Raw genomic sequence first — 72,089 nt, 5'->3', positions numbered from 1 at the left:
TGAAATCCTTCTCAAAATTTGGATTCATGAGAGTAGGGGCTTAGGCTATGGCTATCTTGATCTCTTCAAAACTTTCCTTCCCTTCCTTGGTCCATGCAAAGACCATACCTTTCTTAAGCATAGTTGTAAGAAGTTTCACCATGGTAGCAAGATTTGGGACAAATCCTTTAGAAAATTTCAAGCCTATTGGTGTCAAAAGGGAAGATTTCAAGATCAATACCGAGGAGATAGTATTGGCTTTGATGTTTTGGCCTTCAAGAGGCTCATTCTTCAAAGTACTTGGTGACTTTGAGCTTCAAATACATATCTAGTTCCAGACCAAAGTTGCAGTGATTCATGCCCAGAGCTGAAACAAGGGCATCTTCTAGAGGTAAGTTTCAGTATCAAGAACTTTCATTTTCAAACACTAGAAGAAAGAAGACTAGAATATCTTTATCACCAGTTAGGAGTGCAGTAGTAACAAATACACCTACAAGATCTATCTCTACTCCTCCTGCTGTTAGATCTCAGCCTAGACTGCCATCAATACATATCAATAGATCACTTTTCTATATGGTGTTGCCTAGAGCTCATACTTTTTCCTACTTTAATGGTGGGAGCCCTCTCTTATTAGCCCAAAGACATGGCATACCAGTAGCTGCCCTCAAAAGTATACCAGAGTTTATTGGTGAAACTTCTATCTCTCCCTCATAACACATTCAAGAAGTTGCAAATGTCTACAATATCCATGGTATTATAGAGGATGATGTTGTAGTTAGGCTCCTAGCCTCATCTTTGAAAGGAAAAGCACTACAATGGTATAGAGGTTTAGCTCATGGTTCTATAATAGATTGGAATGGATTAGGAGCAGGATTGAGCAAACATTTTGAGGATAAGAGTGACTATTTGTCACTTTTAGAACAGTTGACCACTATAAAAAGAGCCCCCCATGAATGTATGACTGATTTTAATTATATATTTCAAAAGACATGGGATAGAATACCTACTTCAGTGAAGCCTACCCCTGGTAATGCCTTCTTGCGTTACCTTAGAGCTTTTAATAGTGATATTGCCACTACAATCCAAACTATGGGAGGAGATACCCTGCCTAATGCTTATGACATACCAATAAGGGCGAAAAATATATTGATACAAGGAGGTAAGTTAGCTCCAAGGCCTCCTATGCCTTTCTTCCCTGATGTTCCAAATCATCAACTAGCAATGGCTCCTCTTCCCACAACTTCTATACCACAATCCCTTATCCCAGTCCCTCAAGCTTCCACATCCTCAAATGGGATAGATGAAATCCAGGAGATGATGCAATCTCTGATGCAGAACATGGATAAAAGAGAAAAGAACCTTGATAAAAAAATTGCAAGATCATGGGAAGAAGTTAGAAGATCAAGGAAAGAGGTTGGAGGATAATTTCTCTATGATGCAAAAAATGAGCAACAAGGTGGTGACTTTAGAAAGACAACAAGCTAAAGGTAGTAAACCTCATCAATTGCAATACCAAACTCCAAGCAGTGGTAGGCCTCCAAATCCTAATCATTGGAACAATTCTTTTGATCAGAGTAGGCAGGGTGGCCATGCTTCAACCTCAAACGTAAACCAAAGTAGGGCCATAGTCCCTCAAAACAATATGGCTCAAGAACAAGATTTTTGTCCCTCCTGTAACTACTCCTATGCCTATTGTATGTGCCAAAAGGCTGAATCTTTTATGGCTTTGATAGTCCAAGAACCTGTAGCAAAAAAATCATCCAAAGAGGACCAATTTAAGGATGCCTCAGATATGCAAAGATAGGGTGATTGCTCTTTTATGAATCATCAAATGGAGGAGCATTGTAATGTAAACAGGGATTTTGTTGCTCATAACACTAGAAGCACAAGAAGAGCTATGGAAGATGCTATTCCTCCTCCCAATCAAGCCTCAACTTCAAATCCAATACCTCATGAGCAAGTAGCAAATGAGCAATCAAATGTTTCTCAGCAACAAAGGCAAAATCATGGCAGAAAAGATACAAGTGATCCTCAGGCTATTCCATCTCAACCTCATACAATTGCAGCTCCCAAAGCTTCTACCAAAAAACCTGCTATGTCATTCAATGTAGTAGAGAAAATGAAGAAGACAAATGTGAATATCTCCATGTGGGATGCTATTGCTACTATACCCATGCAAAAGAGGTTGTTGCAGCAAGAATTGGAAAGAATTGAACCAAAGGATCAGACACCTAGTATGGAAAGTGCCACAAGCCTAGTACAACCATCAAATAGAGAAGTAGAAAAAAGTAAAAAGGTTAGACCTCCTCCATTCTATGTTTCTCTAATTATAGGGGGCAAGCTAGTCCATAATTGCATGATTGATTCATGGGCTAGCAGTTCAGTGATGCCTAGGAGTATTGTTGATGCTTTGGAAATGAAATATGAGCCCATTGTTAGGGATGTATTACAGTTGGATGGTAGTACTATCAAGACTATAGGGATCCTTAGGAATGTGGAGATGGCCTTACATGCATGCCCTGGTTGTACTGTAACCCAAGATATCTCTGTTGCTGAGGTCAAGCCATATTTTACCATCTGTTTGTCAAGAAACTTTACTGCCCAAATAGGTGGTTTCATATCTTCTGATTGGTCATATATGTCTTTCAAAACAAGAAATGTTGCCATTTTTTGTCTCCTGCTGAAAAATTCAAATTTTTATGCCTAGCCTATCTAACAGCCACTTCTGGTTTAATATTATTTAATCCCCTAGAAATATCAAAAAATCAATGATCAAAGCCTTAGGTTATTTCTTTATTTCCTAAGTGACTGCACTTTAACATTTCTACGGACCCACAACTCTCTTGCCATTGGATCTTCTCGGGATCTACAACCCTTGCCATGTTGCTATGAGAAAATGCTTGACCTTTAGCTATAGCGACATAGCAATTGTTTGCCACGTGGATCGATAGACCCAGTTTGGTAGTGGTGGTGTTTTTGTTTCTCTGGCGCCGAGTTTTGATAAAGCCCCCGGCACTTGCTATCTTGCTATCAAAAAACTCAAGCATCTTGCCGTTAGCGACATAGTGAGTCACCGTGAAATGAGTGATGGTGGGACCTCATGCAACATGGAAGGGTGACAACGCTTAAGTGGGATTCTGACCATCGGATCAATACAAAATCAATAGTCCTCGCTATCTCGTTATGGAAAGTTGCATGTTGTTTACCCATAGTGACATATCGAGTATGGGACCCACCAATCTTTAGAATGCTTGATGTAGTTTCTTCACCCTTGGATTGACCTCAGATCAATGGCTTTCGCTATCTTGCTATGGGAAGTTTCTTGAAGGATATGTATAGTGAGATAGCGATTCGCTGCCACAGGTCTTTGTGGGGCTAGGTTTGTTCCACAAGCCACAGGGTGGACCCTGAACCAATGATGTGTCAAGAATGAGTGTACAGATTAATGACACATTGGTAGTTGGTTGATTTCTCATTGGCTAGGGTGATGACAGTGCAAAATGTGGGCCAGTCCCTTCAACGAGTCTTTCACTATCATTAGATCAACATAGATCTATGGTCCTCGCTAACTCGCTATGGGAAGATGCACATTGTTTAAATATAGAAAGTTAGTGACCTAGCGACACATGGATTGTGGGTCCATTTCTTTCTGTGGGCTGCAAGTTGGATAGGATAGCTGAGATGGCAGATCGGTTGGTGCCTGCTTCCCCACATTCTGAGCTTTGTCAAACCTCCTGACAATACAAGGAAGTGCCTTGTTGACACGCGTCCAGGTGATGTCACGACAGATGGTTGTAGAGGTCCAGAAAGTATGAGTTATGAGCACCATTAGATCTTCACAGATCAAGGGTTGGCACGTTCTCGCATTATCAAAGTACGAGCAAGTTATAAAATGTGAGAAAATGGGTGGAAGGAACGTGTCCCAAATGACATCATTTGCCGGCCCTCTTCACAAGAAGGTACTTGATGAGCTCGCACCATCCGATATGATCTGATCCATGGCTGAGGCTTTCCCGCAAAATCAAGGTGCAGGCAAGATAAATAATGCAGGAATATGCTTTGTCGCCACGTGCCTCGGAGGGCCTGGCCAAGATATTAACAAAAAGGTCACAATTTCCTAAGGTAGTCACGGTTAGGTTGGAAGGTGGCGTAGTTAGTAAAGAAGATATAGTCAAATGCATGAAGACTCCATCGAGTGGCAAAATTAAATGAAATCATTGGCCCACGTGGCTCCTCCTGCTTACAGGTCTCGTTTGACTTGCTGACTGTGTTGACTCCCAGTCCAAAAATAGGGGAAATCAAGAGTTTTACATAAATTTGATCTTCATGATCGATTCCAACCACCAAGAAATGCATGCTAAATGTGAGAGAACACTCTACCACACTGATCCAATCTATCTACCTGGTCAGAGTGATTTAATGGCGTCGTTTCTATCTTCTCAAGGCCCTGTTCCAAATCATTGCATCTGGATCTACCAAAAGATCAAATTTTCTTCATATCCCCATGATTGATCTTTGTAGGACTTCAATGCAGTGGTTGTAGGATAATTACAGTTAGGGAAAATCTCAGTTATGCCTAAACTATAAAGGCAATTTTTGTAAATTTTGTAAATGGTCGATCCTTCTCTGATTTTTCTCTGTTGTTGCTCTACAACTCAAGCGTAAAATCCCCTTTGCCTCTGAACTATATGAATTCTATCTTATCTCCTTCAGCCATTGGTGTGAAGTGCAAGAACTCTTTGCCTCCACTAGTGTTTTGTGGAAATCAGTAATTTGCATGACTATATCTCCTTGGCCTATGAATGATAATATAAGTGAATCTCTCTTTCCTTGTGTCATTCATCTTGGTTTTCTAATCTGCATGTGATTATTAGATTAAAGCAAGTCCGAATGTGTATATCCTTAGTTTCATTCTAGTTCAATAGTGCATATATGGGTAGAGATTGGTCTGAACCCTCTATTTTGGTGCATTACCTCTTTAGATTAGATTAGGTAGATTTTCTTTCATGCTCTCCTTCTCCCTTTTCCTCTCCAAGAGTAGTTAGGTGCATCTTGATAGTAAGAGGAATCCGGCCTTCTCCGGAGACTCAACCTCATAGTTCAAATCCCGCAGCTTGGAGGTTGTTTCCATGTTTCACTAGGTTGTCCTCATGCATAGGCTTTGGACAAGGGTGCAAACCTAAGTGACAACAGTAACCTCCCAAGAAGTCCTGAGACTTTATCTTTGTGAGCATCACCTAGATGTAATGAGTGCTAAGTTTTCTATTCATCCTTGTGAGAGATAGGTTCATGTGAACCAATACTCATAAAACACAAGTCAATGAGTTTGACTAAAAAAAACTACATTGTTGAATCTTGATAGAAATCATAATTTGACTTGCCATGGAAAATATCCCATAGTTATTAATTGAAAACCTTAATGTAATTTCTAATGAATGGTTCATAGGTCACACCACTTGTTAAATGTTTTACAAAGGGGGTTGCAAGTAGACTGGGTTTAACCATGGATGGAACTCTATAGTATAGTGTGTTTGAGCTTGAATAGTATTGAGATTGATGACCTAATGAGAAGTCCACGTGGTTCACCTCTGTAAGAATCACCTAGATGCAATGTGTTGGGAGTCAAAATTGAAACCCTCATTTTGAGTACCATTCAAAAAATCAAGCCCTTAAGCACCTTGTGATGCATGTGTACTCGATTGTCTATTTGAGGCCTAAGAGGTGTTTAATATTTTTAACACCTTTCATTCAGTACATCTATGTGTTCCATGAAGATAAATTGTCATTTTGAGCCATTTTATGAAGTTCTATTTTGAGCAATGTCTGAATCTGCATTTTTGCTTGTGTCAAACAGCAACAAGAGGCCTAGTTTGCAATTGAATATCTCGCACCCAGTAATGTTTCATGACTCACCACTTTGGGAGTTTTTAGTATCCATACCAGAGAACCTATGTCTCATATTTTTATTCATTTTGATATGTTTTGATTAGGTTTTGAATCCCTCAAAGTTGGTCATTTATTGTTTTTGTGCTGATGCAAATTGTTTAGAATTCTGGGAGGCCCTGTTTGACTTGTTATAAATTTGACCTTGTTGACCAAAATGAGAAATTTCCTTTTGCATTACATTATAGAGGTTAGAGACTTGTTATGTTTCTAATTTGAGCTTGTGATGAATCCGTTTGATTAGTTTTCAAATGCGATTCCAAATGCAATTTATGATGTTTTACTAGTGTTAGTGAATGCAGATTGGTTGGTACCCTTGTTCGTGATGTCATATTTATAAATTTGTGATAGGTGAGATCAAATGGATTGTACCATTGTGTTCTCCTCTAAAATTTCTTTAAGTGTGCTAGCTTGCAAGTCTTGACAAATCTATCCACACACTTTCCCAGGTCCATTCCATTTGCAAAAACCACTTTTCTGCCATTGTTCCTAGCTCTGCAAATTTGAGTAGCCCACTTTGACCACTTGCCAAATGCGCCCAATTATTTTTCATGAACCCTAATCATAGATTGACAGGGTAAAACTATGTGAAACAAAGAATCAATGTGTTGATTTTAGAGCTTGGTCAGTTGTCTTTGTCAATTTTTAAAGCCTATCAAAGGACCTCCTGGCACAAAGTTGATAGTTTGTAGAAAGATGTAAATTTTTTTTCAAATTTGTTTCCAATGTTCAAATTTGTTTTGAATCGATGCTAGATAGTCAGTGGATCAATCTGAAGGATCAAGTGTTTGAATTCAAATTTTTTTTAGCCAGACCCACTTTGGGGCCTGATTGTTTCAAAGTTGATAAAGTACTTTATGAGTTTGAAGATGTCAAAAAGATGTTGTAGTGATTTCAACTATTACAATGTTTCATTGCGTACAATATCACTATAAATTCAATGGAAAATGGAAATGCGTAGAAATAATGGAGTTAAAAAATTCAATAGATAAAAGGCCATGCCAGCTATATTTTATCAAGGCATTAAGAGATTCTAAGGAAGGCTTATTTGTTATGGGCAGTACATAAGAGAATTCAATATATGTAAATTTTGAGGCCCACCCTGCTCATGTTGATTATTTGTCCAAGTTTTGTGTGGAATGGTCCATTTCTAACCTTACCGCAAGAAATGATAGTTTAGGGAACGGTTTTGGGATTGTGGAGATATCTTGTGTGCATGAGGAATCTAGGCAAGCCAAATTTCAAGAAATTTTTGGTCAGATCTTTAGAAACAAAAGAAAGAAAAGAACTTAAGAATTTAGTGATGGCAGCCGAACTTCAAGAAGACTCCTAGGGGAGGCAAAAGAATGGCCAAAATGATGTCAATGAAATTTGCATTGCCTTCCCTCATGATATATCTGAGAAGAATTCCACAACACAAACTGAAAGGAGAGCTCTAAATGGAGATCAAATCACATAGAAGGCCAGAGAGCTCTACTAGTTTGATCAAAAAAATTCATTATTTTTATGCGATATTGCTCATATTGTAGTTGCGACTCCGAAGGAAGGCTAACTTGTGCACACATGTTCAAGTTGTAAGGATAATATCTATCCTAACTTTATAATGCAAAAGACATAATAGTGGTAGATGGACTTGATTCCCACTGATAGTCGGCGAACATCCTATTGAAATGCAAACCCTTAATTGTTTCCAAAGAAGGAAACAATTCACAAATGGCTCTAGTAGCTCCTTTAGATAAAGAGCAAGAATCAAATCCCAATTTTTCTAGGGTTTTCTGAGATTTCAAGAGTGGTGCCAAAGCTCTGACGCTTTTCTCTCTCGATTTCCCAATGTCAAGAGTCAAGGATCTCAACATGCACCCTAAAGGATATGAGAATATTGATACAACTTCAACCGCCTCATCAATAGATTGACCTTCTCCTCAACCTTTCTCTCTGCTTCTCCAGTCGATTGGTTTGAAGGTGCTATTTCATTCCTATCAAGTTGCCAATCATCCTTATTTGCAAATTTCAATTAAAGCTGTAGGTAGCCTCTTCTAATGTTTGAGTAAGAAAAAACCAAAAGTTGTGAGGAAAAGAAAGAGTATAAACAAAAGACATGTAAGTTTTCTTTATGCCACATTGCTCAAAATGTGGTGTTTCAAGTTTTTTAAATATGCAAGTACTCAATAGTGTATTGTCTTGAAGACATGTGACTTATGAAGGTAGAACAAATGCTTGGTGGGACCTGTGGGTGTCGACTAGTTGGATTCAACTATAACAAAATTTTGAACATGTGTAGTAACATCAGATGCTGATTGGATATTGACTGGACCTGCAGATGAATAGAAAATTTACATGTGGCACAAATTTCAATGAGGCATAAGATGATGACACATGGCACATTGAACGATGGTTGTTAAAGATACAAGGAGGATAACCATGCGAAATGGCAACCAACCAATGTGGTGATGATGTGGTGAGTTGAGGTGGCATGATTACAAGATAGTGACATGGCATGATGACTAGATGCTGACAAGGATCAAGATGCCACATGCCATGTGGTTGCTATGTTGCAATGCCATGGCTTGATGCTTACTCATCATGCAACATGGTGACCAATGATGTGGCAGTGATGTAGAGTGATGACATGGCATAATAGGTAATCAATAAGGTGGGGACACATGGCACCTAGTTGGCATATGTCAGATGATGAAGCAGAAGTCAGCTAATCAGAGCATGACACATGGCAGGGCCAATCAAACCAGTTTGACTTGGATGGAGAAAAGAAGGGAAAAATCAAAGGCATGAAAAATTAAAATTTTAATGTTTTCTCTCTAGAAAAGTATGTGTAGAGAATTTTTAAATAAAGTTTGAATTAATCCTATAGTTTAAACTTTAGGAAAAGTCAAAATATATGTCTAAATGCAGTTTCAAAGCCATAGCAAGAGCTTGATTTTCAAAGCAAGATTCTAGGAGTTTTTGATAAGCCCATATAGGAGTATTATGTATTGCTAGAATCTAGAGAAAATAAACTTTTTGTTTCTGGAGTTTGTTTTTTCATAGGAGGTCACTGGTTAGAGTTATGCAAGGATTTATCTCAAGTGCCTAGTTTTCAGTTTCATTCAACTGGGGCAATCTAGATTTGATTTCCAGGGAAAGGGTGAACTAAATGAATATAAAAGGCAACATGAGTACAGTTATGGGCAAATTTTGTCACACCCAAATTAGTTGAATCAAGGTTTTATTAGCATTTCATGATGCATTTCAAATATTTTAGTAACATAAGGGTTTTCATCATTGAGGAAGAGATATTTTAGGTTTGTTACAAAATAATGATGAAAACCAAATCAGATCTCATGGGTAGAAAGATGAGAGAGGTTTTATAATAGCAAAGAATGGAGATTCAAGTGGACACATGTCATTTTGAGATCAGATCTAGGATTCCATTCTTCTTCTATATCTTTCTCATTCTCATCCATTATAAGGTTTGGTAATTTTCAAGGTGATACTACATTGTTGGTTCTAGTTTTGTTGTGAAACCACATTGTTAGATCTAGAACTATGATTCCACCACATTCTTCAGCATATTTCTCTTGTTTGAACAACAATAGTGAAGATAATATAGCTAGTTTTGATATACTTAGTGGTTTTATGAATTGTTTTACATACATCTGAACATATAGTTTCAAAGAAATGAATACAAATGAGCAAGAATTTATTAGTTTCATTTTGATTCTCGTCTCCTATCTCTATAATTTGCAATCTTATGTGGTTTAGGGACAAAGAACTAAGACCCATTTACATCCCCTTAAGGTTGTATGTTTGTTATATCTTGCTATTGGAACAAAGGGCCAAGTAAATGCTTGATGTGTTTGACAGGGTTGCTAGTTATTTTGAGAAGGATATTTCATGAGAATGAGGTTTTTATGAACACTGATATTTGATTCACAAAGTGATAAGACAGATCTCATATCCTAATGTATGGAATATGTCATTGGTATCACAAATGTATGTGATTCATTTTTGGAATTGCCCAATAGATAAGGCATTGATCAGCTATAGGATCAATTTGTTCTTACTACTGCATATTTGGGGTTTTGTTGAAATCAACATCATTAATCAAAATCTTTTCCCTTTCATGTTGAAGAGTTGAAAAGGATGCCCTCACTCAGCTTGTGGATTTCATAGAGTTGCAATTTGCTACTGCATATATTTGTCATTGCATGAGTATAGGAGAAATAAGGGTTTTATCTGCTTTGTTTAGATTCAGTATATGCTTTGACAACTGGTACCATATGAAGAATATAATAGGTACACCCGCCTAGGTTTTGCAGAGCTTGAAGTAGAAAAAGGCTCTAGCCTTATAGTTGGCCTGATGTCTGAAAGGGTACATTGAAAATGGGAAGTAGCCGCTCCTAGATGTATCTTGTTCTCATCGAGGTAATTTGAAACCATAGTGTTTCAAAACACCAACACAATGAGTGCTAAGTATTCCATTCATTCTCATGAGAGATGTGTGTTGCATAAAAATGTAACTAAGGAAATAACACTAAGAAACTAATGCACATTCCTACATTATCATGAAAAACCTCAAAATATGAAAGAAGACATGTAAATAAGCAACATGAAACAAAAAAGAGCATAAAAGAATTCAAAATATCACTATGAAAACCTCATGAAACCATCAAGTGTAGATGGTTTCCTTGCTCATGGGATGTGGTTGCTCACAAGTCCAGCAGCATAACAATAAGGTAGATAGTGCTTTTTTAAAAATGAGGAGAGGGTTCTCCTTTTATAGGAAAAAGGATGCAACAGACGACTAAGATTGAATGCAAGATGGAGGGCTAGGATCTCTCAGGATTGATGAGGTGTCCATGAGGTGGAGGCCAAGTAGACTCCACATGGATTAGGGTTTTGACCATTCAAAGGGGGCAATATGCTCACACATGTGTGAGCAACCTTTGATGGTGACATGATCAATGAGGTGTGAGAAGCATGGCTTCTCACACATGTGTGAGACAACTTGATTCTCATGCAAGAGGACAAGTGTGCAAGAGGTGTGAGAAGGCATGGCTTCTCACACATGTGTGAGACAACTTGACTCTCATGCAAGAGGACAAGTGTGCAAGAGACATGCAAGACATGAGGGATATGGGAAGTGTGAACATCTCTCACACATGTGTGAGAACACACTTAGGATTAAGAGGAGATTAGCTAGGATGATTATGCAAAGCAAACATGATTAGGAAGTGGGTTGGTTTAGCATGATGGGTTAGGTAGGCTAGTGAGGCTAGGTGAGGGTTAAAAGTAGGAGCCATGTGCTCAAATAGGATTAAATGTAATATTTAATTCCTAGTGGGATTAGGAAGGAGTTAATTAAGTAAATGAAGTACTTAATTAAAGGGAATGGGTTAGGATGCAAGGGGAATAGGTTAGGATTTAAATAAACCTTAGTTTATTTAAATCAAGGTAAGGAAAATGTAATTAAATAAATGCAAATTTATTTAATTAAAGTAGAGGAATTAAATAAACAATGAATATTTATTTGATTGGTCAGGAAATGGGTTTTGGACAAATTTAGGTGTCTACATTTTTCCCCTCTTTGATATATCATTAGTAATGTCATATCAAAGAAGAATAAAATATAGTGGCTAGGAGGATAAGACTAGTAGCGTGATGCCCTAATCATGGAAGGATGAGGAAGGATGACGAGGGTGGAAGGGTATGCCCCCTCGAGAGGACATGCGGGTTAGGAGAACACAGATGTTCTCTCGAAATGGATAGGAAGATGGAAGGGAGTTATGCTGCAATGGCGTGAACAACCTAAGTTTGATATTGTATTTAACACTACGCACCAAGGTATGAGGAACCAAGATGACAATGTGTCAAGTACGTGATAAAAAGGGGTCTAATACAACCATATGCCTTATGAAACCATGATATGGAAGACCATGATTCCTAGGACAATAGGATGCAAAGACCATGATACATGCAAAAAATGCTAATGCATACAAGTAATCAAGAAACCATGGACAAAAGACCAAAAGCAAACCACCATTTTGCCCCTAGTCAAGCTGAAAACCCATGAATGGACTGATTGATGATGATTGATTAAGGATGGCAAAGCTAATGCTAAGTGTAATGTACATCCAAGGATTGGGAAGGATTCATCCCATGATAATGATGTGTAAATATGGTCAATGGATTATCAGTTGATTGGGTCAAAGTGATGAATCGATTAGGGATTGATGTACAAGATTACAAGATTAGATTGATTGAATTAGTACTGATTGCACAATTGATTTTGTTTTTTTTATTTTTTGATTTTATGGTGGATAGAAGAATGAACATGGATGAGATTGGAAGAATAGATATTGATAGGATGAAAAATGATGAGAGTAGAATTGATTTGATGTGAAAGGATTAGAAGAATTGAAAAGGATTGAATTAGAGGGTAAATGAATTTGATTGAAGTGAGTTGGAAGAATTAGATTGAATGTGATATGAATGAATGATATGGATAGAAATGCATTGATTAGATGAATGTGTGAGAGAATGGATAAAATGAATGGATTGAATGAATGTGAGATAGAATGAATAGAATGGAACCAATGACAAGGGAGGGTCAAGGTATGGTAAATGGAGGAAAAGCAACGTGATGTTGGTGGGTGACAGGAATGGTAAAAGGATATGAGGGGCCAAATGATATGGGATTGGAAAATGCAAAACCAAGGACCATGTTTCGAAGGAGTCCAAATGCCCCATACCAAGGATATGAAAATGGAGGGAAATATGGGGGGAAAGGATGCATGGAAAAGATGCATGAAAATGGAAGGAGATATGGTGGGAAAGGATGCATGAAAATGGAAGGATAGTGTAAAGGCTAGTGGATGGAGGAAGAGAAGGCAGGTGCTCTTCCAAAGCATGTATGAACATTTTGATATTGTGCCTCTAGTATTGATCATGATCATGGGAATGCAAGCAGAATGAATATGGGATATGGGAGGGAGGGATGGAAAAGGGATGATGATATGAAGAGTATGGATGAAATGTGGGATATGAAATGGATGAAAGGTATGGGATAACCAAGATCAAGGACATATGAAAAGTGGTATGTTATGAGTATGGATGGAAAAATGGATGAAATGAACATGACAAGAACTATGAAAGGGAAGATATGAATAGGATGTCAAGATCAAATGCATGAAAGGATGATGGAATCATGTAGGAAAATGTACGGATAATGAGAAAGGGACATGGAAAGTGCATATGGATGGATGAAAGAAAAGTGAAAGTCAAGATAAAGATAGAAAAGGGGCTAATGAACGGTAGAGGGAAGGAGGGAAGATATGTATGGAAGCTTCAGTATGGATGGAGCTTGCCCCCAGTGTAGAGTGCAAGTGGAAGAGGAAAAGTGAATGGATGGATAAGCGGATGTGGAAGACTATGGATACATGATCGGAAAATGAAGGGAGGACTCAAGCATCTATATACGTTGATGGTATCCCTTGATTTTATTTTTCCTTTTTTCTTTTTTATTTTCAAGGAATTTTGATTATTTGCTCATAGATGTTGATAGGGTAGTGAACGGAGGAAAATGGCTTATGAAAAAGTTTGGATTAAGGGATTGGAGTGGGTGGGAGGAAGACATGGTTGATAGATTCTAGGTTGGAAGACTTGTGAATGGGTGGATGAAGGAAGTGGAAAGATTGTCATTGGTACACACCTTGAAGGGTGATGGAAAGGAGGAAATTGTGGAGGATAGGTAGGGGAAAGTTTAAATTTTGGGATAGAGGGACCCAAAATGGATGAAGGAGGTGATGGATTTAGGATGGTGGATTTAGGTATATAAGGACCCAAAATGGAGATGGAAGATGGAAGCGTGGATGGATTATGAATGCGGGAAGCCTTTGGATTAGTAAAATTGGATGTCATTTGGAATCTTTCTTTGAGATTCATTGCTACATTAAGTAGCTTTGGTATCCACAAAATTTTTTCATTTTTGATTTTCAGCCTTTGTGGCCTTTTGATTTTGCTTTGGATTAGATTTTTCTTTTCTTGGACATGTCTTTTAGAGGGGACATGTTGATCCTTGGATTTTTTTGGATTTTTGGCTTTATGCTCATTTTCTTTAGCATCCAATTTGCTTCCATTGGCTATGGTATCGGTGCATGAAGGGAAATGAGATGGAGAGCTTATGGATTGTGAACGTTGGAATGAAGTCAAGGATGTGTGCCTTTGTTGATCTTTAGGAGGAGCGTGAGGGGATGACGTGGAAAAAATGGATAGGGTGGATGGATGTATGTAATGACCTAAAATGGAAGGAAGGGATGAAGGGTTTGGCTTTGGAACATAGGGACCTAGAATGGATGGAAGATAAGGACCTAGAATGGACTTGGAAGATGAATGATGGGAAGCTTTAGGTTTGGATGGAGGAATTTTGGATTTGGAAGGAGTGGAAGGCATACCAACATCTTGAAAAATTGTTTCATTAATGGGATACTTATTATTTTCAATACAAGATGCGAGTCTAGGTATATGGGGTTCATGAGTCGATTGGATAGGTGTGATGGGATCATGTGGAGGATTAGGATCATGAAGGGGATTATGAGGGATAATAGGATCTTGGGATGGGGTGGGATCATGAAAGGCAAATGAAGGGGTGTGTTGATCTTGACTTAGAAGAGGATCATGGAGTGGAGTGCATGGATCATGAGATGGAATAGGATCATTGAATGGAGTGGAGGGAATGGAGCCATGAGATAGCATGATTTGATCTTGACATGGAGGAATATGAGTGGATGGAGTGGAAGGAACTTCTTCATGAAGTGGAGGATCTATGGAGGCTAATGCTTGAGATGGCGTGGAATCGGTAATGTGTGCAGTACATGAAATGCCTTGATCTTGATTAGGAAGGGAAACCTGAGATGGACTAGGGGGGATAAATGGATCTTGAGGGATAGGGGAAGGATGGGATGGAGAAATGCTCGGATCTAGAGGAGAAGAAGCATCTATAATGTCATGCTTTGGAGGAAGGTCGTGAGATAGAATTGGGGGTATCACTTTGGGTGATTGGATTGCTTTATCTTGTTCTTTACACTTAGCCAAGAGTGATGTGAAAAAACCCTTACGAGGTGGGGATGATGTGGATTTTGGAGGATTAGAAGTGTGTGAAGGTGTAACTATGGGTGGGGGATTGCATGGAGGGTTGGGGTTGGATGGGACATGAGGACTATGATCTTTGAAACATGGGGGAAGAGGACACATGGCATGGAAGGCAACCTCTTTTTGTTGACTTGCTAAAAAATAATTCTTCAATTGTTCCATTTCCATGGCAAGGTCATTTGTGTTTGAGGAAGTGTGTGGGCTATGAATAGAATTTTATGTAGCGTAAGGATAATGAGGTGGATTTCCCTTGTCAAAGGTAGAGGAATAATGAACATGAGGTGGATGAGAGTTGGATATGAAGTGTTGAGGATGGATTTGATATGCAGGTTGAACAGGAGGTAGAACTCCATATTGTCTTTGAAGATCGTCAACCATTTGATTAAGCCAACTCGGATCCATAGATGTTAGAAGAAGAAAGATGAATGATGAAGGAAATATGAACTTAGGACTAGGAGCAAGTTTGGACTTTGACTTGATTTGAATTGGATTTGACTTGATATTGATTTGATTGAATTTGATTTGATTTGATTTGATTTGATTTTGATTTGATTGGATATGATATGATTGAATTAGGGTTTGATTTGATTTGATAAAAACCCTATCAGATTGCAAACAAGTGAATGCGAGATTTGAATTAAAGTCCAATGTTTATGAAAATGCTCCTATGACCAAAGTAGAAAGATGCAATGCAAAGTTGAATTAGAGGAAGACAAATGAAATTAGGAAGATGGATTATGGAGGAATATGTAAATGGATCGAATTAAGAATTGATTAGAAAAGAATGAATTTGACAAGGGATTGGATTAGAAGGATAATGATGTGGAGGATTGAATTAAGAATGCATTATGAAATTGGCGGAAGAAATTGAAGCTGGATGATGATGAAGCATGACTAGGATGAAGATTAGGAAGTAGATTGAATGACAAGGAAATGATGTGGACAAATAGAGATGATTAAGATGTGGAGGAATGGTTTGAATGATGAAGACTAGATGGATGAGGGTGATGACTGTGATGGAAAGAAGAAGTGATGTGGAAAACTTGACTAAGAGGTCTTAAACCAAGACTTGTTTTTGTTGTTTTTGAAATTTGTTTTTGATTTTTGAACTTTTACAATTTTTTGGATTTTTATGTTTTATGATGTTTTTGGATTTTTAGGTTTAAGATGCAAAATATATACAATGAAATATGTACAAGGCAAGTGTGTTTCAAACACTCAAGAATGTCAAACACACCAACAATCCTATAAGGTTTTGACTAGGATGTACAAGGATCAACTAGAGGGCATCCTCGATATACGCAAGGTATGTGAGGCCCAAATCTGTAGATGAAAAAAAATACTACCACACAGTCGGGGGGAGACGGTAACTCAAATCTCCTCCTTCACTTCCCAAAGGTATAAAGTTCTTTGGGGCCTAGCCAAGAGTGACAATATTTTGCTTCCAAGAGAGGTGTCTTTCGATTCACCTTCTGATTTTTATACTCCACCAAAACACTGGAGTTGAGGTTGTCCCAAGGGGTGATGAAATCCCTAAGCAGGCCTCCTAAAAAAGAAAAAACAAGACCACTTATTTCTTGTGCACCCAAGATCACCCGAAGGCTCGAGGGGAGAGAATACGTAAGTGGCCTTGGGGTTCAAAAAGACACGCGTTCGTTTCCGATGAAGCTTTAGGTTTTGTAATCTACTTGAAGAAACACGTGTTTAAAGCATACAATGTTCTTTCCAACTTGAAATCGTCGTCAATGTAAATGAAATGTGGATTCGTCAACAAGAAAGTAAATCAAGCGTGTGCATAAGCAAAATGTTGAAAATGAAATCAATTTCCCTTAAGGCATTCAAGATTGTGTGAGTTCATTTTAAGCACCAATTCCAAATGTTTGCTAACCTAAGCATACATGTCCATTCCCTTAAGGCATTCAAGATTGAATTTGATTGTTTTAGTGTTTAACCATGCATTCAAAGACGAGTGTTTAGGCATACAAGTTCATTTTCAAAAAAAAATTGACACAAAAATTGGCAAGAAATATGGTTAGGGAGAAAATATCCCTGCAAAAACACAAGTTAGGGCAGCAAAAATGTAGGACAAACGTTAAACAACCCTGCAATGAAAAGGTTAGCATAAAGTTTTGTCTTTGACAGGAAAAAAAAGATCTAAACTACATCAAAATCTCATGAAACCAATATCAACGCAACGGGCTCGTAATTAGCTTTTCGACGATATTTCATTTTGCAAAAATGGAGCTCGTATGCTCAAGTTATGAGCAAAAAACCAAAGGTTGCTTCTTATGGTCTAGAGGGACATGTGGATTGCTGATGCAGTGCTGACATCAGTGACCTGCGAGCAAAAATTTGACGGTTAGGAGAACGTCAAGCAATTTTTTTTTGTTTTTCAATGTTTTTGCTTAAAAAAAGTGTCTAGATGATTGAGAAAAAGGATAAATTTGATGTCTTAAAAAAAAATGGAAAATACAAATTGTTGTTTGTTGTTTTTTTTTTTTCAAAAATTATTTAATTTTTTTTTTGGTTTTTGAGTTTTTAACATAAGAAAAGTAAAAAATAAAATAAAAATAACAATATTAAATTTTTTTTAAAGAAAGGGAAATGGGCGAAGGGTTGTTTAAAAAGCGACCGAGGAGCAACTGCGGCCAAAGTCGTAGGGGCCGAATGTTATAGAGAGCAGAGCGGAGGGTTGTGGTGGCAGCAAAGGCTGCGGGTGATGAGAAAGTGGGGCCACAGGAGGAGGAGGTACCGGCGGCCACGGAGGAAGGGTTGCGGGAATGCAGGGGGGGTGGCTTAGCCGCAGTGGGGTATTGCAGGGGGGATGCGTCGCTCGCGGGGTGGACGCAGAGGGTTGGACGAGCAGCGGCGCTGGAGAAAACAGAGCGGGGGAAGCGGTGACTGAAAAAACATAGGGAGGCGGTGGTGAGCGAGGGTTATGGGCTGGGCGGCGGCGAGGGAAGTGGGGGCCGTCGCAGGTGGGGAAAACAGCAGCGGCCGAGCTTGGGGGGAAGGCAGTCGCGAGACGGGTGGGTGGCGACAGGGGGAAGTTGGGGTTTCTACCGTGGCTGAGCGGGGTGTTGGGATTACAGTAGAGGGGGAGAAGGGGGAGCGGAGGAGTGATAGTGGGCCGTGGACTAGGTGGCACAGGATCTCAGGGGGTGCAGATGCCGGAGGCTGCGGTTGCGGCGGTGCATGGGCGGTCGAGAAGTGGACGAGGTGCCGGGGAGGAGATTGCAGGGAGGTGGCCGCAGTTGCAGGCAGGCTGATGGAGGAGGTGGTGCAGGGGCGGTGCTCGCGGGCACCCAACCTACACTACAAAAGCAAACTTAATTATTATTTTTTTTATTTTTGAATTTTTATTAATTTATAATATTTTTCAAAGATTTTTGATTTTTTTAAACTAACATGAATCACAATTTTTTTTCTTTTTTAAATTTTAAAAACAATTTACATATATATATGTTTAGAATGCATAAAGAAGACAAATGAAACAAAAATAAACTCTCCCCTCCTTTTTTTTTTTTTGCTTTTTAACCTATTTATCTATGAACAAAGAAGGAGTAATTTTTTTTTTCTTTTAAATTTTTTTCTAATAACGAATATTTAATGCATATGTATCCTAGAACTTGAAAATAAAACCATAAGCAAAATATAAAGTGTTTTATGTCAAAAAACTTCCCTTAGGTCCTCCAAATGTAATGATGGGCTCCTTGACTCGATTAGAGGCTCTTCATGAAACTTGATCTCCAAATGCAAGCCTTTAACCTACAAGCTTGAACACTCACAAAACACTCAAAAACACATTAGATGGTTAGTTCGAACCCGTGAAGTGGGTCCCACCGGGTGTGCCAAAATGTACTGCATAAAAATGTAACTAAGGAAATAACACTAAGAAACTAATGCACATTCCTACATTATCATGCAAAACCTCAAAATATGAAAGAAGACATGTAAATAAGCAACATGAAACAAAAAAGAGCATAAAAGCATTCAAAATATCACTATGCAAACCTCATGAAACCATCAAGTGTAGATGATTTCCTTGCTCATGGGATGTGGTTTCTCACAATTCCAGCAGCATAACAATAAGGTAGATAATGCTTTTTGAAAATGAGGAGAGGGCTATCTATTTATAGGAAAATGGATGCAACAGATGGTTGAGATTGAATGCAAGATGGAGGGCTAGGATCTCTCAGGATCGATGAGGTGTCAATGAGGTGGAGGCCAAGTAGACTCCACATGGATTAGGGTTTTGACTATTCAAAGGGGGCAATATGCTCACACATGTGTGAGCAACCTTTGATGGTGACATGATCAATGAGGTGTGAGACAACTTGATTCTCATGCAAGAGGACAAGTGTGCAAAAGGTGTGAGAAGGCATGGCTTCTCACACATGTGTGAGACAACTTGACTCTCATGCAAGAGGACAAGTGTACAAGAGACATGCAAGACATGAGGGATGAGGAAAGTGTGAACATCTCTCACACATGTGTGAGGATTCCTCACACATGTGTGAGAACACACTTAGGATTAAGAGGTGATTAGCTAGGATGATTATGCAAAGGAAGCATGATTAGGAAGTGGGTAGGTTTAGCATGATGGGTTAGGTAGGCTAGTAAGGTTAGGTGAGGGTTAAATGTAGGAGCCATGTGCTCAAATAGGATTAAATGTAATATTTAATTCCTAGTGGGATTAGGAGGGAATTAATTAAGTAAATGACATACTTAATTAAAGGGAATGGGTTAGGATTTAGATAAACCTTAGTTTATTTAAATCAAGGTAATGCAAATGTAATTAAATAAATGCAAATTTATTTAATTAAGGTAGGGGAATTGAATAAATAATGAATATTTATTTAATTGGTCACGAAATGGGTTTTGGACAATTTTTGGTGTCTACGAGATGTATTTGTGTGAATCACTACTCATGAAACATAGGTCAATGAGTTTGACTCAAAAAGCTACATAGTTGAATCTTGATAACAATATAAAAAATCTAAGGTAAATAACTGATTAGAAGTACTTCAATAATCATCACCTTACATAAGAGAGTTAGTCTAGGTAATTACAATAGATCTATGAAACAAAATGCAAGAGATTAAAGTACTTAGCCTTGAAACCTAGTTGGAAGAGTGATGCTAAATTTTCCGCACATAATTATTTTCCTCAATACGATGATGTCATAATTTAAACTAGCCCTATGGATTAATCTTGAGCATTATGAGCCCACATGGAATTAGTTATGTAGTATATGAATGATTGGAAAACATGTGCTCATGGAAATTTTCTATTGCTATTTAAATATGTCAAGGAGTTGTTTACAAATTCATTTAAGGAGTTTGTTCACTTGATATGTAAGCGAGATCAAATCTGTGGTAGATGAAATTCTTTGGTCCCTTATACACTCTAGTTGCTCTATTCTTACCCCCCAATCATCCATTTTTTACATCAAGATGAATTTGTTGCAAATTGAGGGTCTTTAAATATCACAACTGATGATCAATAAAAAGGGGTAGTAAAGTCAAGATTTAAATTTTAACATTTAAATTTTAGGGTTCCACTTTACAAGATATAACTAAGTTGGTCATAAATAACACAAAAATGCACCATAAGCACAAAACAATAAATGTGAGAATATAGATTAATATACAAAACAAATTTAATACAAGAATATATCAGAAAGCGTCAAATTTTAAATTTGAACATTTAAACTTTAGGATTCACATGACAAGATTGAATTAAGTTGATAATAAGTAATTAAAAAATGTACCATAAGAACAAAGTGAAAAATAATGAAAATATAGACAAAACATACAAAAATGTATCATAATTATGAAGTAAAAAATTGTGAAAATATAGGCAAAACAATATAAGAATGCATCACTCAATAATATATTAATACATTTAAAATTCAACATCAAGATAAACATAAAATTAAATTAAAAATACTAATTCAATATGAAAAGAATTAATAGAAAATATTGCATTTAAAATTAAATTTGAGTTTGTGGACAATTTCGAAATTTGCTAATTAAAAGAGAGAATAAATATTAAACATCTTCACAAAAAGAACAAGCTATAATAAGAGATCAAGCTGGCAATTTTAAGTGGAAGGGTTTTAGGAAAGTAATCGCAACTGCGTTAACATGGAGAAACCACAATTTTCGTTGGATGTTCTGTTTGATGTCTCCTTTTAAACTTTGACCGCGTGAGGGACAAAGTGCGTTGGATTTTGAACCACAAGACTTGAAACACAGGAAGAGATCGCTGACAATTTCTTTGACCATAAATGCAAGAGATCAGTAAATTACAATAACTATGGACATCACGCCATCAGAGCAGTTAAAAAGCTTTCAGAGGCCCTGCAACGAAAACCCACTATGTCAGATCGGAATTTATCCCTGCATTTTACAGGTATGGGAAATGCAGAATTTCGCTCGTTTACCTTTAAACTGCATTTCAATTTACATTGACAAAATGGTTGTCTCCATTTCAAACCATCCATTCATTTGCCCATGATCAAATCGAGATCCGTGATGAAATACTGTGTGTTCGCTCGGACTCAGTTACGAGATAAAATTGTAGGCCCTAATTGTGTCACTCGTGGGGGGAATGTTTCTTAAAACCAAAGTTCGGAGCCCATGATGGCTTAAGTTTATCTGATCATGATTGGTTGAGAGCTGTCGTTAGCTTAATGGCGGCGTATCCATTTGGGTATTATTCTTTTCCGTTAGAAGCTTGTGAGAGGTGTAGATGGTTGGGTTTCATAGGAATTAAGGTGCTGACAAGGGGAAGCATTTAAGGTTAACTTTTTTTCCAACCAATTAAATAAGAAATATATGCATTGTAGATTGGATGTAGGGAAACAAAGTAGGAATTTTTTCTAATGAATATAATGACTTCATGTACGTTCTATATGAGGTTGGAGACAAGTTTCCTGGCAGTTTCGGTAATTGGAAAATTTAAGTTCGATTGTTTTGGGCTTAAAGACTACTAAAATCCTGAAAAATATTCCACAGAAAATGCACTTGGCCAATCTCAAAGAAGATAACATTTGATGAAGTTTGTAAATGAATTAATTGCGTGTGCCAAAGGGAATTTCTTTTGTTTTTGCTTACAAAAGTTGATTTTCTATTGTACTGGATTTTACCAGAGTGATGGCAGTGATGATATTTACAGAGTTGTATGGTAAATCATATGAATTTTTCAATGATTATGTCTAGCAGGAGCTAGTTGAATCTATTGCTAGAACAGTGAATAGTGAAGAGGTATGATCATTCCAAATCCCTTTGCCAGAGGGGTACGGCTTTCTTTTTTCTTTTGTTTTCAGAGATGGTTTAGCATTCACCCCTGCTGTCACATCATATGAATGCAGATGCATGATGGAACTAAGAGTACATTTTGGCTTAGGAGCTACTGATTAAAGGGCTTATATTCTGCAAAATTGTTCTCGGACTTGCATCCAATTCCATGTAGAGTGGGTCACATTGACATGGTAAGCATTCTCAGCAGGGCTTGAACCATGATAATTATACCAGATGCTTTGCCTTATGACCAAGCTCTGGTCCACTAGACTATATTGAATTGAACTAGCTGGTCCACTAGACTATATTGAATTGAACTAGCTACTAAAGTTGCAAAGATCTTAAGCCATTTTTACGATTGTAGATCTTGGAAGTTGATATAAACACAAAAAAGTGGTAAAAATTGATGTATCTGAAATACATCTTTGTAATCTTCTTTTTTGTTTGTTACACAAATATCTGAACTTTGAAATTTCTAGATATAAACTATGAATTGAAATACTCAAATAGAATTAATTAGTAAATAAATATGATTCTAAATAACATTTCTAGATAGTGCATGAACTGATAAGATGCTTTCCTAAGAAGGTATGGCTACCAACTCAGGCTTAATCCAAGAGCAGTATGGGAGCTGCATTTACCAAAAATTGTCTTTCAACAAGCTCCTGCACAGTAATACTCCTGCATAGATAACACATTTGCATTTCAGAGTCAAAGATATCTAATAGATTCTGCAGGATTAAGGCCTTAGTATAGCTCAGCTAGATTTGTGTTTCCACCTGTAGGGCCAGTTTATTGTAATCACTGATGTGTACCTGAGTGCATCTGGACATAATTAGCACAGTGAGCATGACTTATTTTATCATCTGCATACCTATCAATTGTTTTAATAATTAATCTGTTTCTAAAGCTGATAAATTCTAGCACAGTTATATAGGAGCGTGAACATTTAACAAGCACATCTCCCTTGGTTTTCATTACAGTCCCCTCTGCTTGAATTTATTTCCTCTAAAAGAAATTGGAGAGATGAACCATCGTAGCATTAGTTGGGATTGGGATTGACTCTGCAAACTACTAACAAAAAACTTGGGAAAATATCAGAAAGTTGAAGAGCACTGATAGATTCATAAAACTGGGGAAAAGGATTGTTTCTGTTATTTCAAGCCAAATAAAGAAAACTGAACAGTTTTTTTTTTATTTGAAGAAAATAAAATAAACAAAATGATGCTTTTCCATTCAGAAAGTGCCTGCCGCCAAGCCGAAATTAAGGACTTTAAGGTGACACAGACCTTCATGGCATGTTTCATTTTTCATGATTTTTCTGTTTGTAACCAAGCTCCAAATCCTTCATAAAAGGCAGGAATTGAGACCGCCTTAACAGAAGGAGAGTTGAAGGGAAATTTATTGAAGGACGACAGCCCTTTAGTATACTGTAATTGATATAATATTTAGCTACTCTATCAAAATACAAATCTGGCCTGGAATCCCAATCTGCACTGTAAAAATGATTTTTCATGATTTTTCTGTTTGTAACCAAGCTCCAAATCCTTCATAAAAGGCAGGAATTGAGACTGCCTTAACTGAAGGAGAGTTGAAGGGAAATTTATTGAAGGACGAGAGCCCTTTAGTATACTGTAATTGATAGAATATTTAGCCCTTCATGGTGCGTTTCATTTTTCATGATTTTTCTGTTTGTAACCAAGCTCCAAATCCTTCATAAAAGGCAGGAATTGAGACTGCCTTAACAGAAGGAGAGTTGAAGGGAAATTTATTGAAGGACAAGAGCCCTTTAGTACACTGTAATTGATAGAATATTTAGCTACTCTGTCAAAATACAAATCTGCCCTGGAATCCCAATCTGCACTGTATAAATGAGGTCCAAAGTGAAAAAGAAATTGACTTCTAGAAAATAGACCTGATTGACTAAATCAAAATTTTCTATAATATAATGATTTCTGAGAAAATTGTAATTTATGTGTCAATTTTTTCACTTCTAAAATGTGTTGCTGGTGGGGAAAAAATAAAAAACTGGATTGAGATGGGGTTGCAAAACCCCTGAGCAGCGATTTATCTGTTTTGTTTTTGGTTTATGCTAAAATGCTGCCATTTACTGTTGCTTGCTTACATCATCAAGGAAAACAATATCTTCTAATTTTAAATGTCAACACCATGTGAAATGTACATCTTCTTTTGATTAGCATTGCTGTCTGAGTCAGTTGGCCAAAGACAATAAGTGTAGATTCTTCAAAGTTCGAAACAAGTTATACTGATGATTCCAACATTCTCCTTAGAGATCTGTGAGAACCTTTAAATTTCTTCATCCATGTTTCTTGCATTATTAGAAAAACAATTTCCTCAATTTTTGAATTATTGATATCCAAGAGGAATTTACTGCTTTATTTACTTTTAACTTTAAGAATGGATCTAAACGATACCCCAGTTTTTCCTGCATGATATACATTTCAAATTTGGCACAATATGGAGTTGATTCATTGTCTCTTTCAATCAGTCAGTTGCTTCAACAAGTACCACCTGTAAAAAATGATTCATTGTCTGTGTCTTTTTCCTTTTCTCTCAAAGTTGTGGCAGAGAGAAAGAAACTAGATGAAAAAGAGTTATTCAATGTTGAATTAGTATTTACCTAAGTAAATAATTGATCAGTTACTATGCCATTGTAATCTAGCTAGTACATCTGTTGCATGGTCCTTTCCCTTGTTGGCCATTATTCAACACTCTAGCTGATGGTGGGATAACATCATCTGCAAGAGTTTCTTCAACAATTCTCCATATGGAAGAAGATTTGTCAAACCAATTGTCTCAATCTCTTTATCTTATAAATGCACGGAGATTTTGTGAAATCAATCAATGGAATAATTGCATCCTTCTAAACAACTTCTAGACGATCATGATCACTTGATTGAAGTTTTCAGCTTCATCTTTTTGGCCTCTTTTTTTAAAGAACCAAGGACTATTATTGGACCTTAAATCATTTCCAACTGATTCATTCATCAAATTCTTTCCCATTGTTGCTTGTAGCCTCCATTTTTAAAACCTTCAGTTCTGAGAAGCACATCTTTAGATCTTTTATGTAAAATTTCACATAATACTGAAAGGAAAGGTCTTCAGCAGATTCCTTATTATAAGTATCCCATAAACCTGGATATCGACCAGTGAGAAACAAAAGACTGTTTAATTCTAATTTCTTGTAAAAAAATCTGCCATTGTTGGTGTCCACCAGCCACTGATAAGTTTAGAAGAGTGTGTTCATATCAATTTTATATAATTCTAAAGCTTAGAAACTGATAATAAAGAAAAGAATCACAGCAAAATTTGAAATATCTAAGGCACAGACATGTAAATTTTTTTTTTTTTACTTAAAAAAGCCGAACTCTAAAATTTCAGGAAATATTCAGAAAATCTGAAATATCTGAATACAGATGCATTATAACTGAAACTGGCATTTCTGGGTGCTACATAAATTGACAAGACACTTCCTAAGAATGTATGGGTGCCAGTTCAGGTGCAATCCGAGGGCAATATTGGGTGTTGCCCTTGGCCAGGAAGATTCCTTTGACAGGCTCCTACCCATTAATATTTCAGTCCAAAACACATTGTTTATTTTGGCCAGCTTCCGTCTTAAATAATTTGTTTCTCCATAGTTGACTTTTGCCAGTACACCTATGTTGGAATGCTAATGTTCAGCACAATGACACCTCCTTTAGGGTTTGTAACAGCTGTATTCTAAAAAATCTCCCTGTTTTCAGGAAATGGGAATTGGGTCTGGGCAAGTTGGTGTATGGAGTAGTAAATGCTGAAGCCTAAATTTTTTCAGAAGCAATTTTTGATTCTTCATATATTGAAAAACTGGATTTCTGCCATTAAAATGCAACATGGTTAATGATACCTAAGGTGAATGGACAGTTCAACTAAATCTAAAAGAATATCATCAAATAATACATCCTTAGCATATTTTTGAAGAGGTGCAAACATTTCAAAAACTGTTTGCAAAATGTTATGATCATAAAGCAAGCCAAGCATAGGTTTTACTGTTACAATAACTATGACAAGTAGATCTATCAATGATTGCAATGTGCTATTTTATATGTTGTGTTTTTACACATTTTCAAAAGTTCCCTATTCTGAGCATGTGTAAGACTAGTCAACCCTTGATTGTATGGAAATCATTTCAAGGCTGGCTGTTATTTGAGTTTTGTTGGATGTGCATAGTTTCTTTAATATACCCGCAATATCTATCAAAGAAAGTATTGTGCATTTAGAAATATTCGGTAAAGCATCATTATTTGAGTAAATTTATATTATTTATATCCTTTACATTACAATACCTTTGGCTCATCCCAAGGGAATCCTCCGCATGCTGGCAGTAGTGGACTTGGGTGGGTGTAATGTCCCCATTTTAGCAGTTGACCAAGTGTGTGCGCGTTAGCCTTGTTCTACATGGTCCCGAGGGCTAACGAAGGGTTTAATGGGATCTTGGAGTGTTTTGGCCTAGTCATTTCCAGTTTGGGCCAAAACGAAGTTGATTTACTCAGTTTCAGGCATACTTACTATTTTTAGTAAGTCGGCAGGACACAGTGCAGGTCAATTTTGGGAATTGGATTCGATACTCCTCGGTGAGAGCTTTCCGATGAGCTATCACTCGCATTATTCGGAGTCCGATTGCTAATACATTTTAATGCCTGAAGTTTTATTAAAGTAACGTCTAATTTAATTGTAAAATATTAAAGTGTTACTTTAATATTTATTTTATGGTGATGTGTACCCAAGGGAGACATAAGGGGTATTTTAATATATGTTTTATATTACACATCTTTTATCCCACATTGCCCATATGAGTTGAGGGGACCCGTGGGAATAGAATAAAAGGAAGCATTTGTGGCTTCATTAGGCAGGTTGAATATGAGAAGAAATTGGTGTGTGAGTTGCAGCTTTGTTCTTGGCATTTGAGGACGTCTATCCTCTCTTGTAACATTCTAGACGTCATTCCCTTGGGGTTTGACCTTTGGAATTCTTTCTTATTGGCTTCATTATCAGGCAGTTTAGTTGCATTTCCGGCTACAGGCAGATTTGATATTTTGCTCATATCTTCTTCACTACTTGTCCGACGCTTATGCCACTTGGAGGGAATGGTATTATGAAGGTAGTGGACTGATTGGAGGACAAAGTATTGTAGCAGCAAGTTTGTAAGCATGGGCTGGAGTATTATGACAATATTGTTGAAGTAATTAAGTTATAAGAGGTTTTAAGAAGTTGAATGCAAACTGTTTGACATAATTCCTTTCAGCAATTTGGTTTAGTTTCTGGGACATTCAGGGGTGCCCATTACAGTGGGATAGTTTTGGTGATGCTCAATTTACTTTTATTGTTTATAAGGGCCTTCAAACAAATATATTAATGGAGGTTCTTTCCATTTTGTATGTTGTTGAGCAATGTTGTGCTCTTGGCTGGCGCAAGATTATTCGTGAGGCCAATTCTTAGGTGGTGGTGACTTTGTTAACCAGGCAAGGGCTTGGAGGTGTTGTTGATGTGAGTTTTGTTCCACTACAACATGCAGAATCAACTACTTAATGTTTCAAGGAGAAACACCAAACACTCAATCCTCTCTTGATATAAGGTCATCCCTCATGCTAAGCTTGCAAAGGAAGATCATGAAATGTCTTCAAGGTTCCCTCTTAATTGTGGATTTCACTTAGTTTTATGATGTGATATTCTGGTTATCTCAAAGGGACTTATGCTATTCTCTCAATGGATATCAACTCTTGCACTTTGAAAGATTTGGCTCTACTATGAGCAATGAAAATATAGTTCAACTTTTCCACTTCAACCCCAACTTAAACGTCTAACCTCTATTTCTACTTCTACTATGAATGCAAGTAGTCATGGATGAACTCGGCTTCTACTAGATGTAATCTTGCCAGTGACTCCACCCTCTTGAGTCCTAGTGCAAACTTGTAAGGAACACTCAAACGGTTTTCAAATCAATGTCTCCTCTCCAATCCCATTAAATGGATGCAAACTAAAGATTGAATATCAATTGAAGTTAAGTGCATTCAATTGCCGACTTACCACACAAGGCACCCTTACCATCAACAAGAGGCTAGTGGCCCAGATTTGTTCAAGTCAAACAAGTAAACATCCACAACAACTTCCATTTAACTAAACTAATTCAACATGAAAATAAATCTACTCCAAGTGAAAGATTGAGGAAACCATGCAACACTCCAAAGCAACAACAAGTAATTCACCATGAAGAACCAACAATGAATTACCCATTACTTTGAAAGTATTTTAGCAACAATTTGATCAAGTCTCTCCGTTAGCTATCTTACTCTACTTTAGCTCTCTAATCTGACCTCCTAAACTAATTTCCTAAGCTCCTTCCTCTTGAATTCACCTTGCAAAACAATGGAGAAAAGCATTAAGTTTGTGAAAGAAATCTAAAAATAAATTAACATTAATAATGAACAAAATTTATCCCACTTAGCATTAAAATTCATTTCTCTCGCAAGCCTCCAATCTGCCCATTTGATTTGTCTTTCATTTTACACGAGAAAAATAAGGCTAAAAGGAAAGTGGGAAATTCCAAGTCAAGAGGATTAATGTGGTGGAAATCCTTAGCTCAAAGGATCTCCACCGGTGGAAATCCTTAGCTCAAAGGATTTCCACTAGTGGAAATCCACCAAATTCACTTGGGACTTCATTTCCATCCTTGGGCTGTGAAAATAATTCATGGCTGGCAATTTTGGCGATTATAGAGGATAAGAGTTGGCTGGTGGAAATACTTAGCGCTAAGGATTTCCACCAAATATGGTGTAACCTTCATTTGTCTTAAAACCTTCCAAATTGCATCATTGTTGCTCAATTTCATCCTAACTCAACATCCTCTACCCCTAATAGTTGTTTGAAATGCATTTTGGTGCCAAAACAAAAAGGGGTGGAAATCCTTAGCGTTAAGGATTCCACCAAGTATGATTTTCTCAAAATTTACCTCATTTCAACATTCCTCGTTCTTTTTTCACTCATAATGTTGTCCTCATTCCATAAATTGGATTTGAATGCCTTAGAGGGTGGTAGAATTTTGGGCTTGGGAGGATTGATGGGGTGGAAATCCTGTGTTAAAGATTTCTGCTGGTGGAAATCCTTTGTGCTAAGGATTTCCAAGAAGTTCACTTTTGTCACTTAAACTCCCAAAACTTGCCATTTCACCCCTTATGCTCATTCTTTCACTAATTTTCGATTTGTTATGCCTTAGCATGATCTTGCATCTCTTTTGGGTTGATGAGGAGAAGGGGAAAATCCTTAGCATTAAGGATTTCTACTGGTGGGAATCCTTGGCGCCAAGGATTTCCACCAAATTCACTGCGACAATTATCCTTAAGAAAAACTACCGTTTCCTTCTCTTCATCATTCAGCATTGCATTGATTAGTTTGTCACCGTAATAAGAATCCCTCACAATGCTTGCACATCACCTTGTCCAAAGGGGAAATCTTGAGATTTTTGGAGAAATGATAGTTGGTGGGAATCCTTAGCATTAAGCATTTCCACCGGTGGAAATCCTAAACTTAAAGGATTTCCACCAGCTATCATTTTCACCAAATTCACTTTGATCACGATCCTTCTCCCATCTCCCTAGCATGTAATCCTTTATCATTTGGACTAAAATCCTACCCATCCACTAGGACTTAGGCACCAAAACCCCGGACAAAAATAACTCCCCAGCGAGCCTAAATTACTCAAACTCACTCTTGGACTAAGAGAATTGAAAATGTTGCCAACTCAAGCTGCCCAAGACAATGACTCCCACATGCTAAAGCAAAAGAGGGGTTCCCCATTTGCAATGGAGTGATGGTGTGAAAACCACACAGCATGTGTTAACTGGCACTTAGCTATGGCTCTTAGACAGATACTTAAGTTGTATAGCTCTTTGGACTCTATTACTTTTACACACATCCTTAGGGAGGGGAATGGTGTTGCTGATTATTTGGCCAAGTGGGCCTCGGATCAAATGCAAGACTAGAATATAGTGGACAAGGGGCAGTTGTCTCCTGATAATCTCTCTTATGCTTGATCAGTTAGTGGATAGGGGCAAGAGTCTGTAGTGTTCTTCTTGCTGGTCGCTTTCTTTGTATCTCTCTTTTGTTTTAATAGTTTTTACCCCCTCTTTTAGTCAGAATAAAAACTCTATTTCTTGGAATGTTCTGAACTAGTGAATTTGTTTTGATCTTGTGTATGCATTTTGATTTAAAATGATTTCAACGTTTTATCTGAAACCACATTTTAATGTTTTATCTGGAACCACATACAGTTTCGGTGAATTGTTATGAGCTGCAGTTGTGTTAATAGTCTCACACTGATAGTTACTACAATTGGATGAGACATTTCCTTTCGGTTCTGAGTATGTTGGACCTCACAGCATGTGGAAAGGCTGCAGTTATTGTGTCAAGCATTCATAATTTGATATGGGGAACTTTCTTTATTGCTTCCAAACAAGGAAGATTATTGCTCTTTACATGTTTTATTTTAAAAAAGTACAATTGCAGACACCAGCACATTCGTGGTCGAAATGTCTAGGCTCAATTTTTTAAGTGATCACAATTTTTCCCATGTCATCAATTGAAATATTTTAATACTTCTCTTAATCAGAATTTCAGTTGCGAATAAATTGTAGATAAAATATTCTTTCCTAAAAAAATTGCAACTTTTCCCATGTTATTAGTAACTTAGTTGATATAACATAAAACTACTATTTATTAGCCTTTCAGTTGCAAATAAATATTAGATAAAATATTCTTTATTGACAAGGTTAGGCTGGTAAATGCTATTTCAGTCACTTTGTTCTTGGAAGTTTGGAACATAAAACATACCATAATTCCATTTTCAAGACATGATGTAAGAAACCTTGATCTGATGTATTTTATGTCACGTACAATCTTTGATTGGGATATTTGCATGTAGGTAGTATTTCACACACTTGTATAAGCTTTTGATTATAGACGTTAAATTCTAGTTCAATCTGTATTCAATTCCAGTTAAATATAATCTTTTGCTAGATTTTTAGTTTATGGTTTTAGGTTGCCCCATTTGTTTAAATCATCTCAAGATCACCTCCATGAGCAGGCATTATGTGAATAACTTTTTCCCTTATATATGTTGATAAGATTTTCAGGCCAAGGGAGCCCACTTAGCCCACAAGTAGCTCCGAGCATTTGTTAGTGGGGAACATTGAATTTATTCCAGCATTTTAAGCTTTTCATTGTCTAGCCTCTTCCCATTGGCACAGCTTCTGAAGCAGTTAATGGCTTATAACTCACCTGTGTTTCACCATTTTACCATTGTGGGATTAGTGCAGTTACAAGTCAGTCATGGTACAGAGTAATTAAAAGCTTGTACCGATTAGAGTCATTTTTATGTCTTCTTTGTGCGTTATGTCGAATTTGGCTTGTGGGTTTAGCACTTCTCTTTGATGGGAAAAATTGGCTGTTTCAATTAACTCAAAAGGTTGTGCATTCTAGTAGAGTGCCATTCTCCAGGATATGTGAGATTATTCAAGTCTTCTGCAATGATATGCTTTGATATTTAGTTTTACCTCATGAAACCTGTCTTTTACTGATTCACTATATAAACATTGTAAAAGGGGCCACTTGTCAAGTTTGTCTAATGGTTTTCCCAATGTAACTAGTTGATCTCGTTTTTGTATTGATTTCATTCTAGGTCAAATGCTTATTTTAAGGTTCCAATCTTGATTTATCATGTTCTGTTTTCAATATAATGTTATCTTCGCATAAACATTTTTGTACTGTTGTAACTGAATTCTCGTTTTATGTGAGACAATTGCCAGTTTTTGACAGGAGGTTAAATTTTCAGGTTAATTCAAATAAAGGCTGCACATTTTCCGTTTGAAAATGGTAAAAGAGCATTCATAGTTAAGATCAGTGAAGCGTACAGGAGGTACCAGATCAATGGGGCGTCCAAAACGGAAAACTGAAATTAAGGCAATAGAAGAAGAGCCCCAAGAATGTGGTGGAACACACAGGAGAGGAGCTTTAGCCTGTATGGTAAACTCAGAAGTGGGTTCTGTGTTAGCCGTTATGCGGCGAAATGCAAGATGGGCAGGCCGTTATATGGCAGGTGATGACCAGTTAGAACATTCACTTGTGCAAGCTTTGAAGAGCTTACGCCGACAAATATTTATCTGGCAGCAACCCTGGCACATGATTGATCCTTCTGTTTATTTGAAACCATTTTTGGATGTGATCCGTTCAGATGAGACAGGGGGTCATATTACAGGAGTTGCCTTGTCTTCTGTTTACAAGATCTTAACTCTGGAGGTTTTTGATTTGAATACAATTCATGTTGATAATGCAATGCATTCCATAGTTGATGCTGTGACAAGTTGTAGGTTTGAAGTAACAGACGCAGCATCAGAGGAAGTAGTATTAATGAAGATACTGCAGGTTCTTCTTGCTTGTATGAAAAGCAAGGCTTCTGTAGTTCTTAACAACCAGGATATTTGTACCATAGTAAATACATGCTTTCGAGTGGTTCATCAAGCTGGATCCAAAGGTGAATTACTACAGCGAGTGGCTCGGCATACAATGCATGAGCTTGTGAGGGCTATTTTTTCTCATCTACCAGAGCTTGATAATGCAGAGTCTTCTACAAAATCCGATGAAGGTGAGAGGTCTTCTGTCGATTCTAAAGGACATGTAAGTTAACCCATCCTTATCATTTTCTGGGGATGCTGGTGAAATTAACTGGATATACTGTCTTGCTTGATTTCTTTTGAAATGCTATACTGAATGTTGTGTTTTCCATAAATTTCAAGGGTATTTCAGTATATAGAGACAAATGAACATGCATCAAGCGGGTTTCTTTGTGTAGGTAGATGAGCTTGGCAGAGAATGCAGAGTTGAGGGCAGGCAGTTTGACAATGGAAGCACAGACTATGACTCTGCTGACATGTTAGTATCTGGTGTATTGACATCACATACTCCTTTTATGATCAATTCTTCCATGGAGTTTTCAGATGAAAAAACAACAAACAACAGAGTTAGCAGTAAAGATCTTGCTAATGATGTGCAGATTATGATAGAACCATATGGGGTTCCCTGCATGGTGGAGATTTTTCATTTCTTATGCTCTCTTTTAAATATAGTTGAGACTATGAGTGTAGGTGCCAGGTCAAATCCTTTAGCCTTTGATGAAGATGTTCCTCTTTTTGCTTTGGGGTTAATAAACTCTGCTGTTGAATTGGGAGGGGAATGTATAGGGAGACATCCAAAATTACTAGCCCTGATACAGGATGAGCTTTTCCGTAATTTAATGCAGTTTGGATTGTCATCAAGCCCTTTGATCCTATCCACGGTATGTAGCATTGTTCTTAATTTATATCATCACCTACGTAAAAAATTGAAATTGCAACTGGAAGCATTCTTCTCCTGTGTTATAATCAGGCTTGCACAAAGCAAGTATGGTGCTTCTTATCAACAGCAAGAAGTTGCAATGGAAGCATTGGTGGATTTTTGCAGACAGCCAACATTTATGTCTGAGATGTATGCAAATTTGGATTGTGACATTACTTGTGGAAACATTTTTGAGGATCTTGGAAACCTACTGTCAAAGAGTGCATTTCCTGTAAATTGCCCCTTGTCTGCCATGCACATTTTGGCACTGGATGGACTTATTGCTGTCATTCATAGCATGGCAGATAGGGTGACTGCAGCATCACCACTCCCTGAGCCTGTACCTGTGGGAGAGATAGAAGAGTATGTACCCTTTTGGGAAATAAATTGTGACAGTTTTGAAAATCCTGACCATTGGGTAGAGTTTGTTCGACGTAAAAAGTATGTCAAGAGGAGATTGATGATTGGAGCAGACCACTTTAATAGGGACCCAAAGAAAGGACTTGAATTTCTGCAAGGAACTCATTTACTTCCTGAAAAGCTTGATCCCCAAAGTGTTGCTTGTTTTTTCAGATATACTGCAGGTCTGGATAAAAACCTTGTTGGTGATTTCTTGGGTAACCATGATGAGTTTTGTGTGAAGGTGCTTCATGAATTTGCAAAGACATTTGATTTTCAGGAAATGAATTTAGATACGGCATTGCGGCTATTTCTCGAGACTTTCCGTTTGCCAGGTGAGTCGCAGAAAATACAAAGGGTCCTTGAGGCATTTTCAGAGAGATATTATGAACAATCATCAAAAGTTCTTGCAGATAAGGATGCAGCTTTTCTTTTGTCATATTCCCTAATCATGCTTAACACAGATCAGCACAATGTTCAAGTTAAAAAAAAGATGACTGAAGAGGATTTTATCAGAAATAATCGTCACATCAATGCTGGGAAAGACCTTCCCCGAGAGTATCTTTCTGAACTTTACCATTCTATTGTCAAGAATGAAATTCGGACATCTTATGAACAAGGTATAGGATTTCCTGAGATGACTCCCAGCCGCTGGATTGATCTCATGAGGAAGTCGGAGAAGACACCTCCTTACATTGTTTGTGATTCCAGGCCCTTCCTTGATCATGATATGTTTGCCATAATATCAGGTCCAACCATTGCTGCCATATCAGTGGTCTTTGACCATGCAGAGGATGAAGATGTTTTTCATGCCTGTGTGGATGGCTTTCTTGCAGTGGCTAAAATGTCAGCTTGCCACCATCTAGAGGATGTGCTAGACGACTTAGTGGTTTCTCTCTGTAAATTTACAACACTTCTCAACCCATCTGCTTCTGTTGAAGAGCCTGTTCTTGCCTTTGGTGATGACACAAAAGCAAGGATGGCGACTGTTACAGTATTTACAATAGCTAATGAATATGGGGACTATATTCGAACTGGATGGAGGAACATCTTGGACTGCATCCTGCGTTTACACAAGCTTGGTTTGTTACCTGCCCGTGTTGCAAGTGATGCTGCTGATGATCCTGATGTGTCAAATGATTCCATTCATGGTAAGACACTCTCAGGAACTCCATCTATATCTCATATACCTGTGGTAGGTACTCCACGGCGATCATCAGGTTTGATGGGCAGATTTAGCCAACTGTTGTCACTTGACACTGATGAACCCAGATCTCAGCCAACTGAACAGCAGCTTGCTGCACATCAACGCACAGTGCAAACCATACAAAAATGTCATATTGATAGTATCTTTACTGAGAGCAAATTTTTGCAAGCAGAGTCTTTACTGCAGCTTGCGAGGGCCCTTATCTGGGCAGCAGGTAGACCCCAGAAGGGTAGCAGTTCACCTGAAGATGAAGACACAGCTGTGTTCTGCCTAGAATTATTAATTGCAATTACTCTGAACAATCGTGATAGAATTATGCTTCTGTGGCAGGGTGTTTATGAGCACATTGCAGGCATTGTACAATCAACAGTTATGCCATGTGCTCTTGTTGAGAAGGCTGTGTTTGGACTGCTACGAATCTGTCAGCGTTTGCTTCCCTACAAGGAAAGTTTGGCAGATGAGCTTTTGAGATCCTTGCAGCTTATTTTAAAATTGGATGCCCGTGTAGCAGATTCATACTGTGAACTCATTACTCAAGGAGTCATGCGGCTTGTCAAGGCGAATGCTGGGCACATTAAATCTTCCATGGGCTGGCGCACTATTTCATCTCTGCTTTCTATTACTGCCCGTCATCCAGAAGCATCAGAATCTGGTTTTGAAGCATTATCCTTTATTATGTCCGATGGTGCACATTTAACACAGGCAAACTATGTTTATTGCCTTGATGCTACTCGTGCATTTGCAGAGTCTCGTGTCGGTATGGCTGACAGGTCTTTGCGTGCATTGGATCTGATGGCAGAATCTGTGAAATGTTTAGTCCAATGGTCAAAGATGTCATCTGGTGATCGGAAAACTGCTGGTGATTCTCGCGAGGATACCTCAAAGTCCTCTCAAGAAATTGGAGAAATGTGGTTACGGCTGGCACATGGGTTTCGTAAAGTTTGTTTAGAACAAAGAGAAGACGTCAGAAACTATGCTCTTATGTCCCTCCAACGGTGCTTATTGGCAGCAGAGGCTATTTCTTTGGCACCTACAATTTGGTTACAATGTTTTGACCAAGTTATCTTTATTATGCTTGATGATTTGCTAGATATTGCTCAAGGACATTCTCCAAAGGAATATCGCAACATGGAGGGCACCCTTCATCATGCAATGAAATTCCTTTCAAAAATATTTTTGCAATTTTTAGACATACTACTTGCCTTGCCAAACTTCCGAAAACTTTGGCTTGGGGTGCTCAGTCATATGGAAAAGTACATGAAGACAAAACTGAGAGGCAAAGGCAGTGAAAAGCTCCACGAGCTTATTCCCGAGTTGCTGAAAAATATGTTACAAATAATGAAGACTCGGGGAGTCCTTGTGCAAAGAAGTACTCTCGGAGGTGATAGCCTTTGGGAGCTTACATGGCTTCATGTGAAAGGAATTTCACCATCTCTTCAGACCGAACTTTTCCCAGATCAGGAGCAAGAGGGAGAGATGGAACCTAGATCTGATGAATACTCTTCAGCAGCTGAAACAATAAGTTCTGAAGCTGCCACAGCTGTGAAGTAAATGCAAGAGGGTTCTAATGAGGCAAAACAGATTAAAGTCATCAGATTGAGGTGCTAAATATGTGCTATTCGTAGAAGGTAATTTTTGCACATTATCATCATTGTGTTTTTATGGTAAAGAGAATTTGTATCATTTTTATTAATACTAACTTCAAGGAGAGGAAAACGTAGTTTTGCATTGTGCTGCACTTGTCTGCTTCTCCTATGCACTGGTGTTTTTTCAATGTCATACTCCATTTGACTTAACTGCAAACCTGGGTCAAAGGGCACTGTAGTAAACTATAAAAGATCATGCATTTTGGGTATCATTTTGAATAAATTAAATATGTGCTTTTCTTAGAAGGTAATGGTTGCACATTATCATCATTGTGTTTTTATGGTAAAGTAGAAATTGTATCACTTGTATTGATTCTAACTTCCAGGAGAAGAAAACATAGTTTTGCATGGCGCTGCACTTAGCTGCTTCTCATATACACCGTTGACTTTCCAATGTCATACTACATTTGAATTAAATGCAAACCTGGATCAAAGGACACTGTAGTAAACTATAAAAGATCATGTGTTTTGAGTGTTTTGAATATCCATCTATTCTTCTTTCAAATTAGTGGGTGAGATTTTCAATTGGTCCCCATGTCTAGCACTTGTGTTGTCTGATGTTGGAATCACACGTCTGGCAGATTTGTATCCCTTCAACATGTTAGTTATTGGAAACTTGGAGGTAATTTTCAGCAATTCATGCTCTTAATCTTCCATTAAAAATGAACTTAATTGCTTTAGTTTTACTTTGAGTCTTTGGATGGCCTTAAAGCTTCACATCCATATCTTTCGTTCTAAAGAGCATTTATGTAACTATCAAATCCTCTAAATATATGGTATTCATGTAACCATCAAACTTTCTAAATATATGGTGTTTTTGCTGTTAAAATTAGCGTTCTCCACAAGGGCACTGTAATTTGTTCTAGAAATCCTTTTTATTTCTGTTATTGTTTGCCTTTGTAGAGATGTTAACAAGGCAAGTGGACTGATCACTTCTTGTTCAATTTATCTAGCACATGTCATCTTGAGCCAGTAATGCTGCTGTTATTGTATCCCTTTTTACATGTTTTACCTAATGTGGTTTGCACTGCTCTGCAAAAAGTAATTTTAATTTCCAGTGTTCTGTAGTTTAAATGACTGATACCAAATGATCATATTAATATTTATTTTTCTATTGTAGTGTACGGTTTTGAAATTCTTATTTATTTATCATCTTCTGATATCAAACAACTGCATCAAGAATTTTTGGTTTCTTTTCTGTGATGTTACCTTTTTGCTCCGTGGCACACTAAGTTGGTCAGCAGTTAACCAGTACCAGCTCATTGCAATCATTTAGGATGCAGTGGATCTTTCTATTAGTACAAAGTGACCAAGTCTTCCTGTTGAATATGTTGATCTGGCAGTTAGGAAGTTGCTAAATTATATAAGGCTTTTGCATTTATATTAATATCTGTTAATGTTCTCTTAAGTACCTGTAGTTATTTCTAGTGACATAATACAGTGATTGGTTTGTTATCTGCAAGCAGTTTATGGGAGAGGTTTGCCAGTTAGAAACCTCTGATTATTGAATTGATTGTGCTCGATTTTGGATAGCATGACATGTAAGGTTGTTAGTAAACAGCTCTGTGAAGATTACTTGATTTTCAACTCCTTTTGCCAAGGAGAAAGGACAAATACTACCCAACAGTTGGAGGGATCACCATTGCATTGGTGATCTTGCTCTGTATTTGAGAGGGGCAGCTCCCTGGTATGATGTAATCTAACATTTGGGGATATGCTTTTTAACCAGAAAGCAGGAAAGACAAACTAACATTCACAACTAGTCATGTTTTGAATGTGACAAATATAGTTAATGAAAGAAAACCTACTAGCATCTCAACACACAGATTGATACACCAATGGATGGATTAATAACCTTTGCTTCTGAAATTTAGTAATACCCAGAAAGCTGCAACTGCTACTCAAATGAATATTATGTTCACAAAGGAAAACAACATCCAATAATACTCATTAAAGCTCAGAAAAAATAAATATTGAACTTATTCCATTCCATATGCACAAAGACAACTGAATCCTTCAAGGAAATAACAAACTTTATTGAACCTGCTCTAATTGATTCTCACTCTTGCATCAAAGTACGATGTGGATCAGAAAAATCAGGACTTCTCAATAGTCTCTTGGATACATACTTATAGCATCCAATTACATAACTGCCAATGTTACGTAACTTACATTTTTAAATAGTCTTTTACATTTAAAATCAATGTCCCTTTTTTAAAACATAGCGAAAAGGCTAACATTAGTTATCCATCTACTTTTGGTTCAGCCATTAATGCATTCCGTACTTCTGTAGTGGCGTGGGCAATTTGAATTATTTCTCTAACTTTTTTCTAGATGCGGGAACAAGTTCCCAAACTTTTAAGGTTAGTGCTTTTCACTTTCTTCATGCCTCATTTCTCTCTTCTTTTTCTTCTTTTTCAGGGATTTGTTTGGTTTTGCTAACTACTCAACTCTCCAACATAATTAGTTTTCTGCCTCCCTCAAGTTCCATCTCTTTTCTTTTGCCTTCGTTAGAAAAGTTCCCCTATATGGGGACTTTATGAACTTTTGCAAACTTTATTGGGAGTTGGACAAATTTTGCTAACTTTGTTGGGACTGTGACAAGTTTTGCTAACTTAGTTGGGAGTTTGACAAGTTATGTTGAGTCCACATTTTATCATCATCATTATATGCTCGAAACAAAAGATTTTTGGGAAGTTTGGAAGTTTGCAAAACCTATGGAGTTGATGGAAACATTGTGAAGAGCTGACACAAATGCAAGGATTTCAGCAAATACACTAGTTAGCAGATCTCGTCAGTTCCCAACAAAGTTAGCAAAATTTTGAAAAGTGCCGACAACCTTAGAAAAAAGTGAAGTATGGGAAATTTTGAGAAATTGAAATACTTGAGGGACTTTGTAATGACACATAAGCGAACCTCAAACATCATTTTTATCAAATGAAGTAAGATTTCAGAATGATGATAAAACTAGGATTACAAAAGTAAAAGGGATATTGAGAGGAGATGGGCACATCATTTTGAAAAATTACAAGCCAAAAATTTCATCATTTTTACCAAAAGTGGATGCTATTACAGAAGCTTGGTGCTCAAGACAAAAGCCTTAGGTGTAACAGTTGACTCTCATGAGAATGGAAACCTTGAGACATTTAACAGTATGAAGTGATAAAAGGGTCATTCTGAAGCATTCACTGGTGCAAGGTGACAACAAGGTCATCTTGAAGCATTCAGGAATGCAAGGTGACAAGAAGGATTATGCAGAGATTGGTGACAAGGAGTAGTGTCATATCCCCTTGACATATGCACGTTGCATTTATACACCACAATTCACATTTGCACCATATAACAACCCATCTTTCATAACTGCATTAGATAGCCATACTTCATTAATTTGACAACATCATCTCATGATTACACTACAACACACATTATCGACTAAGTCTATTAACACCAACTTAGTCAACTAAATATATCAGTTAAGGCCACAAATGTTAATCACATTTATGATGAGTCAACATCTCTAACCTGTGCCTTGTCATTTGAAAATCGATGCTATATGAAGGAATTTGAAGGCACTTTTGAAGACATCGAATATGTATCATCTTTTCCTTGTTATCCTGTTGGGTATACTCTGTTTAAACTTTAGATCCAACAACCTAATCAACTTACTGGTGCAAGTACAAGCACCAGACATCAGAAATGACATCGAAGTGATCACAAATTTCAGATTGTAAGTGCAAGCATCTATTGATAACCAAACACAACATTGATTGCTTCTGAACAATTACTCTTCGCTGCATAATATAATGAGCACATTAGACATCACATCATTGCTATAAATACCGTTTGCATATTTCCATTTTAAATCAGAGACAGCTTAATCGATCTATTATTGCAAGTGTCAGAGTTCATCTTTCATTGCAAGGATCCATTTTATATCAGATATTGCAAATTCCATGTAAGGTGTATTGAATGCATTGTGTTATCATATCAGACACCATGCTTATCAGATAGTTGACCTCTGTGCATATATATGTCTTCCATTGCTTGCTTAATTTAAACACTTTGAACAGCAAGAAAGGGAGATTGTAGTCCCAATATTTATTTGTAGCCAAAAAAGGGACATTACAACTAGAATTAGAGCCGGATTCTGCCAACTGCGGGAAAAATAGAATGGACCAATTTTGTGACAATTTCATTGAACTAATGAAAGAACAGAAAATCACACAACAACAAATAGAGCTACTTGTTCAAACATTGTAGAACCCAGAGAGCAACAATTCCAAGTAGTTGACAATACACAGACCTACAATGCACACCTTTGCTCCAAAATCAGAATTACAAATAGAAAAGGAGGCCATGTTCCCGAGGCTTCAATAACAGTTACGATCAGATTAGGTAAATGGAGGAATATAAGAAAAAAAAGAAACACTATAAAATTACATAGACTTGAGATTACAGTACCTACAAAAGAACTATGACCCAAGAATGAAAAAAGAGTTGGGAAATTGCTATATTTTTAAGGATACAACAATATCACAGCTTGTGCTTGGGTTCAAAAATTGGATACACATTTCCAATTTGCCACCCTACACTTAGACGGAGCAGCACATGAATGGTGGTACCATGACATGCTCACCATGAACCACTTACAATTAACCTCATATGCGAAATTTTATGAAAGGCTTCTAGAGCAACTTGATCATAAAGATCTTGAGCTCTGCTTTAAAGAATTATCCCTTTAAAACAAATAGTGACATTGGAAAGTTATATTGTAGAATTTCAGAGAATCTGTGTTAGTGAGAAAAATCTATTTAAAAAGGGTGATTGCCATTAAGAACCATTAAGAAAGCATGTGATAGGGACATTTATATGCCCGGCCCAAATCAGAATAATTCTAATGTCATTGAGAAAATCTACAATATTGAGGGAACAAAATTAAGTTTCATGTGTAAAGCATGATGGAAACCCAAACACAATTGTAGGGAAAAGGGGAAAGCCCACTACATTGAAGTAAGACCTCACAACCAAGAAGAAGAGAGAAAAGGCACCATTAAGAGAGCCAAGAAGGAATCACCCCAAGATAAAATGGATGAAGGGGGAACAACCACCATGTCAATCTCAAGATATAATGCCTTCAATGTTAAAGGACTTTTGCAAGGACCTAAAATCATGATACTCATTGATGGCAAGGCAACACATAATTTCATAGATGCAACATTAGTAGCCAAAAGGTCTTCACACAAGGGGTCATAATGGGTTTAAAGTCATGGCAGCAAATGGGTACCAATTATCTAGTACCACCAAGGTACCACAACTAAAGCTATAACCATTGATAACCATACAATCACAAATAAATTTTATGTTGTGGATTTGGATGAAACTAATGTTATCCTTGGGATACAATGGATGACATATGTTGGGAAGTCTTCCCAAAATTTTTAGAACATGGAATTTAGGTTTGAGGGAAATGGGAAGATCACATTTCATGGAACCTGTTGATGTGAATTTTGTTCCACTACAACATGCAAAATTAAATGCCTAATGTTTCTAGATGAAACATTAACTACTCAATCTTCTCTTGATACAAGGTCATCTCTCATGCTAAGCTTGCAATGTAAGTCATGAAATGACTTCAAGATTCCTTCTATTGTGGATACTCGATTAGTGAAATGATGTGATTTTTTTGGTAATCACAAAGGGATTTGTGTTATTCATTAAATGGATATTAACTCTTGCACTTCTAGAGTTGCCTTTACAATGTGCAATGAAAATATAATCATATTTTCCACTTTACTCCAACTTAAACTTCTAATCTTTCCTTCTACTTCTATTTCTACTTCTACTATGAATGCAAGGAATCATGGATGGATTTGGACTCTACTAGATGTAATCTCGCCAACCAATACACCCATCTAGTGTAAGCTTATAAGGAAGACTCAAATGGTTTTCAAATCAATGTCTCTTCTCTAGTCTGATAAAATCGATGCAAAGTAAAGATTCAACACCAATTGAAGTTAAGTGCATTCAACCATCGACTTATGACACAAGGTACTCCTACCATCGGTAAGAGGCTAGTCGCTTAGGTTTTTTCAAGTCAAGCAAATAAACATCTACAAATACTTTCATCCCACTAAACTACTTCACCATGAAAATAAATCTATTCCAAGTGAAAGATTGAGGAAACCATTCAACACTCCAAAACAATAATAAGTAATTCACCATGAAGAACCAACAACAAATTATCCATTATTTGATCAACTCTCTCCCTTAGCTAGCCTACTCTACTCTACCTCTTTAATCCCACCTCCTAAACTAATGAATTAGAAATGAGAAGGCCTTGGCCTTTTATAGATGTCTAGTTACAATGAAGGGCCAAGAATTACTCCCACAAACCGTAACTAGGTTTTCCAAATTTACAACCAATTACATGAAGGCACCACATCATGGACCAATAAGAAAATTACAATAATTTTTACAACCAATGAGAGAATAGGACACTTGGCATGATTTGATTGACTTTTCTTGAAATTGGAATTTTCTGATTAGAGAAGGCAACTCAGTGCTACCTCATAATCTTTCCCTTGTAGATCTTTTTAATCATTTGACGAGGAGAAGAAAATTCTAACTTTGATTAACTCTTTCAAAACTATCCATCTCCTAAGGATGATTGTGAAAGTCTCCTATTCCCAAATTGCTTCTTCTTTCAAGCCTTTTGCATCCTTTGAAATTTCCTTACAACTTTGACTTGGATTTGTAAACATGAACCTTTTAATCTTCATCCTTGAACTTAAACTTGCATTTTGAAATTGTAGTCTCTATTAAACTTCTTGAAGTCTTAATTTAGCTAGATCTATCATGCTCTTGCACTTGAATTGCACCCAATCTCAATATGAATTTGCATCTTGATAGCTTGAATTTTACTTCCCACTTTAAGTCCTCAAGCATCTCATAGCTTCCTCACTCCCCCTCCTGAATTCACCTTGTAAAACAAGATAAAGATGCATTAAACTTGTGAGATAATGAGAGGAGATAAAATAAAGAAACTTAAAATTTTAAAGAAGTATGATTCTTCTAGATCCCACCTCCTCCTTGCCATCATAAATCCTCAATTTGACTTGGATTTTAAATTACGATCAAGTAGAAATGATTAGGATTTTAACTCAAAATTAGCAAGCTAGCTTTTAAAATGCTTCCTCGTTAATGCCCTACTAAGATTTCCTATTTCTTGAATTTGAAAAGACTTTCCAAGATTCTCTTCATTAAAGAAAATTGAGAACGTAATCCAATTTGGTCTATAGCAACTGATTCACTTCCCTTTATTCCATCAAGACCCATAAAGCCCCCTAAATCATAAATTCATTTCAATAAGGCTCCTAATGAATTGAATTCAAATTAATTTTGATGATCCCTCAACTATTCACATCCAAAATTGCCTTAATTTATCTTAATCCTCCTTGGCTTGATCCTCCTCCATACCACAATGTTTGGCATTTTTCCCTAGAAAGAAATACTAAAATCCAGATTTGATCATATGGAAAATGCAATTAAATATTGAAAAGCTTCCACCATTTGTTAGCATCTCCTAGGGGTAATTTGTGTTAATTGTCTAAGGATCATTGTAGATGTAATAATACTACCATAATGTTTCGTATGCATTTTCCAAATGGCAGTGACCTCTTATTTAAATTGAGCAAAAGTGATGAAGAGACATGTCCCTTTACGAGACATGTCTACTCATTAATTAGATAATTAATATAATAAAACTTAATCATATATATATAGCCAACAAAAGCTACCAAACATCAACTCTCCCTCTAGCTAGGGAGGATAAACACAAGACAAATATTACACCATTGGTAATATTAGGCATGACAAATTTTAAGGACATCTTTGATAAGAAGATATCCATTGTTTTGATATCACATTTGATATCATGAGTATTGGAAGCCGTCACTTCCTAATAGAAAATTAAGCTATTGTAAGATCGCCACCTTTCAATAACTTCTACAAATGCAAGCGACATCATTTGGAAGCCGTCACTTCTTCATGATGTACACAGGGGGTAGGCCCATTAAAATTACATAGTCACGAGGTATATTCATTAAGCACAATCCTCTTGACTGCTACAATTTATTGATCACTGGAGCATCCATCTCAACATGGTTTACTCCGTTTGAATAAATATGACCGAGATCACTAAAGGTTGACTAAATCATATTCTCAATTTGCTCCTTCAGACGAATTTGTCAGACTCCCTCTGAACATCAATCTTCTGAGCTCCTTTACCTTTGAAGAAGTGTCAAACTCCCTTTGATTCTGAAATCAATCTCCCTTTTCTTGCGATAACATTCTAGAAAAAAGATCAAGGCAAATAACTCTTATAGTAAAATAAGATAGAAACTATAATGAATAGACAATTGTAATTCTCAAAGAAAATAAATATTTATCAACATCCTTGATTGTCCTCTTTATCCCTGATGTGGTAATTATACACACAATACTAAATTTCTTTCACCCTTATAGGATATTATATTTATCTCATAAAATATCAATAATTTTAAAAATAATCTGTGTGTGTGTGTAGAAAATGTACTTTCAATTATAATATCAATATCAAATGAATAAAGCATATCTTATACCCATCTTTACCTTGGGTTATGCCTTCAATACCTTATAATCATATGCATCATTTCTATTGTTTAAAGTGTACAATGTCAATCTTTATTCTCGTAGGTTCCTTATTAAAATAATCTCTACTTGATACTTCAATACATGGATGAGAATATGACCCTCCTAGTTGCCATGGTGCAAACATGGTTTGTTTCATGTTGACCAATACTAAATGGGCAAAAGACTCTAGGAAGGTTCTACAATTTAAAAGTGATACAATTTGATTGCTATCTCCAAAGTAGCAGTTGGAATATGCTTGGAAATAAAACGTGCTGAAATGCTAAGATTAAGATTTTCTCCTCTTCACTTGATGTAACCTTCAAAGACATATTTGCACTAAAATTAAACAACAAGGTCACTTTCTCAAATGGCTCGAACATTATTGATTATGACAATAAGCTTCCCTCACAATTATAGAAATTATAGCAGTCACTCATCATACAAATATGGAGGAAGCTTCACACATGCCATAAAATTTGCAAGCTATTTTTTTTTGGAGGATTCAATACTTTGGATCTTTCTCTACCCTATGCGGTCAAGCATCAAATCATGTGACACCATATATGAGAAAACAAGTCTCCATCACTAGTTATTTTATATTTGTCTAGTATGGGGAACTCATCACAAGCTGTGTTTTACCCTCCCAAAATCATATATGAAGCCACTAGACTAACATTTTCCCCTCCTACAATATCAAGCCATCACTTGAATAAGAAATGGATCATTGCATAGACAAAACTTATGAAGATTAGGAATAGAAATACTCATGTTGTAGATCACTATAATAGCGATTATATTTGTAATTCTGGATTCATATAGATAGATAAGGTAAGTTAATTTTATTAATGTCCAACAAAAGACCACAACTTGGGTCAATGGGATTGGAAGCTTACAACCAAGAAGATAGCAAAAAAATAGAGCACCAAATGATGTCCACAAAAGAACAAGCACAAAAAATGAAGAAGAAAGCATGAGACATCACGTAAAAGATTAGGTACCCATCTTCAAAGGGAAAAAATCCAACAACGACTGATATGGCCAGTGGCTACTAGGGACCCTGTGGTGTAGCTAAGTGCTACGAGAGAAGTGTCACTGGTGAAGAAGTCCACTGCGGGGTCTCACTGATCTGGAATGGCCCGCATTAGGGAAACTGCATAGTTGCTTCACACCCTAAGCCAGAGCTAAAGGTGAGAAGAAGGTTGTGATAAGCAATGATATAAGACAACAAATATATCAGATCATATATGATATTCTTATAAATTCAAGATCGATCCATATGTTTAGATCAATATACAATTCTCATATTTGGATCAATATAATGGATACAATCTCTTTATGTTCTTAGATTGATCCTTATTACATCAATGAAAATTTAGCATTGATTTCATCAAGACAATCTCCGTAAATGCCACTTCTGTCAAAGTCAAATTAGATATTGCACTTGTTTATTTGATCCATATATTTGCATATAGATATTATCTTGCACAATGAACAATCCATCTTCTATTCCGATAATGTGATCGTCCACATAAATAAAGCTTAAGACAAATATCTCAATTTATTTGAATATTCAATATCTCACAACTAATATAAAGCTTAAGACAAATATATTTCAACAATACCCAAAAAAACTGACAATACCTGATAATTTGTTTGAGAATATATTTGTCATGAGTATAGGATGTCAAAACCATCCTCTATCCTATTTCCTGCACTTGGCACTTTGATGCTTCTATCTTATTTTCTATTTGATTTACATATGCAATTAGGTTCTGATACCATGTTAATTTTCTAAGGATTATTGCAAATCTAATAACACCACCATAATGTCTGGTATGTTTTTTCAAAATAGCAGTGACCTCTTATTTAAATTGAGAATAAATGATGAAGAGAAATGTCCCTTTATGGGACATGTCTATTCATTAATTAGATAATTGTTATAATACAACTTAATCATATATATATATATATATATATATATATATATATATATATATATATATATATGATGAACACATATATAAATTATATTTCATATATAATTATATATAGATTTATCTGATAGAAGCTATCAAACATAAAAAATTCACAACCTATCTAAAAGGTCAATACATTGCCTTGTTGATAAAATTTTCCAATAAATTCTAATCAAGGGGGTTTGGTACTAATGCACATAGAGATAGGATTTCCTCCAACTTGGATTAAAAATGAGGTTAGTAACTTCTTTATATAGGAAACACCAAAAAATGTGTAGTGCCTACCCCTGGTTCGCATTTTGTTATCGTTGCTAAACTCTTTTAGGGCTAGTTTTATGTTGATGGTTAGCAGCATTGTTTTGAGATTATCAGATATTGTGTTATGGATTCAGTTTATTATGTGATGAGATTACTTAGATTTTGCATTTCATATATGCATGATGATTATTTTCAGTGTTTGCAGTTATTAATGATGATTAGTAAGATGATTTATCATCATATGTGTTTTCTTATGGATACTTACCCCATACTTGCATGTGTATCGTGTGCGTGTTTGCTTTTGTATGGCGTGTCTGATGTGGTTAAGAAAGGGAGTCGTAGTCACTTGCTAGTCGGGATCTACACGGTGCACCACTTCCTGCCATTGCCTATTTAGTTTAGTATATATTGTGCCTGTACATGCATGAATTTTATGCAGGTTATAGGTACTGGGTATCGACTTCCCTGAATTGCTAGGATGAGCGTACCCTATCACATTATCTCAATGATAAGAGGGGAGATAAATTCTCAAGTCCAAATCCCAACCCTTTTAAGCCATTTGTTCTAATTGAAAATTAGGACAAGTATCCAAGTTGAGTACCCTCTGAATGCGTTAGATGACGTAATTCGTGATATTAACCCTTGATTTGATTTTGTATGTATTCTGGCTATGATGAGTTTTTCATATTTTTACCTTTGAGAGTCTTTGATGTATTTTCTATTAATTAAGCCTAATTAAAAGATTTAATTAATGGTTTAATTTAATGGAGAATTAATATGATATTTTAATATTTATTTTATTTAATTAATTGGGAAATTAATTAAATAAAATAATTAAATTTGAAAATAAAAAGTTAAAAGATTAAATTTGGAATGTGACGATATTTATTTTAATAATAATATATTGGAGTTCATTTTTAAATAAATAACTAAATAATATTATTATTAAAGCTAACAAATATTTTAGCAATTAAGTTTTGGAAAATAAAATTTAAAAGTGGAAAATATATTTAAAATTATTAAAAGATTCTAGACTTCATGTGATTAAAATATAAATATATTAAGATTGAAAAGTGAAGATATTAAAGTTAGTGCATGAGATTTAATAAATGAATTAATTAAATTGGAAAGAGTAAAAGTAAATATTAAATTAATTAATGTGCATTATTTTAATATTTTCTCACATAGGAGTTGGTAAATTCTCGGAAGTTGTCATGTAGACAACACTGGAGTTTGCACTCTAAAAATGCACAAGTTGTCTACACTTAGAAGTTAGCATTTTATTTGAGCACATAGTGTCTACAACCTTAAGACTTATCTAGAAGGTTGGAGAAGACCCATGCTTGGTTGTCATGCTTATTTTCTAGTTGTTTCTAGAGACACTTTGGATGCATCTTAGAGGCCTTTAAATTGAGGCTCTCCTAGTGTGTTTGGACAAGCTACAAGCTTAATGGAAGCTACAAGCTACAAGCTACAAGCTTAATGGAAGCTACAAGTTACAAGCTTCAAGCTAAAATGGAAGCTTCAAAGCTTACATTTATTGAGAAGATCATATGCTTCTACATGCTCATATGTTTTCTACATGTTTCTATGCTCCTTCTAGCTCTTGGAGATTTTCGGTTGGCTCAGATTTTGGAGGAATTGTGAATGATGGAGAAGGAAGAGATTTTCTATAGACTTCTGAGGCATGACGGACTAGCATCAGTGTCCAGGTGCACTCGTGATAATCTCATATTCTATTTGCACTATTTCTCTTCCTGTCTTCATCATGTCTATTATATGTGTCTGAATACTTCTTGTGAATGAATCTACAATTAAATTAGAATTTAGACATATAGAGTTGCAAAGAAAACAATAGAGAACTCATTGGAAAACTTTAACTTCAATTTAAAAAAGAAATTAGATCTTAATCGAGTTTGGGTTCGAATTTATAATGTGAAATTAGATAGACAAGATTTGGAATTAAAATAGAAATTTTATGGTAAAAATTTGAATAGTTAGATGTAATCTTTCCATCAAATTATATTTTTAAATGCGTATGGAAAAACCTATTAGATGGATGAATGGGTAAATTTGGAGAACAATTATTTTAAGAGGAAATTCTTAATTCATCACAAATTGTCCTGTCGCTGCCCCTTGGATAGACCCGAACTCAGTTATTCATAACTTTTTATCGTGATCGAATTTATTCGATCGCTCCAGTCAAAATTGGCGCAACTTGACCCTCTCCAACATATTTCAATTTCAGCCCGACCCAACGGTTCATTAGGGAGATATGGCCCTCGTACTGAGACTGTTTTATTCAATAACAAATATTTCTCCATTTCCCATAACCAAAAGTTCTTTATGCTTAAACTTCACAAAAATAATATATCAAATCATGAAATGAATTAAAGATAATATTGTAATATTCTCTTATTAGAATCTTATTAATATGCATTAGTTTTATATGATTTATTATCTAATATAATTAAATTTAATTTAATTAAGATTAGTTAATAGTAGAAGAAGTGTAATTAATTATTAGTCAATCTAAGTAAATAGATTTTTAAATGAGAGAAAATTAAAAGAGGAGATTTTAATATAGTTTATATAGTGAACTTTTTATAATGTATATTGAATACTATTTAATATATATTAAACAATTTTAGAGTTGTTTAATGAAGATGATAATGTTAAGAATTTGGAGATTATTCATGTTAAAATCTACAATGAGTCTTATTGGTTTGTGATAGGGATCTTTATATAGACAAAATATTATTAGAACAATTAGAAAATGGAGTCTAATGGTTGATTTTAATATTGATTAAATAATTGTAAGATGATAATTTATATTATGTTGATTTAAATTTAGAAACTCTAAATGATATTGGATTAAGATTGAATTATTATGTTATTGGTTAATACGTTTGAATACCTTAATGGAGTTAAGAGTTAGCCAAATATTAACTAATGAGTTTATGGAAGGATTCTTTAGATCGAGTATTTATAGTTTGACGAGTTTATTATTTATTAATGTTTGTAAGGACTAGCAAACTATTGATAAATAATAATTTAAATAGATATCAACAAATTTGATTAGAGTTAATCTAGTGGAGATTATTTAATGATTAAAGTTTTGTAAAAGATATTAGTTTTTGATTTGAAGTATGATTGATTTTTAATCAATTAATATTCAATGAGTTGTCAATACAATTATATTATGCGATTGAGATTTATCTTGAAATGACTATCATTAATATGAATTAATTAAGGAAACATTAGTATTCATAAAGAATGATGAATGTGATCTATTATTAAGATTTTCAATATAGCTTGTTATTAATATTAACAAGTTATTATTATTGAATTATTAATATGATCATTTGAGTATTCAATCATAGTTGACTTTTATCTTACAGAATTCTAATTAGTTATTAATTGGAACATTGCTATGATTATGTAATTATTAATTAAATCAATTACTGAGAGTTAATTAGATTTAATTAATAATTAAGTTATATAATAGAAATTTAATTGATATAATTCTTTTAATGAGATTGTAGAAATATTGATATCAAGTTGATAGATCTTATTCTTATGACTTGAATAACGACTTTAGATATTTCAATGGTGAAAACTTAGTAATATATAATTGAGAATTATTAGAATGATAAAAGGTCAAAGATTGTGAACCGATATTAATTGATCATTCTAATGAAATTATAATCTCTTATTTGAAGAATGACAATTGGTCCTCTTATAATATAAGGAATAATGATCCTAGAAAAGTTGAAAGATTAATCAATTAGAATATGGATTATGGTTAAATATAGAGGACAATTTAATTAAAGGTCAATGATGATAAGTTTAGTGAATATTTATCCTTAAGTTATTCTTAGAGTATTATTTTAATGATGAAAAGATAATGCTATCGGGAAACAATTGGGTTGACTTGTAGGTCAAATGATGAAACTTAAGACACTTGAAGTATACTTGCAAACAGAAAACTGAAGCCCTACACATTATTCAACTATGTGAATTTAGTAAACCAAAACATGTGTTTGCATCGTGTATTCTATATGCTTCTTGTTTTGGGTTTTGGGTTGACTAGTGTTGACTAGTCCTAAGTTGTTACCAGAGGCTCAGGGGTTATGAGATGTGTTGGCATGTTGATCTTATTTAGTCTCGATCTTTATAAGCCCAACCATGGTAATGTGATCGTATGCTCTATGAAATATTTGTAATTGCTGATTGTTATTGTTCATCAGTCTTCATGTGTGAAGCTGAGATATAGGAGACACCTGAGCTAATCATTTTTGAGTCATCGATCAGTTATCTTTGAATTACTTTCTAGTCGCCATGATGGGACTGAGAAGTGTTGATTTATCTCTTGATGATGTCATGTTGTGACATGTTTGACTCAACCATTTTGGAGTCTTCGATCAGTATGATTTTGAGATATTCTTGGATGCTTGTTGAGAACCAATGGATATTGTGATTTATTTTGAGATATATTTTGGTTATTGAGAACCAATGGATATTGTGATTTATTTTGAGATATATTTTGGTTATTGAGAACCAATTGATACTTATGATTATCAGTGATGCCTTCAGTTGCCAATAGAGAACTGTTGTGGTCATGATTTTCTATGGATGCTTTTCAGATGCTCATGGAGATTTGATGATTCTTATCTTGGTGATTTGATGATTCTTATTATGGATATTTGATGCTTTTATCATGGATATTTGATGATTCTTTTTTATGGATTATCTTCTGGATTTTCTTTACAGTCGCTTGTACAGGACTGTGGTGATTTATAATTCCATGAGTTTAGGGTAGGTAATCTACTTGCAGTGTCGGGAAGTGGCTTGCAATGGGGGCCAGGGCCCTAAGTGGCTTCCAGGGTAACTCATTGTAAGTTTGGTTAATAAGTGATAACATTTACACACTAAATGGGGATTAAATGAACCTAAAAAGATAATTGTTTTGGTTCTCGCCCATGCCTTGAGTGCTTGTACAGGCTAGGATGGGAGTAGTGAGAACGCATGGTTGCGACCGTGCATTCCATAGTATGCCTCGTCAGTATGAGAGGATACCAGTGGCCGCATGAGATCAGTATGGACCCATGGAGTTTAGCTAATTGCCAGGGTAACTTGTACGTGATAATTGCGATGACATTGTCCCGCTTGCAGAGTAGGTTTCCTACATGTCAATGTTGTGCCTCTGGAAATTAGATGTTGATTTTGTGTGTGTTGAAACCTTTGAGTAGTATACTTATAGGATTCCTAGACTTAGAGAGTATTTGTGCTTTGTGGTTTTGATAGCCTATTTGAGACTTGAGATTATCTCCTCAACACGGTGGGAGTGGACCACTTAGGTTCCACGCGGTCGGGTGGTAGTGTTTTTTTCACTCTTATCATTTGAGATCCGTCTGAGACATCGTGGCTGATGCGTCCTTTATGATGATGGATATGTATCCTTTTCATTGATGATTAGCATATGTTAGATGATGTTATCTTATGCTTTTATTTGTATGTCAGATTACTTTCTACATATGATGTTGTATATGTTAGGAGTGACATTCCTACTATGATAATACTGATGATCTCTTCGGTGATTTGGAATGTTACGCATGGAGGGATGACTAGGATCCACAATGGTCTAATGATGCTATTTACGACTGGGAGGAACCGTGCACTTAGTTATTTATGTTTGTTTATATTTTGTGATAGATGTTTATATTTTTTGTGATGATGTATCATGTATGGTTTATGGATTCATTATGTTATTGCATCATGGATTAATATTGGATGATGATGTACTTTATTTACACAGATATTTATTCTTTTAAGCTTTTTCATACCTTGTAATATGTACAGTGGATGATTGAGCAATCTAAAATGTAATTACAAAAAGGATACTTGTAAATTGTTTAGGAATGTTGGATGTATCATTGTTATTTCATAAGGATGTGATGTTAGATGATTAGATATGTTAGATGTGATACAACGTTAAGGGATCCTTAAAGAATGTAACTTTTTATGTATGCTATGTTTACTTTTATTTGAATTGTTGCTATTGCTTCCGCAAATGTTATGAATGGTTTTACTTTCATGTTTTAAAAAAAAAATTGTTTGGTAAACTTAGTGAAATTCTTTGGATCCCTTGGCGGGGCATTACAAAATTACATAATTCTCAATAAGAGGTTGACTTCGGATTTAGGTGGGTCAATAAAAAATAATTTGGATAAAATTACTCCATGAATACAAGCCAAATCCATAAATAATGACTAAATTCATCCTTTCCTTGGTGAAGATCCCTACCTTACTACAAAATCCACTCCAACACTTCATACCTATCTTCAATCAGTTGTCACCATGAGGACAAAAATGATAATGGGGGTGGGGTGTAAGACTTTTAACTCTTAGGAGGATAAAATCCTCCTTCCCAATTAAAATATGACTGAGTGGGAGGATTCAACCTTGGGCCTCAACATGATTTCTCCCAGAACTTAGATATATGTTTAAATGGATCCTACTCTTAGCATTTGGCCTCTTCAATAAATTTGAATTTGAATTAGAGGAGTCAAAATTTCACTTGTCAAGAGGATAAAATCCTCCCCTTGCATCAGAATCTAATTAAGTCAAAGGATAAAATCCTTTGCCAATAGTGAAATCCAATTGAGTGACTCAAACACAAGGGCATAAAATTCAAGGTTGATAAGATAAAATCCTTCCTTCACTTTCTTGCATCGTGAACTCCTCCACTATGAAATATTTCCAAGGGCGAGGGGGGCCCCATTGTAACGGGAAATGGTCCAAAAATGCACAACATCTAGCACCCCCCAAAAGAAATGTTTCTAACATTTTGAGGACAAAACTTATTTGAAACTAGGAACCTTTAATCAATTCCATTTTCACCTATTAGATAGCTAGGAATGCACTCAAAAGGGATGAAACCACAGATTGAGCTAAGATCCTTTATCTTGGGTTACCCATGTGTGTGTAAGTGATTCATTCTCTTCTTTACAAGAATGTAGAAGTATCTTGGATCCATTGGGCTCACCTATTTAAATATCCTTACTCCAAAATCATCCTGGATAGAACCCCACTTCTAGTTAGTTGTTGTACCATCTTAAATTGGAAGCACTTCAATTTAATGATGATTTAGCATCCATTTGATGCGAAGTCTTCATTTATTCGTATTTCTCCCCTTTTCTTCTCATTTCTTCTCCTTTTTCCTAAGTAGAATTAGGGTAGGACCTAATAAATCCTCCTTGGTGTTCCTATTTCATGGCATAAAATGAAAGGTAGGATTTGACCACTTGAGTCCTCCCTTGCCTTCCTCCAATCACTCATACTCTATTTTTTGCACTATAATGAGCTTTTCCTAATTTTCAAAGACCGGGACCTATTTAGGGATCCCAAGGGTTTTAGGGTCTAGTTAGCATGATTATAGTGCCTCCCTTCTCATCAGGGACACATTGTGTCTCTTCTCACTAGGGACATAGTATGTCGCTATTGGCCCAACCAGGAACACAATGTGTCCCTACTTGGAACTTATTTTGGGTTCGCTTCTTGATCCCGAGTCCAGATTTATCTTGGGTGTTAATGTAAGGTACAATTAGCATGTAGGAGAAAGATTATTTTGAGACCCTTATAAGCCCATCCATTTGCCTCATTTTGCATCCATCATTCACACATACAAGCTATCAAGTATTCATATCAAGCACTCATGCTTAAGCACTCAAGTATTTAAGTCTTCAAGTATTCAAACCATTTTCAAGTGCATTAAAGGGGATCCTTTTGCAAGTATTTAGAGACAAGATCTCTTGTATTCAAGGTTCTTTAAAGGAGCTTCAATTAGGAGTTTCATCATCTATCTTCCATATTCATACTACAACCTTCCAAGATCTAGCTTCCTTCATTGGTGATGGTGTAGCTTATTATCAAGGGAAGGTTCGTAATTGCATTTATCCTTCTCTCATTCCTCTTGATCCGATTTAATTGGTAAAGTTAGCTCATTACATTTGATTGGAGAAATCCTACTATTGTAACTTTTACTTTACCTTTCCAACATTTTAATTATTTCAATTTCAAGGTTGATTCCTAAATTGGGGGACCAAGGCAAACCCTCCATCAAAAAAATGAAAATGTTTTTGTTGTAGGTTGTGAAGATTGGAAGGAAGAATAACTTCTGGATTTGGATACCCTTTTTGTCAAACTTTAGAGATTTAAAAATTGTTTTGTGTTTGGAGATTAATGAGAAGGGTCACATTTCATCCTTGCTGAAAAAAGTCAACTTTTCCAAACAATCGAAGGATTTATGTGTTTCAAAGATCTTGTAGTTTCTAGTTGAGGGATCAAATTGTTCACTAATTGGAGTTGCATAAATATTAGAAAATTAGATATAAATTTCCTCTTCCTTCTTGAGGCAAGTTAGGTTTTGACCAAGTTTTGTTATGTTTTGACCAAGATTGGTTGAAAGTTTGACTCATATAGAAGGTTTAAAAAAAAACACACCTAAATATAAATATCTAGACTAATCACCAATGTCATCCTAGGTCAGTGATTAGTCTGGATATTTATCTTCAGGTGTTACTTTGCATTCTTAATACCCAATCCATGAGAACTAGACTAATCACCAATGTCATCCTGGTCGGTGATTAGTCTGGATATTTATCTTTAGGTGTTACTTTGCATTCTTAATACCCAATCCATGAGAACCTAGTCCATGTATGACAATGGAACAACTTGGGGCTAGAGAGAATGTAAGCTATCTTAGGGTGACAGAGCCAGAGTTACAATACAATGCAAAGTTGATTTTAGATATGGTAGAGAAAAATATTCAGAAGTTTGATCAGAATTTAAGGCATCCAAATTGAGTCTGTGGCAATATACCAGAAGGAGAACAACGGACTTTAGAAAGAGACTGCATGGCATAAACAATAGCTAGACAACATAGAGGATATTATGGGAACACTAGATAGAATCCAAAAAAGTGTTGTGATAGGTAGTATGACATTGGAATCACTTGCAAGTGTCTTTGAGAATTTACAATCCAAATATTGGGAGGACTACAAATTGTGCGATTTGTAATGTGTTGCATCTCCATTTTCTTTGCTATTTCTTATAAGAGTGTTTCAAGGTTGGGAACCACTTCAATATCCTTTGCATGGTTTAGAGGTAATGTCATTGTGGTAGAGGCTTCTGCAAGGGAATGAGCCTCGTGATTATGGGATTTACATAGAAGAAGAACTTGCTTCTTCAACTCCTTACACTCAACTCTTCACTAAAGTTATTCTTCCTGCAATGAGAATAACTGCTATAAATTCCTAGGAGCTAAGGGACCCTAAACCTATGCTATATTTTCTAGAGACATGGGAGAAGTTACTACCAACTTCAGTACTTCATAACATTCTAGATCATATAGTGATGCCCAAATTAACAACATCATTAGGTAATTGAGATCCTCACAGGGAGACTATGCCAATACATGCATGGTTACATCCTTGACTTCCATTATTGGGCTAGCGTGTGGAGCCTTTATATCCAACCATTCTTTACAAGTTGGGGAATGTGCTTCATGCCTGACATGCAAGTGATGCATCTGCATATGCAATTTTATCACCTTGGAAAACTGTATTTGATCCTACTAGCTGGGAACAAGTGACTGTTCGTTTTATTATACCTAATCTGATGATAGTTCTACATGAATTTGTAATCAACCCAGCTAATCAACAACTAAATGGGTTATGGCTTGGGCATTTGCTATTCCCATTAATTAGAACACTTATTAGAACTCTTTAGAGTAAAATCATATTATGAAGTTTGAGCCTTCTGATGTCAACCCATTATTTTAGGATACCCAAAATGGCAATACGTGTCAAGAAACATTGGAATGAACCCAACCATTGATTAAATTACCCTGTTCCAATTGTGCTCACAATGGTTGCAAATGTCCCAATTGAATTTGTGATACCTGCCCGGTATAGATATGAAGAATAAGATTGTTTTCATGATTGAATCCAATTAATAAGAAATTAATACATTGCCTTGAAACTTGAGGATAAAAAAGGGATCAACCATCATACCATGACAATCTCCTGCATAGTGTGGTGCTATATCTTGATTATACAACAAAAAAAGAAGAATCCACATATCCAGAAAGTGATTTTTCTAAGTAGATAAAATCATGATATCATTGTTCAAGTTTCTTAAAGCTATTGACACAAACTAAATTCAAATGAAGGAGTACTTTTTAAATAGTCAAATTTAAGTTAGAACTTGTCATATGGTGGTATGGCCTTGTGGAGTACTTTTAAATGTATAAAACAATTAGTGGAGCTCTCCATTTCATAGAACTAAAAATAGTCATAAGATTTGAAGGCATGGAATTTTATTAATACTTAAAATTTTGTGAAAATCTAATCAATAAAATTTTTGTTGATGTATTTTTTTACGAAATCCAACAAATCAACTAATCTATTTTTTTAAAACAATGTAAATCAACCAAACCCATTGCAAAAGTGGCAGACTGATAATGAACATGGTATTGGGAGATGAGACAAAATTTGGAAACAAAAGCATTATTTAAAATTGTCACAATTCAAGGTTTTTACTTGAAAATCTTATGACTACATAAGCAATTTCACTATAGCCAAAATAAGCTTTAACTGTCTTGCATGATTTTGTGCATTGTAGTGACTGAATAGCCAAATTGAACCAAAAAGTCTGAAACAACACCAGCACCATACCCTGCAACTAATATCACTAAACCATGCAACTTGCTTCAAATTTACATTAAATACATAATGCAAAGATGAAAGCGACTTTATCATAGTTTTGCTTGAATTCAAATGTAGTGAAAATTTCAATATGAATGAACTAAAAGTGTATTCATGACTCTTGTGATTTTGGTTACACATATTCCTTGATTAAAATTGTTTTAAAAAAAGAGTATGCATTGCGATTAGAAGAAATCTTATAATTTTGAGAGAAGATCAAAATAACCCTAAAGACAACAAAAGAAAAAATTAGTAGACATAAAAAAGATGGACTTGTGATGTTCAAGTAAAGATATCCTTTTCTATACATCTTACCTAATTATTTATAACATTTGCAACTATTATCGCCCATGTTGGTAATTTAGAAAATAGTAGATGAAAATGAGAGATTCATTGAGGCGTTTAGACAATGGACTTTTTAGTAGACATTGGAGAATACTCAATTCCATCATGAATAAGAACAAGTTTTGATTTTGATATCTAGGATGAAACTAATCAGGATCATTACAAATATTTGGAACCCATATATATTGACAGCCAAAGAAAACTTAGGACTCCAAATGTAAGGAAAGGTCCATAAACTCTAACTCGTGACATTAGTATTGGAGAAGCAAGTAAGATTATCATATTAGCTAGATGAAATCCCTCCATTGAGAGGTCTACTACTGTAGCCTATTCTGTAGTAGGAAACCACCTTGAATAAGGAGAAAAAAGTTAACATATTTAAGTTATCTTGAGCATCTATAGTTGAATAGTGAAAACCAAGAGGTAGGACACTTTGAATGAATACCATGGGTAAAAGTACTTTAATACTGTATGATGAAGACAACATTAAAATGATAATGGAAAGGAATTGAATTAATTTAGTAAAGTGATTTTTTTGAAGTCTTACCTACACCTTTAGCAGCACCAAATAGTGCGCAGACAACAAGGAGCATCCCTACTAAATGATTATAAGCCCATGGGGTGAGAAAGGTTTCTGATGACCATGAATTAAGATTAGATAGATAAAATTCTACATGTTTAAATGTGGAATCGTAGACAAAGAACCTACAACTTTTGATAGAATTTTGCAATCAAATGTCTTCTCAAGGAATGATATGACTGTAAAATGAGTACAAGATGAATTTCACAAAGAATATTTGATGTCCACATTTTGTCTAAACATACCATCAAAATAGCTACTAAACTAATCTACCCAAATCTAAAACTCTATCAAATTATGTTGGTGTTTGCATCATGCATATGATTTACTAATAAAATTAGTTCAATATAGCATAAATGTGAATAGAGTATTTATAGTCAAATTTAGATAAAATAACTCAAGAATCATCACTAAGCACAAATTAATTGTTCAAGATTAAAAATAGAGTAACCCTATATGCAAGCCTTGTCAATGTGTCCATATACTAATTTATTTGTATATGAAATAGAATATGATTTTAATGCTAGCTTTTTTATAAGCAAAGGGAGTTTTTAAAAATGAAATAAAATAATAAGATCTTAAATATTTTACAAACCATAAAGATTTGACGCATTTAGGAAGATAATACTTGCACAAAATGAATCCAAATAATGCCTGACAACTTAAGTATCGGCCCTTCCAGTTTGTTATTTGATAGTTGTTTGAAAATGACACATTCAAAATGCACTTATGAGCAAAGACCTAAAACAAATGAAATTGATTAAATAATGAAGGTATGTTAGTTTAAGCTTCACTTGGTTTCGAGAATACTTTAATATTCTCTACTTGGCAAGGCCAACCATGTGAAGGTGGAAGCTCATCTAGCCTGACCATCCCTCCCCCTAACATCAATCTAAATTCCTATTAACATCTAATTACATACTTGATTCATTCATTCATGAACTATAACATTCAATCAATACAATCACATAACATTCATTAATATGATATGAAATTCATTAATAGTAAACACTAATCAAGAATTCATTAACACATACAAAGATTCTTTAACATGACATAATATTCAATATTAATACACAACATTCATAGATACTTACCTAAAACAATGTTCTTTCATTATCCAACAAAGTTTATCAAAGAGCATTTGTAAAAAAATCATTTTTTTTTTGTTTTTCTTAGATTTCTTAAGGAAAAGACTAATAGGAGCATCAATATCTTCATCATTCTCCTCCTCTTGTGTCTATAATGTCAAATTATGATGCTTCCTCCTACTTTGAGGAGCATGAGGTTGTTGCATTGAAGGGGGGTCTCCTACAATAACAAGTAAATGGGTTAAATTCACATGATTTTTTTTTTGTATTGTTACAAGTATTTCATTAACAAATAGAAAATAACATGCAATTTTATTTACTTGAGAATGCCACATCATGTATAGTAATATTTTGATTGGAGACCACCTTAACATGTTGAACACTTCGAACATGCTCCATTTGTTCACCACGATGTTCAACATGCTCTAAAATATTCAAAAAGAGGTTACACCTACGATCAATTACAATTGAAGATGTTTAATTCTATTAATAATTACATAATTTATTTCCAATAGAAAATTAATACCTCTACCACTGTGATGCACATCATGGCCTTTGTCAAGCCTAGGTTCAGTGATAGGATTTGAAGGCTACAGTGAAATGTCATGCACATTGTTATCATTGTTTGATATATAAAACAAAAATAGTCATTCTATGTTGGAAATTAACACCAAATATGAAATTTTTGAACTATTCAATTTGATTTACTTTTCATTTGACCAATTTACCTATGTCTCATCTGGTGCATCGGATTCTTTGGTATGGATTTTAGATTCTTGGTATAGGCATGCAGCCACAACTTTATAGCCTTCCTTCAAGGTAATTTTATTTTTCTTCATCCATGGGCTCTACATTAAATTCTATGCCCTGTATTTTTTTCTTAATATCGCAAGTTTTGCATATGATTTGATTAAATTTTTTTTTTTGCAACCTTATATAAAAAAATTTGTTATGAAATTCTATTGTTTCTACTTACAAGTCAGGAGTGAAGTTTCATATAGCCACCAAATCCAAGTTTGTATTGGCCAACCTTTTGTACTCTCACTTCTGTAGCTTTTGATGTGTCCCACAGTCTATGAAAAGTATTAAACATGTGACTATATATTTACAAAGATCACTAATTAATGCATGATTACAATCTACTTAATACTATCATGACATACCTTCTTTTGCCCTCTTTAGGTTCAATTCCTTTATCCTGTAGCCTTTTCTCTTTTGCATCTTTTATTATTTCATTCCACTCCATTAGTGGAATCATAAGAGGATGCTCGTACTTTGGGTTATCCTTTAAAGCCCTTCTATATTGGTCCCTTAAAGTCTTTATATGTTTGGATGCTCTTTTTTTTGATTGGTAAGAGGCTAAAGACAAGAATAATTATTGTGTGTTGTGATTAATTATTATTATTTATTAAGCGTTGGTAGATTCGAACCCAAGACCTCTTCGATAAGAGGCTCACAACTTACCATTGTGTTGTAGGCTTTTGCCTTTGTTTGGATGCTCTTTTAAGAAGTAGGGCACTGTGAAATTTTTTTTTTCCAAAGAGGTCCTCTAAAGATGTAATGAGCCAATTTTTTAATTCAGGACCCTATTCATTGCACCTTTTTTGTAAAAACAAAATTGTAGGTCAATAACTTTAATATAGTACAATATATGGAAGAAACGTAAAATATTATACCAATGATATGAAGCTATGTACCTTTTATGTATAGTGGGCCCAAATAGCTTCTATGACATTTCAAAAAGAGTATCATAAAAAAACATCATTGCCTACAAAAACATCATGGATTATCAGTCCAAAATGAGTTATGTATAAGTAAACTATAATTACAATGTAAATAATAATAATTTTAAAGTACCTGGAAGCTTTGGTACTTTTAACGGAAACATAGTTTTCTTGTTCAACAACAATTACCCCACAAACGAACTAGTACTAGTAACATAGGTTGATCCAAGAAATGGTTTAGCTTTAGTAGTGGTCTCTATTCTTGTATCAGTTGTAGGTGTATATATTAGTGCACAAAATAGGTCCATGAGTATAAAATGCACCTAACAAACAAAATCAATGCATGATTAACAAATAACAAAATATAGAAAAATAAGGTTTTACTAGTTGTACTTGGTATAGACAAAACTGTTTGCAAGTTCCTTATTGTCAACATTATAGTCAATAGTATCAGACTGGTGATTGAAGGAGGTATCCACACTTCATCACGAGCTAAAGAATATACTGTTAGCAAAGACATTTGTAATGGATAAAGATCAAATGGGGTATTAGAAGCATCCCAAACATAAGTTGAGTGAATAATAAATGCAAAGGTTAAATGAATGGTTAAAGGTTTAAGGATTATTTACATGAAGGCTGTGCACTACGACCCTCACCATGTTGACCACATTTCATAGGCGTCAAAAATTCTTGTAAGAAGACATCATATTTTAGATCATGATCCATAAGATAGTATAAAATATACACATCTATTGAACTTTTTATTATTGCTTAAGATTAATTACTATTTACCTTCATACAATTGACTCTACATATCAATTCATGTTTGAGTGTCTTTGTCTCCTCAATTTTATTTTGTTCCATGACAAGGATAATAATTTCTTTACTATATTTATTTATCATCTAAGTAGCCATGAAGCCAGGGTCAATGCTACATGCGATGTCATCTAAAAATGCTGCCTCAACTTCAGATTGTATTTGATCTACTATAATTTTTTCTTTTTCCTATCAATAAGTATCGAGTTGTGATGTCAATATTAGTAAAATTCAATCAAAATAACTCCATAGCCATAAAGAAAAGAACATAATAATATGACATTTGATTCTATTCAATTTGTACAATTGCACTAATTAAGGTTTGTCTTTGCTAAAGGCGTATGAGGAACATCCCCACCTATGCCTTGTGGTAGATTCATGTCACCCTGTGAAAAGTATTAGTAATTTTTAGCAATCAGTAGCGAAATGAAAGTAATAGACTTATCAAAAAAAATTATTAATAAAATAATAGATTGTATATTGGATTCAATATTAGTTGGAGGCAATTGGTTTAAAATATATATAATACTTGCTAGTCCCATGGTAGTGATTAGCCATGAAGCCAGGGTCAACGCTACATGCGATGTCATCTAAAAATGCTGCCTCAATTTCAGATTGTATTTGATCTGCTATAATTTTTTCTTTTTCCTATCAATAAGTATCAAGTTGTGATATCAATATTAGTAAAATTAAATCAAAATAACTCCATAGCCATAAAGAAAAGAACATAATAATATGACATTTGATTCTATTCAATTTGTACAATTACACTAATTAAGGTTTGCCTTTGCTGAAGGCGTATGAGGAACATCCCCACCTGTGCCTTGTGGTAGATTCGTGTTGCCCTGCAAAAAATATTAGTAATTCTTAGAAATCAATAGTGAAATGAAAGTAATAGACTTATAAAAAAAAATTATTAATAAAATAATAGATTGTATATTGGATTCAATATTAGTTGGAGGCAATTGCTTTAAAATATATTATACTTACCAGTCCCACGGTAGTGATTTTTTTTCGTATCTACAGGATTCAAATTGCAATCTATCAAAAGCTCCTACCCTGCACTTATTGATTTTATTGCACATACAAAAATATGTTTTCCCTCGCGTGCCTTGATTATACAATTGAATTTCTTATTAATTGACACAAGTCGAGAACTATTTATAAAATCTACAATACTCCCTATTTCTTTTGGCTTTCCATCAATATACATAGCAAGCCTTTTACTTTGATAATTTTATTTGCATTGTATATAAGTTGTTGACAATGCACACCTACGCATACTTTTTGTATATTGCACAATCCTCATCAAATTATTGGAATTGTAACAAGGTCCTACATACACCATCAATTCAAAAACTTTATTATAACTGACCTTTATGCCATCCAAGGAAAATAAGCCCAAACCATATAATGAAGATGGAGCTATGCGATATATCCTTTCATTAATAGAAAATTTAGTGTTAACTAGAGGTAGTTCCTTGGGTACCCATTCTTTCTGAAGACGTGTGTACCTTAAGGGAACCTTCCTGTCACTTTTGGTCTCATTATCATAAGAACATGACCCATTTTAGCAAGGAAAAATTGGATTCATTTATTGAATTTTCTTCTAATCTTTTGACCTCTACTTAATCTCCCTACTTTAGAGCTACTTGATGTCTCACTTTTGTCTTTCCCACATTTTCCTCATTTGAGGAAGACATATCAGACAAATACCTATTTGGTGATACTTGCAATTCATCAAATGAGAGACATAGTAGGACTAAGTTGATGTGGATGATAAAGAGTCAATACATAAATAATAAATTGTATCTATAGGGTTTATTGACTTATACTTGTCGATCCATGTCACTATGCATGATCCTAGTAAAAAGCATTAAATTTCCTACATATATAAATCATCTATCTAAAGTTAGCCAAAAATTACATTATATGCATGCTAAAAATTACATAGAAGACAAAAATTACATGATACATTCATCAAAATCATTGTCTATTTTTAAATTCCTTACCTCTACTTTATGCGTGGTACCTATGCAAAATCATTGTATATACTCCATGACATTAGAGTTCAGCACATAGTTACTCAATTATAAAAACATACAAGTCATACAAATTTCTATGAATAAATCAATACCTCATATGTGACATTGATCATACCTTGATATACATTTCATTGATCATCGTCTTCATCCATGTCATCATCATGATTATCATCATCATCATCATCACCATCATTGTAATTGTCCCCTTCATCATCTTTGTCATCATTGTCATCATCATCATCATGATAGAAACCACCACTATCTTCATCATCACTATCATCATCTTCATCACTATCATCATCATCATGACCATAATCACCTTGATCATCACCATCTTCATCAACATGATCATAATCGTCATCATCATCACCATCATCACCATCATCATCAAAATCACCAAAATCATCATAATCATTATCTTCATCATTGTGTAACAATAATTCTTGATCATCATTTACTTCATCTTCTAATTCTTTAGTATGTAATGGGGACACAACCCAAGCACAAAATGGACACAACAGGAAAAGGAAAATTTTATTAATTTTAAAAATATGCTAGTACACTTAGTGCAGAGAAACAAACTCCAAAACATGCCCTATGGGCCTACAATAGCATAAATTTGGAGATAAATTCTTCTCCCAGTACCTTCTCTCAAACTCCACTTCTAACTGCCTTTTACAATGCCAGAAATGTTCTTAAATAGACCCAAGAGGGTTAAGGATTAGGAATACATTCTAAAAAGTGCTAGTTGGCATCCAACGACCAAATAGAAGGCTCTAGAAGTTGCATTAGAAGTCGGCACAAAATTAGAAGAATCTAAAAATGGTAACCAAAATTTTAGGAGGCATAACTTTTGAACTATAGCTCCGATTGACGAACTGTTTACATTTTTGGAAAGCTCTCAAAGCGCTCTATAGCCCTATGGATAGCTCAAATCATCCCCAATTTTTTGGCCCTATTCAAGGTCATTTGATGCCCCTAACCTAACTTTGAAGCATTCTTAGGAGGTCTCCAGAAATTGAAAAACTTCGATAACTTTCAAATTGTGGGGCCTTTTGACCTGATTCTTTTTCTGGAATACTCTAAATTAAAATGACAATCGTCCGACCAATTTACACCTTCTAGTTCACCAAAATGATGGCTCAATTATATGCTCCTATTTTTTTGGCATTTACACATATCCCAAGGTGATTAAAAACTCTAACCCAGAACATTGATAGTGGAACTGTGAGAGTTGAACGTTTATTTGATCCAAATGGGTATCCAAAAATGAAAACACATGAAACAAAAACTAAGTCTAAGTACATTTTTTTGGGGTGACACATGATTGTCCTTATACCTCTGGATGCTCCTGCATTAGTATCTTCTTCTTCCATCAGATTATGCTTTACTGACCTTCCTCTTGGATCATGTCTAATGATAAATGACCAACCCAATTTATGTGGAACACCAAAGTAAAACACTTGCTCACATTGGCTTGGAAAAACATAGGGCTCTTCTCCAACTGGCTCAAATGACCTTGTATTAATCATTGTAAATTCATTATCATGTTCAATAGTAGTCCTATTAGGATCATTTTGATTTAACTATAGCCTGTACCATTTGACGAAAAATAGAACTAGTTTGAATTTGTTAAAGTCACACTCAAGTATATCATCCAAAATGATATAATATCAATTTTTATATTGTTGAGGATGTATGTCATTTCTAAATGAAATATTAGTGACCTCAAAAACTACACTTATCTTAGAATTATGGGTTTTCTTCATTTTGTCTAATGATTTTATGCAAAATTTATGGCCATGGTAGTACATAGCTTTGTGGTGTTTGATCTGCAATGATTCAAACATGTCAATATTATTTACATTGATCTTGAAGTTGATATTAAACTTATGGGTCATGATTATTAATCTTATATATACCTTTCTACCTCTTAAACTATATGCTAGATCAAGTACCATTGACATAAAATTGAGATCTCAATTACGATGAGCTTCTTTAACTAATGATGCAACACCATCCCATGTTAATGACTGACCATTTTCTTGAGGTTGTTGAATCCATACCATCATCCAATCAAGATTGTTTACAATATACATAGTGCATCCCACTAATGACCAACTATAAAAAAATAAAAATAGATCACTTAGAAACAACTTATATTGAATATTTATAAGAATTAATGAACTACAAAAACATCTTATAATTACCTCTCACTTTCCTCAATCTACCTTTCTCCATCAAGTACTCCCCTTCAAATTTGTTAATAGAGTTGGAATCCCAAATGCGATCTACATGGATATTTGCTACAAACTTGGGAATATATTCACCAATTTACACCATGGTCTAGTATAACATATATCCCTCCATCATAGAACCCTCAGGACGTGCTCTTTGTCGAGCCATCTATAAATTTTAAGTGCTTCTCAACCATCCACATTGACTTAGTTTGTACAAGCCCTTCATAAATTTTAAGTGCTTCTCAACCATCCATATTGACCTAGTTTGTACAAGCCCACATAGTTCAATGTCCTCAACTTGATGTATGAGGTATTGTTCTTGAGCATTAAAAACAGTTGAAGGTAGACACTTTTGCATTTCACATATAAGCTGGGGAATTTTTCTCTTCCAATATTTTATATCTTTTTTATCAATTTCTTTAGATGATAACCACTTAAAAGAGATTAAACATGCAAGAATATATAAACAAGATTTTAGAAAAAAAATCCAATAAATTACATAAAAAGTAAAGAAATTCATAAATATAATATATGTACAAAAAATCTAAAAAATAACACTTCTAACCTCATATTTTCCAAGATCATATATAACTTGTTAACATTATTGTCAAATTGGTGTCAGAGGGACAGAGGTAGGATGTATTGCAATAATTAAAAATAAACTTTTCAATATATTATAAAATAATACAATAAAAAATACATGCAATTTTACAAATATATTGTAAATAGAGAACATGACTTACCTTGACAAAGGTATACCAATAATGTATTTTCAACCTTGGCCCAAAATCACATTTTTTTGATACAAGACTGCTTATATTTGTAACAAATCCTATGGATTTTTTTTTTCTTCATGATTTCTTTTAATGAATCACTTTGCTACTTCTTTAATAACCAAAGAAGGGAACTTGTATTTATGTAGTCTCTATTTCTATTTGATTCAATGAAATTTTTTAGTGCATGATTGGATTCATGAATGCCATTACAAATTTTGACAATTTTTCCTTTGTCACACCTTCCATCCAATATTTTCCATAGTGTCTCTGTTATTTTCTTTCCAATATGCATAACATAAAAAAAAATACACGATTTGACAAATTTATATTCCTCTAGGAAGTTGGTCATTGATGCCTTGATGATCTTCATGAGTATCAATTACATCATTACTAAATAAAATGCAATATCAAAATATAAATTTCAAACACAAATCATCAGATGGAATGAAATTACCTTGATGAATTAGTCTATTGTATTCCAACTTCCACACAAGATGTGTCATTCTTCGTGGCCTTAATGTTGTCTCTTCTTTCCCATTAAAATGACATTTTTTAATAATTTGATACTTATGATTATTGTGGAGAAAGTGCCTAAACTCATCGAACACTTGCTTTTGTAAACTTCTTGAATGACAAGATTTCATCTTTAGACTACAAATTGGACATGCACATTTTTTCTTTTTCTGAAGACTTAAAAGATCATGTACAATTATTATGTCCAACTTCAACATACAACAATAAGGTGTAAGCACTATAACATACGAAAAATATATGACTTTAACAATATAATGTTGATCTCATTTTGGTTTTGACAAAGTAGTGAAAAAACACTTAGTCAATATCTAGTAGAATTATAATGCATAGTACATGTAGAGTGATCAGAGTGAGCTGAGCCATCAAAGCATGCTGAGCATAAGTTTTTAGATAGTACAACTAAGTAATATGACTATTATGTGTCAAGTCACTCAAGTGGTGAGTATTTATACATTCCAAGTCACTTAGGTGTTGAGTAACAGTTAGTGCCAAGTTCTATAGAAGTCACGTTACAACATTCAGAGCACAGTGAAGGTTGAGCATTAGAGCCTTTGGATGTCGAGTGAATAGTTTTTGGAATAGTCATTTGTTATGACACAAACTCCTATGCAAAATTTTTTTGGCCAACATAATCATGAAATTACAATTATAAGAGATAAGTATGGATTCATATTTCAAATCCCTATGCAATAAATGAAACCAATCATATTAAGGGAAACATTAGACATCAATAAGGATCAACCATAGTCGTTGATTCTAACCTAATCCATATTCACCTATATTTATTTAAGAAAGCTAAACCCTAAGAAGTTTATCAATTGTGAGAGGAGACATATGCTAAGTTTTGAGAGAGAATTCATGGTGGCTATGGTGGCTATGACAGAGTTATGCAAAGAAAAATTTGTCTAGAGGAACATAGACAAGTAGTGAGAGGATTATAAAGGATAGACATGATTATAAGGATCAAGATTCAATTAGTAAAGAGGAGATCTAATATCAAGCATAAAGGTGCTAACTGAAAACCTGTTGTTGAATCATTTTAACAAGTGATGTAGAGTAAATCTCTTAACCAAGTAGTCCTAACAGGTTGTAGTAAATCTTTTAATTGAGTCTTACTTAATTGTGAGTTGAAATCCTTTAGTAAGGTGAGACCTAACAATCATTGTAAGCCTTTAACAGGAAAAACCCCTCATAGGGCAGATCATAGCTTATGATCAAATAATTTGTAGCCATAATTGGCCGCACTTTACAACAACAATACTAAATATTTGTAGGCATCATCCCCACCCTAGTTTTACCTTCTCTTAGAACTTAAAGGCAAAAGTTAAGTTACGAGATAGATGTTGGTGATATGTTTTAAAGGAAAAAGTTTTAAGTGTTGATTCACCCCCTCTCTTAGAACTTACTTTCCCATTATCATTTCCAACATATAACATATCGCAAAAATGAGTCAGCCTAGGGGCATCATGTATTGTCTATATAAGTATTACATGGAATTGAAATTGTCCTTTTTCCATTGGTCTAGAGGTGTCATACATAGTGACCCCATTCCATAACTTCAACAACTCGTCAATAGGGGCTCAATATACATGTTCATATATTTAACTTGGTACTTACCTAGTTGAATGAACATTAATATTATAATAATTATTATGATCATTTTGATGCGGTGTTTATAAATTAATTTAGATAACTATTAAATGAAAAAATACCTGGTAAAATCATTGACAACAATATGTGCTCCCTCTTTATGGACATCCAAGGAAGAATGTTATTGTTAATAACAAAAAAAAGCCACACTTAGCAAACATATTCCATATCTCTAAATGGATTGACATTGTCTACTACTAATGAAAGCATTAGATTATGAGGTTCTTCTTTAAATATTGGCTACCTATCTTCTATGTCCTTAAATGCAAAACCATCCATAGGCATTCACATAATGTCATCTTGACTTCTATTGCGTGCATGATAATCCATAAATTGTGCCAAGCTAGTGCACTTGAATAGTTGTTGAAGACATGGAATAATGAGAATGTACTGAAGAACCTTGCAAGACACATTTTTGGTTATTTGATTTGACTGATATCTACTAATATAAAAATTAGGGCATTCTATACAAAATGTGATCATTGGGACATGCATGTATTGTCTGATACTTCTGTCCAATTTGATTCATAGTAGTAGATAATTCTTGGTACAAATAAGATAAAATGTTTGATGCTGATAGCAAAAACTCACCTATCAACCTAAAAAAAAAATGATTTGTTAATATAATGAATAGTAATGGTATGCTAACATTGGAGATAACAAAAATGGCACATGTTAGCATACATAACATTGCTACATTGGATAAACCATTCATAACCTTCAAGTTCACCAACAACCCTATAGTAGCGAGAAGAGTTGTTTGGGACCCTTGGTATAGGTGCTCATATGCTTTCTCAAGTATAGGTATATTAAGACCATCTTCATCATCATTATCAAATGCACTAGTACCATCATCATTATCATGTTGATCAGTTGCACCAATACCATCTTCTTCAATTATGTCCTCTGGAACATTATATCAGCTATGCCAATACCATCATCTTCAATTGTTTTCTCTACCACAGGATCATCTTCTTCCATGGGAGCATTACCCTTGGCTTGGATATTCACACCTCCACATTCCTCTAGTTGGAAATTCACTTTGACCAATCAATGAAAATCACACCCCCTTCAGCATATGTTTCCTACAATGACTCTGGGATGTTGTGATTAGAATTATTTGATTCTTTAATCCTTTATAGTTTTTGAAAGGAAAATTAAATTTATCAACTTTTCTTCAGAACTGAGACCACAATCCAGAAATTGTCTCATTATTTTATCTTCGGTACATAGTGACAGGCATGGTCTTTCTTCATAGGAAAATATTCGGGCTACAAATATACAAAATTTAAACATAGAAGCATTAGTAGTATCTTGTATATAATAAAAAATAACAAAATATTACAAGATTATACAAGATTTAAAAATACACACACAAATAATGCTCAAAAAATTAGGCCAACCAATTTGCACATTCCTTCCCAAATCATCTTCATTTCCCTTTTATTTCTAAAAATGCCTTTTCCACGATTTCCAAATCTTACACATTTATACATCTAGTTTTAACAAATTAGCTGACCAATTTGCACATTCCTTCCCAAATCATACTCATTGTAAGCCTTTGAA

At 35.1% G+C, this 72,089-nt stretch overlaps 1 protein-coding gene across 6 annotated transcripts; it reads left to right on the top strand.

Annotated features, from left to right (window-relative positions):
• The first annotated feature begins 21,146 nt into the window (after nt 1-21,146).
• GN (sec7 domain-containing protein) lies at nt 21,147-37,295 on the top strand. Of its 6 annotated transcripts, XM_089832899.1 has the most exons (5): nt 21,183-21,486; nt 22,299-22,340; nt 22,448-22,567; nt 32,260-33,101; nt 33,277-37,295. In XM_089832899.1, exons 4-5 carry the CDS (start codon nt 32,355-32,357, stop codon nt 36,952-36,954), a joined length of 4,425 nt encoding a protein of 1,474 aa, XP_089689025.1. In that variant the 5' UTR covers nt 21,183-21,486; nt 22,299-22,340; nt 22,448-22,567; nt 32,260-32,354; the 3' UTR covers nt 36,955-37,295. The 6 variants fall into 6 exon arrangements, with proteins under 6 accessions (XP_089689023.1, XP_089689025.1, XP_089689024.1 ...); XM_089832898.1 differs by lacking the exon at nt 22,299-22,340; XM_089832897.1 differs by lacking the exons at nt 22,299-22,340; nt 22,448-22,567 and having other exon boundaries at nt 21,147-21,486.
• The last annotated feature ends 34,794 nt before the right edge of the window (nt 37,296-72,089 follow it).

Source organism: Cupressus sempervirens, chromosome 5, assembly GCF_028749045.1.
Source record: "Cupressus sempervirens isolate cs-2001-9-10 chromosome 5, ASM2874904v1, whole genome shotgun sequence".
Lineage (NCBI taxonomy): Eukaryota > Viridiplantae > Streptophyta > Pinopsida > Cupressales > Cupressaceae > Cupressus > Cupressus sempervirens.
This window is presented reverse-complemented; position numbering and strand designations above follow the sequence as displayed.

Bases quoted from the DNA above. Each gene is read 5' to 3' on its own strand.
- GN (XM_089832897.1), top strand. From the start codon at position 32,355: ATGGGGCGTCCAAAACGGAAAACTGAAATTAAGGCAATAGAAGAAGAG. The intron at 33,102-33,276 runs GTAAGTTAACCC...TTCTTTGTGTAG, and splicing joins CTGTCGATTCTAAAGGACAT to GTAGATGAGCTTGGCAGAGA.